Genomic DNA, 64,347 nt, shown 5'->3' with positions numbered 1-64,347 from the left:
TACCGACACGCATACTTTCAAAAATGTATTTACCTTTCCAGTGATGTTGCTAAACCTCCACATCCAACTCATCATCATCGCACGGTTCAACAAATCTTGCAATCTCGTTGAGTGCCATGTAAAATGAGGCTTTAAAATTCATGAACTCGTTTTCTCTCTCTTTTTTTTGGGCACGGGACCTGAATCATCTTCCTATTTAGAAACATCCATTTCAAGAGAAGTAAGACATTCTTTCACTGTGAGGAACTATATTAAGCTTAACCTTTTTATACAGAGAAAGGTTAAGGATCAAATTAAGTGCAAAAGCAACCTGAGGCGTCAGGGTTTCTCAGTCTATTAATCTGCTTGTGAACATTTTACATTCTCATGACACCATAGATTAAGTAATTACTTCAGTGCGAGTTGTTGTCTGGGTTGGCATACGGTACACATGTGGACACAGAGGACATTTCAGACATTAGCATCCTGGTTATGATCAGATCTTTTGGAGTATTCTGGTTATATGTTGCACATCACATCATTCATGGTTCTGAAAACCTGAATAAACCCGTATCCAGATTTTCCAACAGACACTGATCAGACACCTTATCTGGGTTTTGTGATGACCGTCAATTCAACTTACATAGTAGTTAGACAGTAAAACATTTTTTTCTTTTGATAATGATGATCAACACACTGAAATAAAAGTAAAAGTCTGGCTTTGGCAATGTAGAGCATACATTGTATTGCGGTTGCAGACTTTAATTAGCAGTGATTCGATGGAGAAGCTAAATCCAGCAGAGGGGTAAATGCAGCGGAGTTCAGACATCTACAAACCTGCCTGAAGACGTATACAGAGATATGAATAACCAGGTTTCTCACCTCACGTTCCATGTAAACATCATATCCTGATTAAGATCACAGCTCGGATAAGAGTAGAAAGCAGGACACTAACGTGCATGCAAATGTACTAAGTGATAACATTGAAAGTTCCATCACTATAGAATAAATCAAATCATAATCCAGAGGTGAATCTCTTCACAGTTTAATTCACTTGATGTGCACGAGTAGAAGTATTTGCAAGAAATCCCTTTGGTCAGGTAATAAATGAAGCTTGGATCTGCATACATGTCTATGAATATACAATATACAGCCTCATGCACATTTCTACACAATATAATATATTGAAATGTATAGATGTGTTGTAGATGTGTAGATTGGTTTGCATTGTTTTGCTTTGATTTCTCAGCATGTGTTATATTTCCTAAGCTTTTTAAAGTAAAAAACAACATTTTTGAGTCATATTGCGTTTGAAGAAATTACTGGAACATGTGATTTAGTAAAGTGAGATTGTGGGAATTCATTTGGTGCAGAGTATATAAAAAGTCCCTGACAGCCTTTAGGAGTCACCCTGAGAGGAGTCAGTGGTCTTTGTGTATTGACAGCCCTGCTTCTATGTTGTAATGATAGGAATGGACAAAGACTATTTAAGTATCAAATCAATAGCAAATTAAAAATTTTAGCAGTGCAAGCTACACTCAGAATCACCTGTAATTATCCTTGACATACTCTGGTTACGCTGCTCTTGTGTCACTTTGCTCCAAATACACACCCTGCTTACACCTACTCGCAGCAGTTGCTGATTATAATTCATATCTATTTAACATAGTGAAATTTATATTATTGTTTTTTTTTCCGGGGGGGGGGATCAGCATATTTCATTGGCCATCCGTGCTTCATGTATGTTCTTTATCGGTGCAGACAAATAGCACATGTATTCAAAACACTACCTGAACACCTGAAGTAGGTTAAGCAGAAACACATGCATCTAGCCTGGTGGTGTGGTTTGGAAAATGGGCTGGGACCTGATTTAGATAAAAACACGATGACCCACAGGCTCTCTTATAATGAATAGTGTGTCCTCCGAGCCTTTCCTTTTCCTCTAGCTTACTACATTTGTCATCTTCATATGAATAAACAGGCCTATTTAATCTCTCTCTGTCCTTTCATGGGATTTTGTGGCACATATATGTTAACAGCAGGCCATGTGTAGCCTACAAACAAGCTTGTTTTGTCCTGTTTCCATTGAATGGTTATCAACAGAATCTCCATTGCAAATGAACTGCAGAGAGATGCAGTACCGATCCGTCATTCTCTGAATTTATGTGGAAACTTGTGACAGTGTTTGGAATTAGATCAGACCTCTACACGTGATCAGTAACATAGTTTTTGTAACATGAACAGCTGTAGCTTAAGCATAAAAAGGCCTTAAAGCTACACCTAAGCTTACACCTGCTAAGATAAGCAGGAATATGGTAGATGTGTTGATCCTCTCAGTCTCCCTGTGCTCACTTCTGCAACGCATCTACTGTTGATCAACTGGAAATTAACTGTACCTGAATGACATGCCATGCTGGGAATCTACACATTGGCTCTGTCTTTTTAATAGACTTACACCTCATTTGGCCTCTAAAGCCTGTGAAACCTCCCATGGGATGGCCTGAGGAAAAGATACACACACGCACACACGCACAAATGCGTGCACACACAGAGTGCCAGAAGGAGGTATGTTTACGGCAGAAGGATAGACTTATAAAGATGTGGAGAGAGAAAAAAGAAGGAAAAGTGTAAAAAGGGGGGAGAGACAGAAAGAAAGATTGCTTGAAGGAGAAAGATGGGGAGAGAGAGAGAGAGAGAGAGAGAGAGAGAGAGAGAGAGAGAGAGAGAGAGAGAGAGAGAGAGAGAGAGAGAGAGAGAGACAGAAATGGAGACAGGAACAGACAAAGAGACAATGGTAGATAAAGGAGAAAACACAGAATGAGCTTGTGCTGTCTATGTCGGGCAGCAGCGACAAAGCCTGATTAGGCCATCGCTGCGCAGTAAGGGAGGGAGCGAGGGCTGAACAATGCTGCCCGCTTCCCCTTCATAACAACATACCTTCCTGTCTGACCCGCTAACCTCTGTCACCGGCAATACGTGTCACAGCCGCGACAACACCCTGTCAGACCCCACTGTCCCTCCCTCCAACCTCAAGTCTGTCACTCCAACCTTGTCAGCTGATGAACCCCAAATTATTCACTTTTTGAGCAGCAGTTGTGAAAAAGGGAGATCTTATGATTATGATCTTACATTTGACTTACTCTGGTATAATGTTGCTCAAAAGCTCCACAGTGTTGGTAGAGAGGTAGAGGGAATAAGTTATGATTCAACCCTCCACTTGTTATTTGAGTATTTCAATGTTTGGAACTAATGTGAACTCAAGAATGGATGAAAACTGGTGCTGGAGAGAAATATCTGTTTTTAAGTTTCTGACTTCGTGTCTCTTAAACACACATACAAAGAAATACAACGAAAACCGGAAACAAATTAGTATAACATTATTAGAGCTGAAACAAGTATTCATCTATAACTCGATCTTGAGAAAAGGAATTTGCAACTATTATATAAAACCGCCATTTAAAAACAAAAATTAAAGTAATTTTTTGGGCAAATACAGCAAACTGTGATTCCAGCTCCTCAAATGTGAGCATTTGCTGCTTTTACTTGAGTCATATTATTGTACATTTACTATATTTTGGTTGGACAGCACTAGTAAATTAGAGACGTCACCTTTGGTATTCGGTCATTTTCATCCACTAAATCAATTTCTCAATCAAGAATCAATCATTACATTAATTGATAATAAAAATAATTGTTAGTTTCAGCCCTGAACATTACGACCCAATGTATTCACGTTCACCTAGTCCCTTTTAACAAAATAATTTAATGGATAAAGTGGTTTTATGACTTCTTTTTTTACTATTTCGAGTGGAGGAAGTGCTACTGTTTTGTATCATAAGCAAGTCGAAGTGAAGTGGTCGAGGTGGATGGTGGGTGTGCAAAGCTTAGGAGCAGAGGATACTGGAGACCGGGGGATCCTAGATCCTGTGTGTGGTTAGGTTTAGGCAACAAAAACACATCGGTTAAATGTCCATAAAAATGATCAGGTCCTGTTGCGTTTTTGACTTTTCCAAAATGAAACCAAGACCACAATCTTTCCCTAACCTTAACCAAGTGCTGTGAGTATCTTAACACGCTTACAACACATAGGGAACAACTGAATGTTTTGCCATTTCTGATGCAACTGAACATTACACTTAGAAACCTCAACAGATAACAATCTAATAATAACAATAATCTCCGTTGCTTTGGTTTGTATTCATCCTTTGTGGTGTGACGTAATTCTAGCAGATGGTTACAGCGGAATAAAACAAATCTGCAAAATGGCATCCCTCTATCAGAAGTTAACAGTTAACGATTGAAGCGATTCTCCAGTTAAACCAGATCTAATTAGCTTTTTCCAATTTCCCCCCTCTCGTACCCCTAAACACTCCATCTGCTGTGTTGGAGCTTCTGATCGTGAACTCCACTTCTAGGAAGACGAGCCTCTGTAGAGCTCACTCTCACTCTCACTCTCTCTCTCTCTCTGTTTTTTATTTTTTTTAAGGGCTGGCTTGAAGTCATCTTTTGTCTGGTGGAGGGGGGTTATTGTCTACATATTAAGTGAGGTTCTGTAGGGGTTTCAGCAGCATCTTGACTCCCCTAAGCTGAGGAGCAGCTGAGGTTAAGTGGTCTCCTCGCTCATGGCACCCATCTTCTTCTTCACCGTGACAGCTGGGGACCAGACCGTTGCTATAGATACACTATCCACCCCCAGTCGACTGCTCATTTTAAGTTAACACACATAAATATAAAGGCCTATATATATATATATATATATATATATATATATATATATATATACACTGTGTACAGTATCAGTTAATAGTGATTAATATTTTTTTTTTAATCTAGTCCTTCAATCATTTGAACCGATTCTCCGTCCCTTTGTATTCTCCTCACTAAGCAACTTAACTAAAGAAGTGAACACTGAACAACATGAATACTGAATCTGAAAGCAGAAAGCTATTTTCCTTTCATGCACTCTAAGGTTTAATTGTTATCTATTAGAACTGATTAGGAAAAATGGAAAGTCAGTTTTTGGAACAGTAAAAATAAATTCCAGTCCCTGTACATGACTGCATTTCTGTTTGTTTTGCTCAAATTGCAGAACTTTTCACTGAAGGTGGAAGAATTCCAAGAGATAAACCAGTGATCAGGAAAATAATTTCAAATATTATTTTCCAATAACACACTCCACAGGGCAACTTCTTGTGTGCCAGGCAACAAAAGACACAGGTCTTGTTCACTGATTGAACGGACTGGAATTTGCTCTGCATGCAGGAACTTCCCTGAATAATAAATTCTAAGTTTGAAAATGTATGAACACTATAGGACCATTTATTTCCAAAGCATAATTTATTATACTATATTATCACTTGTCAATTATATTATATTTTATAATATATATATATATATATAATATAATTATATGTAAATACTTTAAAGTATAAAAGTTGAATTAAAAACATACGGTGAGTGATAAAATGACCCAGTAAGTCACAATTAATCCTTAAATTCAGACCACGATTGTCAAAAATGAAAGTTTAAAATACTCTTACAGTAACACGGCGATGCTTCAATAATAAATGCTTTTATTGCATCTTATTTTAGCTGCAAAACATGAGGCTGCAAACAAATATTTATGAATAGATATGTGTACATGGGTGAACTCTTTATTTAGGGTAACAACAAAGCACATGTTTGTTTCTTTCATTCAGCAATGTATGAGGCCACTTCGCCTCACTAAGCATTATAGGAATACTTTATCATATCTCATAAAAAGTCATGTTCTAAATTACAGTGTGTGTCTAATATTGTTTTCACCTTGTGAGTCTGTGCGTGTCATCAAGGCTAAATGTGCTCCTGGAGAAACCTACTGTAGCGGGAACTTCCATAGAAGCGGTTTTGAGGCCAGACGTTTGTATTTATATTTGTCTGTGGACAGATTTGTGTCATCGCAGAACATTCACAGCTGAGCAAGATGGAGTTTTAGAGGTTTGAAGTTGAGATCAAATTGAAGGCAGAGTTTGAAAATGGGTGTGGTCAGAGCAAAGGAGCATCATAATTTCGATGCAATTGGACTTCTTTTTGCAACCGGTGGAGTTGCTCCCTGCTAGATATAGATATAGAGAGAATGCATGTTCATACTTTAGACCCGGAGGTTGCTGCTTGGGCTCGTGTGATCTCATCGCCTCTAGTTTGATCTGTTTTTAATTGCGCTATATTTCTATGAAAGTAAGCGTTCCCCGAGCAGTAAATGTCATCTTCACATGAAAAGGCAATTTATGTATTTGTAAACTTTTCAAATGTTTGAATGGATATTCACAGTACATTACCTTTGTGAGTTATTATGATAAGTCAAAGAGAGAATCTGTAAATGTCCTCTTCAAAACCTTTGCTAAATAACCTTATATTTTTACACAAAGAATGTGATTTTAAACTTTCTTACATAAGAAATTGATTTCATTACATAATCTAGTTTAAAAATCAACACTTTGCGTGAAAGGATTTCCAAAGACACATTCAAGTGCAATGTGTTACTGCTGTTAAATAATTTGGCATAAAGCCATTGTAATTATTCTTTATGAGTGCCACATTCCTTGTCTGCTGGTATAAACGTATTTATGATAAATAATAAACACCCCATTACTGCCGGTCACTATAAAAGCTCCCATCTAGGTGGAGCTGCTCTGTAGGTGTGTCCTGGTTACTCACCAATAAGGCTGTGCTGTGTGACCACCATCCAGGGTCAGACTTTCAGATCAAAAAGGCAAAATGTTTGGATGGCACATTGAGGAGGCCCCACCCAGAACCCCAGACCAGCAGGCTGAGATTAGGAAACATTTGTTCCACAATATTGCTGCCTCCTGGTTTCCTAAGGCTGGTGCGTTTGCACAGAAGGTGCAGGCAGATATTTGGGCAGCGGCCAAAGCCTTTCTTTGCTCGCGGGCCACCTCGCTAGAGCTGCAGGTGCTGAGAAGGACTCCCCACTGCTTCCTAGTGTGGTCTGCGGCCCTACAGGCTGATGGAACAAATGCTGGTCCAGGGAAAATAAACTTATCTCATTTGGATGACAACACACAGCCTCGGGTTACGGTGTTGTGTTGCGCCAGTTTTGAGAAACAAGTCGGATGGGGTCAGTGGCTCATTTTGCGTTGTGAGGCAAAGAGAGCAGATTTGATGTACACGTGACAATAAAGGATTTAGTGTCAGGATTTGCTCTTCCTATTAATAATATCTGAACTTTTTTTGACACATCAATATATTGTTACTGATTGCTAATGCAGCAACACTAATACAATGGGAAATAGTAATGATTTTACCCTGCACTCTGGATGCCTTTGGTAGGTAACTGGGAATGTTGAAGGTATTCTCTGTGGAGGGGCTCTCCTCTGGCTGACCTGGCCCTGACCCCTGAGCTGAACCCCATCACACAGAGGTGTTAGCGTGCCACCCAGCGTGATGGATCACCCCTCAGATCCCTGTGATCTAACAATCGCGGCCAATCATCTCACTGTTACTATAATGATCGGCAATGATTTGGGCCCGGAGTATTCAGATGATGGATGGAGGCTCATGCCGGGTCCTGAGAGAGGGAGAGTCAGGCTGGATAGAGCCAGGACTCAATGTCTATTGACAGCGTTTGGTAGGTTGGGTAGTTGTTCACATCTTTATCATAATGAAGTAGAGATACTTAACCCTGGAGTAGGTGGGGGTCTCTTGGTACCTTAACACTGATGTTTAAGGTGACCCCCCTCAGGGAGACGCCCACAAACTGGCTAACCCTTTTTGCCAGATGATATGCAAATTTCTGTGACCTTAGATTGAGCTGGGTTACTCCCACCTCTGTTAAAAAAAAAAGAGGATGATGAGCTCAGCACGTAAGGGATTGAGATTTCATTTACATGTCTTTAACTTGAATTTCATGTCAATGTCGTTATCAGTTGTTTGAGTCATTACTCAGAATCTAATTCATCGTGCTCTGTAACGGAAATCCATGTAATGAATTTATAGTACAATCCTTTCTAATATATTCAAAAGATCAAAGTAATACAAATACTAATGTATACAGCATGAGCTCCATTTGTGTGGAGGAAAAAAAAACGTTTCTGCAGCAATAGAATCTTTGAAGTCATGTTCTGTACTGTATCTCTATATAATACATGCAGCTTCTATGTCTGGCCTTGGATTTGGGTAAAGGCTGTCACAAGCTCACATGAGTGCATGCATCACGGAGCAGGGGTACTCATCCAAACCCCACCCAAAAACCCACTCCCCGGTGCGGGGAATTACTGGGCCTCTCCCAGCTCCTGGTAACCCCTTCATTATCCACACACCAATGGGTCCGGATCAGATTCAGCCTTTCTGCAGGGGGGAAAGAAATGGAAATTGGGAGGCAGGGGCAACAATGCCTCAATGTTTAAGAAATGGCCTCGTGGATGTGTTCAGTTGTGCTTGGTCTGGAGCGGGCTTCCTTGTTTTCATTTGGAGAATCTGCCTAAATGGTTTCCTCTGAATCTTTGGCTATTTAATTATCACATATGTAATTAGCAGCATTGCTTCACAGAGAAAAATGTATTTGATGCTATATTTCTTTTTCCCCAAGTGTGGTCTGTGCTCAGCCTTCTCTCTCTCTCTTTCTCCATCTCCTTTTCTCTCTCTCTCTATGTCCTCTATTCATTTTTAAATTAACCTCCTAATGGACCTCATCTGTCCAGAGATAGCCTATTAACTAAAGCCTTACTCTCATCCAGGGTGACTGCCTCAGAGGGCTGCAGCCTCCACCCACATGAACATGACCCTTACTGCCCATCAAACAAACAGCCTCACACATCAGGAAACAAAAATCAAATGTGGAGAAGAGGTAACAAAAGGATTTCATTATATATAATTAATTACCTACCAAGGCCCTTTCCGAACCGAAGCATTAGAGGGCTTTAATTGCTTTATCACCTGGGCCTTGTGAGCGCAGCAACTCAGCAATCAGCCTGATTTGTTTTAAATGAGCTGCCATGGGATGGGGTGGAAGCTTGATGCTTTCTATCTGCCCTCCAGCACCAATAGGTGAAGTGTTGGACTGAAGGGGTGTAGAGTGAGGCTCCTGAAGGGTAAATTGAATGTCTGTAAATGAATGGAAATCAACGGTGTCAGTCCCTGAAGCTCCCGAACATTGTCTGCTGGCCAGACCAGTCTTCAAGAAGCAGTATGTTAAAGGGGGCCCCCTTTTTTTTGATCAGAAAGGTTTCAAAACCCTAACACACAAACTCCCTCAGGATGTGGTGGTAGCCTTGGGATTTGAACACCAGTGTTACTGAAGCAATTAGCATATTCCTGTATTAAAGGAGGGAAGCGTGACAGTGTTTGCCAGGATGTCAGTATGTATCATTAAAAGGCATATTTTAATTAGGTACATGTTAGTTCGTTACACTAAATGGATTAACATTGCTTGTCAAGGGTAGAGATATGTTTTACATTTAAGTCCTATGGGGAACAAGGTCTCAATTTAACAAGACATCTTAAGTTGAGATGGGTCTTGTTAGTGCGGATTCAGAAATGGCACTTAGACAGTTTAATATTTTGAATATGTGTGAAGATGCCGTATCGCAAGGGTGGCTATATTATTAACAAAAGACAGACTTCAATTCAAATTGGTTTTGTTTTACATTCTAATTTGTAAAACAAACTATCTCAAAGCACGCACGTCGCTTTCAAAGTTTACGAGCAGAGATTTCAAAGCGAGGAGCTCGACAGTAGGCTTTCTGACGATGCAGCGAGTATAGGTTCTGCATGACCGTTTGGATCAAAGAGTGGTTATCTCTCCTATTGAGCTGTTCTCACCCCTGTCTTCTCTCATTATGAGGTGGACAACAAGAATTTCCCTCCATTAATCAGAACCCATTTCTCGGGTCAGCCATCACAGAACTCCTAACAAGCCAAAATCCAAAAAGAAGTGTGGAAATAAGTAAAATAAAAACAAGACAAGCATCTCCTGCATGTCATAGATGCCCGAGAATTGATTTCTTCCCTGTTAGTGGGAAAACACGGGCGAGAAACTACTGCTTAGCCAGAGGTTCTACTAAATTAGATTCAGTTTGTGTGTGCAGTCAGCAATCAGTCAGCAAAGTCAAATTGACCTGGTTGTGAAGTAAGCACATATTCATATAAATTGGCTTTTTTCTGCAGTGAATGAAATAATCCCCTACCTGACCACGGTAGATCGCTCTACATACATTTAGACAAATTGTTTCCATCCATATATGAACAATGGCTTGTGTATCTCCTGAGTTTCTATAAAGAGCTTGTCAAAGGATTTTGAGACTGCCAGGATGGTTATTATCATAGGAACCCTGCAGCTGTGTTATTTTCATTTCTTACTCACCTGCTGTGTAACAACACCCCTGCAAGGATTATATCCAGAGGATTTGCAGCCGAGAGGTGTAAAAAAAACCCAAAGAAAGTGCCTGAATTCTTGACAAAGTGCCCACTAAAAGATGAGATTAATTTAGTACAAATGCAGACATGACGACAGATACATTCTGGTGAATGCTGACAAAATTGGAACGTTTCAAAATCAGATGAATAGCAAAATACATACATCCAGAACTTACAAACCTCTCCGTGCTGTGCCATTTTTCACGAGTCAAAGATGATCTTCAGTAGAATATCATCACCCCCTCTTCTGACTGTCACTTAGCCCTGTCTAGGTATAATGTCCTGCCCTACTTTGCCAGTTCTTGATTAAAATGTTGACTTTTTCTTGGTAATAACCTGATTAATGTAATTGAATGTAAAAGGGCGTAGCTCAGCAGCACTGCTGATCACTGGAGATGGATTAGGAGAGAAGGCTTTCAAATTGAATACAGTTCTCCCTCCTCAGCTTGTTAATTGTGCCGTTTACCACTACCTGAGTCAGTGACCACTGCTATTTAGTCTCTCTAATGATGATGCACAGTCCGACCCAACCACAGATAATTAAAAAAGCCTTCCCCGCACCAACCCCCCATCTCTCTGTCTTGAGTTTGGTGTTGCATTGACAAGCCGCACTAAGGCTAGATATTGAGCTGTCCGCTTTGCAGAGTCTTGGCTGCAGGACCGCGTAGCTTTCTAAATGCTGTTGTGTTGTGTGTTTTCTAGAGGGAAAGTTAGGTATAGATCTTCGGTGTTTGGCTGTGATTGACGGCAAAAAAAAAAGTCTGAGGTTTCATCATGTTTTTCCTGTCAAAACGGTTTCCCCCCTTTGTCTCATTCAAGCTCAAATAACGGCTATTGTGCTGTAATGAATTCTAACATCAAAAAGAGATTAATTGTCCTTTTGATAATCTTTAGAAATCATTGCTTTCCAGTTGGACGTCTTAAGACATTTTGAAATCCCCTTAATACAACGGCATGTTTGTAATCTGTACTTTGGTACATTTTGAAACTAGTTGCTGATTTTGTTCATTGAAAGTCACAGAAAGTGGTTAACAGGCCCACATTACACCGTGTCTCTGTGTAGCTTTGTTTTGCTGTGCAGTACAGAAGCTTGCATACTTTGTTAACCTGACAATAAGTTGCGTTGGAGGCATTACAAGCGGCACACTGGCATGGGTTTTCTAGTTGGCGGGGACAGATGACATTTTTATTTGTGGCACTGTGCAAAGACGTATTTAACCTCATTGTCACGACCATGCAGGGAAAGCAAGGTCTTATCATCTCTGCACGCTGTTGGCTTTTTTGTCTGTTTTTACTTCCTCTCTCGGAAAGAACACAATGGTGAAGAAAATAGACAATGCTAAATTCTAGATGGTCCTACAGTATGTCATCCCTAGCACTACCATTAGTGACTTCACTTTGTATGTTTAGGGCTAAAATTAAAGATTTCTTTCGTTATTGAGTAATTTACAGATTATTTTTGCATTGCATCCATTCATCGTTTCGTCTATGAATCTCATAAAATAGTAAAAAAGATTTTATAGTCAAGGGGAAGTCTTCTTCAGTCCGACCAAAAGTTCAAAATCTAAAAAGCTTCAATTTACAATGATATCAAATCCAGAGAAACAGCAACACCTCACATTTGAGAAGCTGCCAATATAAAAAATGTGGCATTTCTAGCTTGAAAAAATACTTAATTGGATTATTAAAATAGCTGCCGAATAATATTCAGTCAGTCACTAATTGTTTCAGCTCTACTTCATTTTATCCTCAGTTGGAGAAAACACAAATTATAGTTATAATTTCATATGAGCAGTAGATGCATAACAATGATACCAATTACATTGTTTTTGCACATAACAATGAGATTACTGCCACATTTATTTAGCTTTTGCATAGCGCTTGAGGTTAGGATAAAAAATGTAGGTTTTAGTGTTCGCCGTGTTTAACTTAAACGTAAAATAATGTCTTGATCTGCACAAAGATAAATATATTAAAAACTTTTTAAAAATGTCCCTATTACATCAGGTTATACAATATGGATGCCTTATATGTATTTTGTCAACAGTTTGAAAAGCTAATAATTGGATAGAATAAATCTATAGGAAATTATTCAATGTATTCCAGTTGAGAGTATGTATCCCTATACATGTTTGAAATGTGTGACTTTTTCCATATCAAATTTAAAAGTACCCTGTTGCAGCAGCTCTGGGAGCTCTTTAGCTCTTTAGGAGGTCTGAGAGGAAGGAAAGCAGCCTGTGAATCTACACTGCTTGCAGTCTGGAGCAAGTCCTGAAATAATTAGGGTAGAGAAATCTTTGGCTTGTGCAAACTTCTTTCCACTATTGCAGAACAAAATAATAAAGGGAATGTGTGTGAGACAAAGGCAAGAGACCCCCACAGTGCCTGGGTCTCTGCTTCCTGTCAGGAGTATTCCTGCGGGGTTTCACATGACAAAACGCAGAAAGTTGTTTTGTCCCCGTGCCTGTCACGATACACCCTCATAACCGCAGCTGTGTATTTGTGTGCATTATGTGTGTATGTGTATTTGGTTGTGCACTTGCACACGCGTGTGTGTGTGTGTGTGTGTGGCTGTGCTTTTCTTTTTTTGTGCTGGCATGTTGTCTCGCTGTCTTCCCTGTCAGATCCTAGCCTGGCACCTGCTCTCATGTTCCTAATTAGTCTCATTTAATTAATTATATTATACAGCACATCTCCTCTCTGTTCATATGCGGTGTATTTCTGTAGGTCTCACTCCCGTCCTTCTACTCTTATAATTCCTTAAGCTTTATATCTAAAAAAACATACTTACATGTCGTCTATTTCAGTAGTATGGGAGTTTGACGAGAGGCAGAGGAGCTCGTGTTAAAGCTAAAGTAGCAGAATCAAGCGCTCTTTCAATACGAAACACGATATCCTTTAAGTTAAAGAAAAAAACACTTTGCCTCTACCTTTAGTTGACCGTGTTATCATACTCTCAAAACCTGCACTTGGTAACTTTTTCCACCTTCCAAATTTGATGCTAAATGAGCGTTTTTGCCTGCGAGACACGCTGACAGCCAGCTGACTCACAGACAGAATCTCTTCAGTAAGCTGCAGGAAAACAAGTCAAGTTTCAAGCATGGTGAGTAAACAGAAATCAGGAAAGCACTTTACCTGTGACAGTTGGCCTAAGCACCTCTTTCTTCTCTGTTAGCTTTTCTGTTCCATTTGTCAGGTTCACTTGGCTTGTATGCCAGTGTTGTCTATTAGGTGTATTTTCACTGTGCTTAGCACTACAAAGAAGGACTGAATTGAGAGAAATGAGAGCGAGAATTGAGTTTATTAGCCCCCAGAGTCCCTCGAGTAATTACTCATCATTTGGCCACAACAAATGTAAGTAAGGAATATTTAGAGTTTTACTGTCAAGATACAATACAACATCTGACACTAGAGACATCAAGCATCTATACTAAAATCACTTTTATGTTGCATGAGGTGTGATGAGTCCTTTTAAAACAAGCGACACTAAGAAGAGGGCATCCAAGGTACACAAGCCCATCAATGAACGACTATGGAAACAGCGTTGAATTTCACTTCCTGATGTCAGAGAAGAGGGGCAGTCAGTCACAGGCAGCCTCCCAGCTGCCCCTCATACCGTGTTTTCCACTAGAGGATCCCGAGCTTAAAGAAAAGATGCCGTTAATAATTCAGAGCCTTGTTGAACACCACCCAACACCGCCACAAAAGACAAGATCAAACTTTTGGCAAAGCCAGCGCCGCAACGGGCTGATAGTGTTTCCCTACGTAGCGTGCTGTACGTTGACCATATGGACATCATAATCACCCGTGGGATGAATCAGCAGATTCTTGATCTGGAGCCCAAAATCACACGACACCTTAATTAGCTGGTGTTGATATCGCCCTTCACAGTGCTAATTTGTCACCGCCAACAAAAACAGCTTCTGGCAAGCACGGTTCTGTTGAATTTTGTCGACACTGCTACTAAGGAAACAGAGATGGAGCATTTCAGATGTCAAATATTTGCTTGTAAATCCCCCCTGACAGGTAAGCTGTACGTGGCAAAGCATTTCTTTTTATCAACAAAGATTTCACATTCAACCATGTTACATATCAACAGCCAATTATGAGGGAAATAAGCATGAATTTGTCTTGGTTGTAATCTGAATAATACTATGCAGCCATCATTAATTTATTTGGAACTATGTTTATTCCTAATGACATGCATTTCCCAATAAGGTGTAAATAATTGCTGCCCTCCTTGGGAGGCGTAGCCACCATGAAGCAGTGAGTTGAAAAGGTCAGACGTGTTTTGCACGCCAGCTCTAAAGTGGTTTATTAGCATCCCAACGACATATTCAGGAGATCGTCTGAGACATAATTACCTGGATAAGGTACAGATGAATACTGTATTTGGGGGAGAAGGCAAGGTTGGTTGGATATTGGCTTTGTCTCCATTAACCTGGAGCGCGGTGTTAAAGGATCTGTTTGTGGAGAGAAAATGACAGGGAGTCTGGCTGATGGGGCTGGACTGAGACAGTTAAAGGCCCCTCGCTGCATAGGATAATTAATAAATAAAATACCAGGGGAGCCCCTGCCATGCCTTCGTCTATGACAGGGGCTGTCTCCAGTGCGCTAAAGCATTAAATGACCAATTTCTGTCAGACTAACTTCCACCACGCTCTCTCCCTCTCCTTTTCTTTCTCCCTCTCTCTTTTGCTTGCCCTCTCGTCTCCACTACGCTCACCCCTCTCTCCCCTCTCTCCCTCGTTCCCTCCCTTGCTTCCTCGTTTTCTGAAGTGGGGCTACTTTGCTCTCTTTGCACTGAGTTTTTCAGCGACTGATGGCTCTAGTTCATTTCTGCTGAATTAATTGGTCCCTGAATGAATTCTGTTGACAGGGCAATTCATCATGTGTTTGGCCTGACAGTGACTGGGTGTTGGGTAGGGGAGGGGGTGGAGGCGTCTGGGAGTGTGCGTGTGTGTGTGTGTGTGTGTGTGTGTGTTGGGGGGGGGGGGGGGGGGGGGGGGGGTGAAGCGGTATGGGGAGCCAGTCAGAGGTGGTGGGGGTTGGTGATTGTGGCCTTCCCACTTTTATTTCTCCCCTCTTTGCCTCGTCTCCTCTTCTTCCGCCGTCCTACTGGAGCTGCAGAAGGCTGTATGCTCTTGTTGCACTGTTTTACCAAACACACACACTCACCACCCCTTAGGCTCGGCTTCTGTCAGACAGAAGACCCTCTCAGCTTGAAGGGGGCACACAGGTCAGTGCTACCCCATTTTACACATTTTGGCCTTTTGTTGTGCCCCTACACACTTCCTCCCCAACCTGGAATCCCTCCCCACTACTTGATGTGCACACACAAACACCATCGCTCAGCTCCTCAGCCCTTTTGGAGAGTGACATAATCAGGTAGCGAGGCATATTTAGTGCTTAATTACACAATGTGTCGCACAATGGCCATTCAAAACGATAATTTAGCTCCTGAAGGGAAATCGCTCTGCACTGCTGACTGATTTAACTGGGATGGGAATGGTATAATAGCATATAGTTGGCAGATGAGGCCTGGGTTGAGAAACGCAGCAATTGCGTTTCTCCAGACAGCTCTCCGACTGCTCATTATTCTAATTGCGAACTACGCTACAGTACAGGATGCACACAGAGCCCGAGCATCCTTTGAGCTTGAACATGGAGGAAACCTCTTTAGGCTGTGTTGAGTCAATCAATGCTCACTCATTACAAACATCACAAAGTCATGTTCTTGTCGCCTGGATGGTCTCACCCGCCGACAGTGAAAATAACCTCATAATCATCGTTCTGTCAGGATCAGGATCATCAGAGACCGGGCTTGAACTCTCTGACTCTCATGCCACACTGAAATAATCTTAGTATGAGATGATGATTTATTTCCACCAGGACATTTTCACAAACCTTTATTTAAATGTTCAAAGCCGTTCATCCTTGGACCAGGATGATAAACGCGCAGTTGCTTCTTCAGGGACATTTCAATATCTATTTAAGAAAAAATCACTTTCAAGATTAAAACAACACAAGAAATAACTTTTTTCAACACATAAAGTAGCTTCACATTATACCTCTGGATCGCTGTAGTGCTGCCTCTTCTCAACCTCAAATCCTCAAATCCATTTGGGATTATCAGAGTTAACGAAGGCAGCATTGTGAACAATACTGCACCCGTGCAGCCACTAATTAAAGCCGCTTCTAATGAGGGCTCGTTGATTGACACAGCAGGGTTGGCCTCTCCCCTCGCCAGCATCAACTATGACAGCCACATGATGAGGCTGATGACAGGCTCCCATGCAGGCAGATGACAGGACGTCACTTTTAGACCACCACCACTCTTCGTCTCTGAACAATACCGCACTCGTGTCTCACCTCGAGATTCATTGAGTCTTGCTCTCACATCGTGTGGATGTTAACACAAAGAGAAATCATTACTTATTGAATTCTAGGTGTTTTCACTGTACTTTGTCACAGTTTGTTCTGTTCAAAGGAAACACCCTGTCAATCACTGATAGAAAAAGTAATACAACAATCTAGAAATAATCCATTACACGTAAAATAAGTAAGTAAAATTACATAGCTATTGTCAGCAAAATGTACTTTAAGTATCAAAAGAAAAAGTACTTGGCTCCTGTGGTTGCTAAAGTAACATATATTATTGGATTGTTAATATTAATGCATCAATGCATAACATTTTACTGTTGTAGTTGGTCCAAGTGCAGCTAGTTCTACCTGCTTTATATTCTGTTTGGTAGTTTAGTCCAGTAGCTTCCCAATCTAAAGAGTTACAAGATAAATCCGCAGAAGAAGAAGGTGCAAGAAGAGAAATCAAAGTTCTGCTACCCAAATTTGTATTCCTTTTGGACATATTCTTTTGTGAAATATTGCATAATTTGACCAATACAATCAATTAGTTTTTATGGAAACCATTTTTGTTTGGTGGAACTGCTAACATTCCTTGTAGACATTTGAAACATGTGACCCTAAATACATGTATGTATAGTATAAGCCTATATGTTCTGAAATATTGTTATAAAAGAGAACTAGCAACTACAGCTATCAGATAGATATAATGAAGTATAAAGTAGTAGATTAAAGTTGCACAAAATATAATATGTGTGTAATTCAATGCAATATGTTGATGTCTGAATACAACTTTGCAAGGGATTGCTTCAGACTGTGTCCATCTACCAGCTCTTTACAATGGGCTTATTTCACTGTATATATTATCAGTGACAGACATGAATCATGCCAAAGAGGCCTAGCTGTAGGGCATCAGCAAGCCAAGTTGACAATGAGGGTGAAGTGTTTGAGTAAATCTTGCACAAGGCCCATTGGCCCCCGTGGCAGGGCCTCTCCGTGCGGGGTTTGAGAAGCCCCAAGGATGACAGGTGCTTCTCGTAATGCCTAACTGATGAGAGCCAATCAGTGCGCCCCATTCTGCTGGTGTGTGTCTCTTCTCCTGTTGTTGTCATCTGGCCCGCTAAAGTAAAGAGGAGCTTGACTGACAGATGCATCCGGGTTCACAGTTTATTGGTTTCTGCGAGAGAGCCAGATATGCCAATTTAGACAGGGTTGTGACAAAAAAGTTCCCATCTAAATGGAATAATTTTACCACTGGGAATTCTCAGCTGGGAGAGGAAAGAGTGTTAGTGTGTATGTGTGTGTGTGTGTACGTGTGTGTGTGTTTTATCTTTTAACAAGGCCTGAATGACAAACACATAGGACAGTTAGGGGGCTGACAGAAACAGCAGCTTTTGATGCTTCACAGGGGATCCATGAAATAAACAATAGGCAGAGGAAGCAGGGAAATTGAATTATAACAAGTGTGTGTTTCAGAGTAGAGAGAGTGAAGAGAGGAGGTGAGGCAGCAGCAGTGTGGTATGGCAGGATGAAACCAATGCATCATTAAATATACTGGAGTCAGAAGCCGAGGCAACGCTCTCCTGCCTTCCAAACTGTCCTGCTTTTTTTGTTTCACCCTCTTTCCTCTCCTTTTATTTATTTCTAACTTTCTCTCTCTCCCTCTGTCCTGCACACAAACACGTATGTGTTAACATAAGTGTTCCTTTTACTTTACTTTTAACATTAATCATAATGTATGATTTCTACAGACATACACACAAGCCACGTGCTCTGCATCTATCATGTATTTCATATTGAGAGCTGTAACCCGTATGAGTGCCTTCTGTAGTCCTCATAAAACCAAACATCAATATACCAGCTCCCCCGGAACCTTGAACTCTGAATCATTTTCTTATGGGGTTAATAATGAGGGGACACAGAGTCAACGACTGACATATAAAAGAATTTATTTCTCATGTGCACAAAAAGAATTGGAATAGAACTGAAACAGAACAATGATTGAGGCCACAAGGCTTTCCGTATAGATTTTCATCAGAAATCCTTTTTATGTCCATGACACATCTCCTGTATCATCTTTACAACAGCAGAAGACCCTTTCCTTCAGAGGTACTCCGCTTCCTAAAGCAAAGACTTTGCCTGAATGACGGTGGCTTTCACTCTGCCCCAGTGTTTCTTTTTCAGATATGTCGAGCTACATGTAGACAGAAATAGGCAAATCCCAAGTGCAATTTGTAGAGGATAGCTTCTCCTGAAGAGCAGGACTGCAGTCTGTGTCTCTGTTATCTGGTGCCCTCAGCAACGACAGTTAACCCTGGTGCCAGAAGATGTATTTGCTTGTGTGGAACTAAAGTAAACTTTGTCTTGGATGCCTTACGATAAAGCGTTGTATTGGTAGAGAGAGTGGGGGAGAGGGAGGAGAGATGGGTGACTGGTAATAAGTGTGGATGTGTTTTTATACATGGAGGCACAGATGACTGTAATTTGGATTAACATAATGATTACAACATCTACTAACAGCAAACAGGACGATATCTTTGATTGTTGCCAAGGACTTCAGTTTGATCGCATCTTCATTTAAGGGAATTTGTGGAGCAAAAGCGAAATGAGAGAAAAACCATTTCACACTGGAGGTCTTTTGTATTTGTTAATTTATATGCTGTTCTCCATGGGGATTACTTAATCTGAGCCCAACAACAAAAGATGATACAGAAAGCCATTTAACTCATTGCATAGTGACATAAAACATCATCATGACATTATCATGAAAATAAAATAAAATGACAAAGACAACCTATGTGATGTTAGCATCTGAAACCTGCTACTACAGTATGTGTAGCCACAGGTCAAACAGTAGTTGTGCCTTTCCTCAGAGCACAACATTACATTAAGACACAAATGTAATGCATGTATTTTTTTCAGTCTGAATATCTACAAAGGGAGCCAGTACATTAGTATGATACTGCAATGGTGTGTGTGATATTATTTACAGAGAAGAATTGTCTTCACATTATTCACAAATCATTCTACAAAGCAGCATTTTGTTGGAACTGACGGAGTATTGAGTCACTGAATTTCACCTTTTTCATTACGGTCATATGCATCATGTTGTTCGCTTGTTGAAAAGTCACGGCATACATGTTCAGTGTTGACTACTTATTTCAAAGATAATACTGCTTTATTTATGCATACATATACTGTAAATAAAATATTAAATATCAAACTAAGTCTTTGGCAAATGTAGTTAAAAGTACATTCACAAAATATTTTCCAAAAAGCAAACTGAATCAGTATTTCCTTTCAGTCCCTTTCAGAGAGTAGAATGTAAATCAAGGAGGGTGGTGAATATGTGTTTGTAAAGGCAATTAATTTAGTTGAACAGGCATGAATTTACGTTGAAAAAACAGGCTTGTAAGGCAATTGTTGAAGCTAATTTACAGTTGGTTCGTTCAACTGCAAACAGCTTTCTAAACTGTAGGCATCTAGTGGTATGACTAAGTAGCTGAATGGATTATAACCCAGGAGAATTGAATTTGTTCATGTAGCCATAGGGCTATGGCTTACAAACCCCTCAGAAACTTGAAGATGTTCACACAAAAACATGTCTTTCTGTCTGTCTGCTTTGTGTTTTTGCACCTACACTATCCAACATAAATAGCATCAACTTATGTTTTAAAATGGTAGGTTAATTAAACTTAATTTTAAGTGAATGTACCAAATAAATTAAATAAGCGGAGGTTATAGTGCAAAAAAAGAGCAAAGGACGATCATGCATGGACATGGACATGACTGGATAATGAGGGAAGTGTGACAACTACTCTGAAGGAATCTTTGATAGCCTTTCTTTTTACATTAAAAAATAGTGACAGAAAAAAATAATTTAAAGTATTTAAAATTCTGGCGAGACCATTTTGTGGTCGCCATGTTTTTAATACTTTGCAAAATGATTTACATTTTTACATCTGATTGTTTTCCACAGGGAGTGTGATGTTGCCATTGGTCTATATAGGGTCAGTAAACGTTGTAGGACATGCTGTGTTTATCGCTGCATCATCAAGCTATGGGACCATTGCCATCTCCCCTGGACTTCTCTCTTTAGAGCAGAAAAATACTGCAGTTCATCACATAAAAGGAATGTGAGGATCCATGAATAAAATAACAACAACAACAACAGCAACAAAGAAACAAAAATAAAAACCCACAACATTTTTTTCCACATGGTATTCTTCACACTGTTTTTCTTCAATTTATATTTTATAATATATATATTTATATAATCTCTTAAAGTCATTCTGGAAATGTTCGGGCCAGTGAGAGAGTGAGGGCATGATGGGTGAGTTCTGAACGCCCCGCGGGCCCTTTTGACCCAAAGTGTGTGACGCTGAAGCTGGGCTAGATGCATCGGCGTCGACCTTCCTCCACATCGTGTAACATCACGGGGTTTCCTTTAGGATTCCACATCGCTTCCCTTTGACCTCAGTGTTTCTCAGACGGGGACAATATGGAGGCCGTAGCCCTGGCCCTGCAGTTTGAGCTGGTGTCCATAGTAACTAGTGGCGGTCGTAGGCCGTGGCAGCAGTGGGTGGTGCGGAGCCACGGGATGCGGCACTATAATAATAAGGGGAACCTGAAAGTTAACAGAAGAACGAGCCGTTGGAAACCACGAGGTCAAACATCATGTAAGACGTGTGTGTAAAACTCCAAGAAGAGAGAGCTCATGGAGCCTGGAGACATTTATATATTTATGATTTTAACGTTTATTAATGTTACAGTATGTTTGAAACTTTTTGATACATAAGAAAAAGGTGCTTACTTAGTAATGCAGGATTGCTGAACCGCCATGCTTCGTTGTAAGTGGTGTATTGTGGATGAGAGTAAGGGTTTCCAGAAAAGTCCCCTCCTAGAGAACAAATCAATAAAAACAAACATTAGCAAAGAGCTAACAAACTGAAATGACTGACAGCTTTCGTAAAATATTAAGTTGTAAAAAATGCCTTTACACTGCGGTTACAATACAATCATGTCACACAACAATATCTCCACTGCATTTCTATCCTAGCTGCTTGTATAGCTTGTCTCCACGCTCCCTTCAGGTGAAGTGGTTGTTTTATTAATCCTCTGTTAGTTTTTAGGATTTCCTCTATTCTCTCCTTAAGTGAGGACTTCAGTGCTTTTTTTACTACTTTTAACCGATGATGCTTCGCTTCAAAACTCCCTAATGGGTTCTCTGAGCCTCTCATTCGCTCTTTGTCCTCCCTGTACGGGTCTTGGGGGGAAAGGACGGGAGGCTGAGGGGACGTCAGAGAGCGATGCTGTGGGTCCACAGGTTTCCTTCTTTTATGAGACCATAAAGGCTGGGCTTTATATGAAGCTGCTGAAGAATGGCCTTTGCTTTAACAGTGTTTAGGGCCAGTCAATAAATCTTAGTCATTCACCACCAGATAAAAAAAAAAACCTACAACCTCTGGATTAAAAACACAGCTGTGCTTGTGTGCTTCTAGGAGTATATATATAAACACTCTTCAGTGAAATATAATCCAATAAAGCATACGTACTTTTCTTAATTTCAGATTTCAGCTTTTACCTCCATGTACATCTTTGAATGATACCCTTATGCACAGTGAGCTCACTTGTAAACACTGCACGCCTGCTTTGATTATTGGTCAGTGTGAAAGGTACATGTCTCCGAGCAATAAAGGGAATTGTGTTTTCAGTTGTTTGGAGGAGAGATCTACACACGCTGGCAGCTATAGCATCCCCACTGCTGGTCGTGTAACTCGAGCTCATCCCTGAGAGAGATAGTGATTTAAATATTTACAGGCCCTCCACGCCTCTGTGTTTTGACCCTTAACTGTTTGCTGTGAACCTGAACTGCAGGTTAAGTAGAGGGGAAAGAGATACGCTCCGCAGCCCTGGGTGTCCGGGGAGGCGAGGAGAGGAGCAAAAGCAGTGTTTATCGACGGGGCTGGTGAGAGTGCGCTGTGTGGACACGGCGAAGGTAATGAGTGCTGGGAGCTGGAGTGTAACTGAGAGGAACTGTCCTATCACACGGCCACTGATTGTGGTGATCGCCTATCGAGTTCATCTAATGTCCTCGTCCGCAGACGCTAACCACACGCTAACCGCAGTCTAACAAAGCTATAACAAGCTCGCTTCAATCCTTTGGGTCTAGAGCAATGCTTTATGGTTTCTTCAGTATCTCAGATAGTGAATATATTTGTGTATGTGTTACATGTATACTGTTAAAGACATCACAGAAAAGCATTACCACTTGTTTAGCTTAAAGTCACCTCAGCAAGATCATATGAAGGGGACTACCTACTGAAAATAAAACCTGTAAGATTAAAATTAATGGCATCATAAAAAGGGAGTAGTGCCACCTACCAGGAACCATTCCAGCGAGTGTGGAGGTGGGGTAGCTGCCTTGTCCTGTGGGGGGGACGTGAGGCGGATAGCCAGGTAGGGTGGTGCTGGCCATGTCTCGACCTGCAGGCACAAAGGAGGAACATTCTTACATGGAACACAGAAAAAGTGTTCTCCCTAAATCCTGCAATAATGATATTTCATAAACAAAAAACTCTACAATCACCAAAGTGAAGTGATGGATATAGTCACTGAAAAATAACAATCCACTGTCTGTCACAGAGCATCACACCATTTAATTTCTTAGAGCATGGAAGATCATTTTGCAATAATCTAAAGAAAGATTGTTGCTTTTTTGTCACTTCTTAACCAGTCTGGGGTTGCAAGGGGCTGGAACAGGCAATGGGTAAAATGTGCACCCCGGACAGGTCACCAGTCCATATCACATGGCAATTATTTCGTATATGTGTGCTTATTTCTATGAAATTATCTAATCAGACACTGCAACTGCTGCAACATTAATATACCAACGTCCTAAGCAGCTTTGGAAACTGACAGGAGCATCGAGCCAATGAGAACTCTCTCTGCTCCACATTCAGTCCTGTAATTAACAGTGACAGTGTCGGGCAAGGCTGGATAAAGGGGCACACAAGACAGGGACATATGGGTCCAAAGCAGCATCAGCCTTAAGTCTCAGCCTCTGCAAACCCTCTTCCCCCCCCTTTCTCCCCTTATGGCCTCCTCTGGCCCCTCAGACCTTGGGCCTGTCACGAGGCTGAAGGGACCTGGAGGCCCATTGTTAACCCGAGAGGGGGATAGAGAGCAGTCGCTGTTAATGAGGAGCAAACAGTCAGTTTTGCTCCTGTATACAAAGTAGTGAAGCCACAAAGCATGATGGGATTGATGGCTTTGCAAAGTGAGAGGCGGATGCTTCAATTTGGTATATATTTGAGGATTACTAAATGATCAAAAGTTAACACAGAGGTATATCAACTGAAAAGAGTGAGCTTGATTTGATTTTGTATCTGCTTTCAGGGCCTTATGGGTTAAGTTGTACCTGCTATAAAAGGCTGGCTGGCATACTGACTGTAGCAGGGGACGTGGGCATGGGCAGGGTAGCTGGGAGTAGAGGCATCTACAGAGAGGCTGGACTGGTGGGACAAGATGTCGGCTAGAGCAGAGACCCCAACAGAGGAGGGGGTGAAGGGGGCAAATGATGCCTCATGGGGCTCTCGCTTTACACACATGGAAGGTGGATATGATGGGTGAGACTCTGCCAGGTGGAAAAAAAGAACAAAAAACTAGATATAATGTAGACATGCAACTCCACACACGCTGTACAGACATTCACTTCAATCACTCAGATGTATGGAGGGATGGATGTAAAGCTTTCCTAATGTCCAAATTACCCAAAGGGAAACTTTTGTACAGAGGCAAAAAGCAAACAAATGTGTCACAGCAGAAGTTTTTCCGATTTGTCATGCATATAGCCGAACACTACCACAGGGCAATAAATCAAATTCTCAGCAGATTTGTAGTATGCATTAAATAGAGCCTTATCTTTTACCAACTCAAGACCAGACATTTCATATGAATTCTGAATAGATAAGCAGTCTTAAGCAGTCCATTGGTTCATTTACATAGCATATAAGAATAATCTCATATGCACCCAGCAGTAATTCATTCAACTGAGTGGAAACATACACCAGTGAAATGTTGCAACAACATCGCGCCTGATCAATCAAGCTCAAATGCGTAAAACATTTCCCAAAGGTTTTGGGGAAAACAAACAACATAATCTCACGGCTGCTTTCTCACAACAAAATCACTCTCACAAATAACCAAACAATCGGCTTGAAGACAGTTCAAAACTCTACACTTAGATCTAATTTGGATGATGAGTCTTGGCATCTTTCATTTCACCGGCTCTGCCTCTTGAACCTATGCAATCAATGTGAGCTCTGTCTCCGGCCTCTCCACGTCTGCCGCAGAGCCTGTTCTGTTCGCTGGGGCCTGTAGGGAGAGATGGCTCTTTCCCGACACCATGATAGCCTCATTAGCTGCTTCCCCCATCATTGTTATTTTACAACAGGACTGTGTGTTGCGATTCCTCATTAAGATAAGGGCTGTTCTATGGAAGGGGGATACAACCCTGTCAGCCCTATGAATCTAATGCCAGGGAACGTAACCGACTGCTTTCCCATAGAAATCTAAAGGAAGTTCTCCAAATCTCTTTGTCTTTGTGACAGTTGTAAATGTGGATTTAGACAGAGGTAGTGCAATTACACAGAATACTTTCATCTTATTGAGACAAATAGCATTGTTAAGGAGGGAAGTTTTTAACTTACGATCAGATCATTAAAAAGATGGTTGCCACGAAACTCTGGCATGAACAGAAATATTCTAATGAGTGGGCTTTGTATTTAATTGGATGGACCTAAAGTTTGTCACATGCACTTTAGAAGTATATCATTAATTTATAGGAAACAAGGGCCGCATATACGAATGATTGCAAATGGCTGGCGCTCCGTTCTGTTCTTCAGTTAGTTATATCTAACATGTACTTAAAGTCTTTAAAGTTAAAACAGCCTTCAAAAATCCAGTTACCCTGAGGTTGATTTGGGTGAATAACAACCCTAATCCACCCCCAGAAAACAAGCATTCATTAGTACAAGACAATACAGAAAATGATGTAGTCTAAAAGCACTTCAATGTAAACCTTGGGTCAGAAAAACCTATGGTAGAAAAGACGTGCTCAACAAGTGTTGGTCTTAAAAAGGTGGATTGTTTGCTTGTTGAGTGAACCTTGCTCACGCAGGTAAGTATATTATTGTTCTAAGGAGCACGCTTTTGGGACATTGATCTGAACTTCAGTACTGAGGGTGCCGAACATGAAGCCCAGATCATATCTGTTTACACTGTATCTGAGACCTCCTGCATACTGTAGGCTTCTGTCTTCTCTGCGCCTGAGCAAACGTTGTCAAACAGACAGTGGTTACGACGCAACAACAACCGATACAAACGCTGCGTTCAAGACCACTGAACTCTGAAACTAATCAGACATGGTGTTGCTTATTGTCCTGGAGACGAGGTAGAGCCCGGGTAAAGGGAGCCTGTCAAATCACAGACCCTGATGATGGAGATGGAAGATAAACTCAAGGTCCTGGGGGACTCTTCTCCCCAGCAAACGCATCTCTGAGAGAGTGGAGACGCTATAGAGTTCTCCAACATCTGTCTCTGCTCCACCACTGATACACTGATACCACGTCTACAGACCCCATCAACCATAGAAATGGACTGTTAAGAACCTACAATGGTCCTCGGACTGATGTGTCCAGATATAGCTACAACAGCCTTCTCTCAAGTGAGCATTACATTTTCAAACGTACACGAGGAACTTTGGTGCGCAAACCATTTACTGGCAGAACTCTTGTTTTCAAAGGCTGACATTCAAACTACAGAGAACTTTTTCCATTGTATGTTGAAGTATAGCCTTCACTCTCCTGCATTGTGGAGGTGGTCATTTATAACCACTCACACCAATGCCAAAATGAGTAAAGTGAGTGAGCAAAGAATATTTTCTGGGCCAAATTTAATTTCCCATTTACAGGTTTAAAGTAATTCATTATCAAATGTTTGCTCAAAGGTTAGTGTGCTATTGTGGGGGGGGGGGGGTGATATAAACATTCATTTCCGAGCTTGGGGCTGCAGGCGTTAACTGAGCCGAGACACGCCGTTTGTCACCAGGCCACACACCAGGCAACGCAGGTGAGGTGGCTGCTTGTTGTTTGCCACCCAGCAGAGAATGGCTGGTACTGCCAAGTCATAAAAAGGAGCTGAGAGTGTGGTGTGCATTTCAGCTGAAATTAATCTGAAATAGATTGTGTTGTTTTCCCATCTCATCTGTATAGGGAGCGAGAGAAATGGATAGGTAAGAAGGCAGATATACAGAGAAATGAAAAAGCATTGGATCTTCCCATCTGTGAGAGTTGGTAGGTCAGAGGGGTGCCCATTTACACCGAGCCTCCCCACAGGCTCTGGTGAGAGTGATTATGGAGCCCAGCCTTCACAGAGACTACTGTACTCTCATTGGGCGTAACCCTATTAAACCAATGATAAGTAGCACCAATATTATCCCATCATTCGTTTTACATGTAAAGCTTGTGTCGGGATTAGAATAACTAAAGTCAATATGGACCGGATCTGCAGGATGAATAGAAAACTGCAAACACATAAATGCTGGAACAGAGTCAGAGGCCAGGGGTTAATTATGACATGATGTTCTATCCATGGACGCACTGGACAGTTCACAGTGTTCTTCCAATGGACACACACAAGTACAAGTTTATTCACAGCTTGTACACACCAGATACAAAGTTCCCTATTTTTAGCATGTTGGATATACACAATACTTTCCAAAGGTGCAAAATACTTCATTTGTTATCTTTCTCTTAAGAGAGGATAAGAGAATAATTTCCTTTCAAAGAATTAATGACGACTTTATGAATTGTATTAACGTTACAATAATTTTAATTTACATGTTGAGCATGTAAAGATAGTTGTTGAGCAGGAGAGGAAATCATTTGTTTATGATTGCTGTTTCTTAGTGAATCCCAGTGGTGCATTTCAGTGCCCTAATTTGGCTGCCGCCCTCCTTCCTAGGTAACCATCTCTTTCACACATCAGGGTAAACAGAGGACACAAAAGATGGCCGACATTGCTTTCGCTCGCGCCCTTGGAACGCAAAACTGAGCACTTCATTAATCATTCATCTTTAATAGATTATGCAAATTCCAGGACATAAAAATCAACAAGATCAATAACTGTATGAATTTTAATTGGAAGCAGAAAACATTTAAAGAATGAATATAATCGCATAGCTCCATCCAGTATGAGAGCATAATTTATTGATAATTGGATCCCAGCCTAAGTGAGGAAGGTAATTTAGCATTTTTCAGCCTTGGCATACATTCCTATTTACAGGGTTTGCTAATGGCTAGAAAAAATAATATTATGCAGTAACAACCTACACCCAATCAAGTGCTTCATGCATTACTTTGCATAGTCGTTAAAATTTAGTAATAAACGCTTACTGGATATTACTTCTGACTTTAATTTGGTGCTCAAAATACTATAAGAATATGTTAAAGTTTGTTGTCTTATTCCACTCAAAGAAAAGTTTTCCTTGTTCGCCTCCTCATTATGCAATCTGTGGCCCTCACATGTATCACTTTAGGAGGCCCCGGCCCCCAGGTGGCTTGAAGGCCACCTGCTATGAGTGTGCTCCCCAGAGCGAGACCGCTTTCATAGGAGGAGCCCAGCATAAAAGACAAAAACACACCTTTCTTCTCCTGAGGCCCAACTTTCTGGGGCAAATCTACCTCCCACATATTCACGTATAAAAAAGGGGTCTTTCTTTTCCCACAGCTCTGTGTCTGGGCCCGGGGCTGGACTGTAGGGATCATTTGAGAAGGGCCACTGCAGTTTTCAATCATGCTGTCCTCCTCTTTACTTACTCTCTCTTTCTTACACACATAGACACACACAGTGGACTCATTGACTCTGATGTCCACTGCATAATTATGGCTTTTTTAATAACAGACTGACATATTGCTTTGCAGTCAGTGTGGCCATCAGTAAACCTAACCCTCTCCTGGGAAAGAGTCTCAGCAGCCACATTGAAACAACATTTCAATTAACCAGTCGGCCATCAACCTCGACAGCAGAGCAAAAGGAGCCATAGTGCAATACAGGGTGGGTCATTGTGGGGTACAGATAGTTAATACTACAAGATATTCAATACACTGCACCTGTCATTACCGGTTGGCTCTCAGTGGAAGTTACTATTGAAAACAGCTGGCAGTTCATAAATTGAAAAAAAATCCTGTAATTTTAGAGTTTATTTCACTCTATTATCTGTATATGTGTCTCTCTCTTTCTCTCTCTCCAAAGCATGAGGCAGCCAGCCAGCCACTTTGCTACTCCACTCCCTGTCAATCAACAGACTATCATAGCCTTTGATGACAACGTCGTGTCGCGGCGAGAACAGCAGCTGTCTCTTATGAGAAGTGCTCCCAGTCAATCTGTTAGCGGGCCAATCCGGGCTAACACAATAGCCAGTTAGGAGCAGCGTGCGAAAGGCCTGTAGGATTTAATGGGCTCAGATGATATATCGCCTCGCTCTGTCCCTCAGAAATAAATACACAGAGTGCCTCAAAAAGTGGCTCGAAAAAGCTTTTTCATTTGGTGATAAGAATTTAATATCGCTGGAAAATGTGCCGCGCCATAAGGAAGCGGCTGTTAAATTCTTGATTACTCTATGATGATGCAATATCAAGATGATTTTTTACAATGTTCAGTCAAAGTTGACCAACTTTGAGAAAAACATTATAAAAAGTCAGTGGAGTTTTACATTTTAATACTTTAATCCATGAGGAAAACGGCTTAGAAGTGAAGGCACAACTGACGGATTATCAGTATTATCAGTTAGTATTATTAAGTGACATAAAGTGTAAACTGGATGTAAAATGGCAGTATATAGTACAGTGCATTCTCATTAAGTTCAGGTGCAGTATAGTGTCAATTGACAGCTGCAATAGTGTGCACATGTGGCCGCTGGTGATTATGGGATTAAATTGATTTGTTTTATATTTGGGGGATGAGGAATGAGTAAAATTTGGAAAACAGTTAATCAGATTCACTTGGCTGGTGAGAGGAATTTGGAAAAATGGTATAGAATATGTCAAAATTGACTATAATCATGAGCATGACATGCTTTACTTTAACTAACAAAACTTTTGGGTAACAGGAGGAGGCCATGGAACAACATGGAAAGACGTAGCAGCAGAGGCTAAATGCACTATGTTTGTGCTCGAGGTTCTATGTTTGACCACCTTGCTGCAGATGTTTTCGACCTGCTGCAGATGTGTGCATTATTTTAGGGATCAATGTAGCGTGAGTCAGATTGTACCTGTCACAACAGAGTAGCTCTGGGAGACACTGGAGGCGAGGTCGGAGCTCGCGCTGGAGGAAAGGCTCGGCTTCACGTCATCCAGGCCAGCGTTCAGGGAAGGGTGTGCGTACTCATTCGCCTGTACGACAAACACACAACAAATGCAAAAATATGTCAGTGGATGAAAGCACATGTGAGCATAGGTGGCAATCAGAAATTCACACTTATATAAAATCATTTTATATTACACCAGATTGTGTCATGATCTGGTTAATATCGCTCATGCACTGCATGCAAACCCACTTTGTGTGCGAGATTTAGAGCAGCTTTCCCAGTTACAGTATATATGAACTATTTCTGAAGGAAACCCCTAGTGTATCTGAGGAAGCTTTCTGTGATCCTCTCACTGCGTTTCCTTCTGAATATTTCCTGTGAATTCTGTGAGCACCCCCCCCCCCCCCACCCCCACCCTCCTTCACCAACCCGTCCCAACCCTGCTCCCCATGCTTTACCAAGACCTATGATGTATGCATGCATTAGGGCTTGTCTGAGGAGAAGGCAGAAAGGGAGAGAGGGATGAGAGAGGGATTGGGAGAAGAGTGAAAGGACGGGGTGTCAGCTGGCTCTTTGTGCTCCACTGCAGTCATCCCTGTGACCAGTCAAGGGAGGAGACATTCAGGGCTTTGTTACAGGAGAGACATGTGGTGTGGTTTTTTAAAGGGGAGAACAACCTCAAAATCAACCTTTGTGTTTTGCCTGTAGGATGAACACATAAAACTGGGTTAATAAAATGATAAAATAGTGTGTATTGTTTTACACCTTTCCTACTTTTATTAGTATATGTTTATACTTTATATTGGAGGTTTTCATTGCATATCTTTTCAACTGTCATAAAACATACTGTGCAGCTGCAGCCTACTTTCATATTTCACAATAATTCATAAAAAAAAAAAATGCAACACTCTGCTGTACAGCAATAGAAAAGTTAATGTAATGATCAACCTCCAACTAGTCTCTAAGTATTTATCACTTTAATTTGAGGTAAAGACTCTGCGAGCAGCTATGATGATTCCTGTTTGTTAATGAGATGACACTTCCTGACCGGACTCTTCTTCTTTGAAAGGATAAGTGTGTGTGCACACATTTGTGTCTGTGAGTGTTTGTGTCAGAGTGCGTGTGTGCATCTGTTTGTCTCAATGGGACGGGGTCCCACAGGGGCGAGCTGGTGACCCCAGTCTTGTCTGCCTCTATCGCAGATAAACTCTAATTGTCTGCTTACAACTGTTCCCTGGCACTAGGCTGGATGTTCCTCTCTATTCCGCTGGGCCTCAGCAGCACAAGAGCCATTTTGTCATGCAGATGGGCTGTGGGCAGGGCTGGGCGGAGGGCGAGTGGCAAGCACAGAGGGTCCTGAATGACCTGACCACATGGCTGCCAGAAGTGTGGGAGGGATGAGGCCTATTCAGCCTGGCCTCTTCAAAATGGCTTTTTAATGCCCTGACGCAGACACCAGACAAGCCCTTAATAGCCTAATATCCCACCTTTTCACCAGTTTAAGAAAAGGAGGGGGTGTTGGAAGCAGGGAGAAAAAAGGAGGTGCACAGAAAGAGTGGAAAGCGGCCTGATTAATATTACATTAAATTAAAACTGATTTTTCTGGACCATTCTATGCCGTTTTTCTCCCCCCTCCTCCACCTTCCTCTCGCTTTTTTAATACCTTCTCCTCCACTCTTTGTGATTGCAAGTCATTTCCAATTCGTTTTGGTATTGATCTTGCCGTAGAAATCACTTTGGTAATTAGCTGCATTAGGTGCTGTATAGCAGGCTGAGAGGCTGTCCCTCTGATTTATCGCCGCTGTAATTCCCCGTGATCGCGCAGAGATGAAAATGAACTCAATTAGGGCACTGCTAAGGCTGCATGGGCACCCACATAGAGTTCCAATGGAAAAATTAATAGTCTCTTGTTGTTTAACAGTCTTATGAATGTAAATAAAGGTTATCCGCTGTATGAGGCTGTAGCTTGTAAGTTGCTTTGAGCAAGAAGTTGCACAGAGCTTTTTGTGACCTCTGTCAGTATGTGTACCAGTTTATTCTCTTTATAATGTTACAAAAATGTAAATGATTTTATTACAACTCAAAGACAGACAGAAAGAAAGAGACCATGATGCCAGGGGCTGTAAATTTCAATGTAAATTTCAATGTGTAGAAAGAAATCTGTTTGGCCAACCTGTTCAGGTTTGATGTGTTCTGAAGTGGGGAAGACATCAGGGTAAGAAGGACGTTCAAACACACGGTCCAGGGCCTCCAGCTGCTGCTGGGTGAAGGCGTCCGCTCGCAGGTGCTTCCTTAGACTCTCCACACTGCCCTGAGAGTCGCTGCCCGGGCCTGAGCCATCAGAGCCATCTAGAGAAGGAGGGAGAGGAAGAAGGGAAGGGGGTGGAAGGGCGACAACATTCTGCATCAGGGCAAAGCTCCAGTCTCTTTTTATACTTGATTTTGTAGCAGGCTAGTAATGTGTGATAAATATAAGGAGATTTGTATTTTTTTATTTTTACTCAACGGGTGTGAGAGTGATGGCATGAGGAGCAGTAGTATATTTAGTGAGACCCACTGACATGTCTGCCTTTTATCTCCCTCATGTTTTTCACTGTCTCTCTCTCTCTTCCTCTCACACACTCACTCAAGCAGCTCTCTGCCTCCCCCCACTTCTCCTCGTGGCCACCATCAGCACGGTCATCATGTGATAGGTCTATGGTAATTGATGGATTACCTTTAGTGCAAATATATACTTGTAAGGGAGAGCGTGTATTTCAGGAGGAGAAAGTAGGGCTGCCGATTACATACAGAGCCTCTCATTTTGCCAGCGGGAAATGGAGGGCCATTATTTAACTGTACTATTTCCTCCTGAACATATTACCCTTCCCTCTCTCCGTCTCTCTTTCTCTCCTCTCCATCCCCCACATATTGCCTGTCTTCTGGAAAACAGAATGGAGTGGGGACGGTACTCAGGGCCGAATGAGGACGGGGCGTCGAGGGCAAGCGTATGCATTTCCTCACTCGGTCACACTCTATATAAACAAATGAGCCTATGCTTCCCTCGTTCTCCTGATCTCTGACCCTATCAACTCGGCTAGGGAGACCGCCGCCGCAGCTACCGCTGCTGCTCTCCCTCTGCAGCTCTCCCTCTGCTCACTCATCAAGTCCTGAAGACTGAAAGAAAAAAAAATCTGCAGCCAAAACCTCCAGCCAGCATCCCAGGAACCTCCACTCCACTGCCTGCCTCCCGCCACCCTCCCTTCCTCCCTATACCCCGCCGCCAACAGCGGATGAGGGCTTTAGCTCCCATACAAATCTGTCATTCTAAATTTGCAGCAGATTATGTTCTCTCCTGGGCGAGCCAGCGGTGATATATGATATGCAAGGCCGCTATTGATTGCCTGATCCGCCAGCAGAGGAGGGAGGCGAAATGAACTTGGAATGAACATCATGCCTCAACTCATTGTGCGTATAATACTCTACTTAATCCCACATTTTTCTGTGCTATGGAATTCAATTGATCAATCATGTTCCACTGATGGTACCATTTCAGGGGCGTTATTGCCATTCTGCTCGGCTGCTTGACCTTTTTTCAATGGCTGAGGCCACAGGATGAACCCGACTCGCACCAAGAAATAGATCCATGGAGAGAATGGAATAGAGGACTACAATTGGGTATGAGTGCGTGTACGTTTAGTTGGGAGGATGTGTGTATATGTGTGTTTCTGTGCTAAAATATATTGACTTTAGCTTTGTGTAACATTTATGAAGGAATGTGTTTTTCTTACCATCAGTGAACTGAATATTTTAGTGCAGATTTCTTTCTTTTTTTCAAACCATTCCCTTGGGTGAAGGGTTGGGGTTTCATCATTAGTGTTGCTGTATAAAACTCAATTGTTGTCTGTGGTACAGGAGAAAATGGAGTCATTAATTACCTCGTATCAGCTGGTTTGAGAAAAGAGGCAAGCTCGATCAATAGCAAGCATTTGTCATTCACTATGGAGGAGCATGCTTATACTCAGCACCCCTTCACACGCTTAATCAGGCCTTCTGAACTGGTTTCAAAAGGACATACATTCCTGTTTTAGGACACTTTTTTGTGCACTTTCTGTGATCTAAATCTAAAACAAAAGACTAGTAAAATTAAAAACCCAAGCTTATTGATTGACAGGCATTTTAAACACAAGGACTAACAATAAACAACAACTAAATCTATATTAACAACACTTTGGGGTGTTGTTAATATGGTGAGTGATGGTTTAGAAATGGGAGTGAAACAGGCCTTCTCTTTAATCATGTTCGGTTAAGACATAATTTTTTCATCTCTAACTCTTTGGTAATGTATGTGTTTATATTTCAAATGTATGTGGTCAAATAATTACTGATTTGGCCTTTAAATTGAAATAATACTAAATCATTTATTTTCAGAAATCACCATTAGAGGTTCATGTTTGACATATATCATCAGATAGCAGCAATAAATCAGATTCATCCTTTGACAGTCAGCGTGTCAAGTGGAGTGTGAAGCCCGACTGTCAGATTGTGCGTGTGTGTGTGTGTGTGTGTGTGTGTGTGTGTGTGTGTGTGTGTGTCTGTCTGTCTCATTGACTGGCTTCATTTTCTCAGTGTTTCTTCAACCCCTTTGAGTGTCTCAGCAGGTATTCTCTTATCACTCCCACAGCACCAGCTGACTGCATCTCTACGTTTTCACACTAAAGTGTTAGGAGACAAACCAAGATAAAAACTGTGACATCGGCTTTGATCAGCTTTAACAGATAGATGCTATTTGATCTTGTTGTTTTTAGTTTCATATTTCATAATAATGTATTTAAACATTTTAAGTTGTACCAACTCAAAGCCCCAAATGCAAACTCGACCAATGAACATGAAACTGCAACTTCTCACAACACTGTGATAGGAAAATCATTTTCTGGCTAATATTCACACTCACTATATGCACTATTCAGCCTTTTTTTTTTTTTTTACAAACACACGTACAGCATTAACTAATGGCAGTATGCTACTGTGAGACGAACCACAACGGTATCAAAAGCTGTTCTGTTTTGCTTTGTCTCTAAGGGGGATGTTAACGTCCTGTGGTGGCACGGTGGTACTTTATGTCCTTCTTTCATCTCCCTTGTCCCTCTGATAAGATAACTCAGCAGAGAATAGAGGTGGGGGCTTGTTTGAAAGGCAAATTAATTCCTACACACCGCCTGTCTCTCCGTAAATCAATGACACTGAGTTTCCCACATCAGACGCTGCAAGTCCTCTTCTGATAGGTGAAATGATGCTATTGCAAATTGTGGATCATTTGTTGATGTTTTTAAAAATGCAGTTATGCTTGAAAAAAAAAAAAGAAGAGAGCACAAACAAACTGGTATACCCAGAGGGTGAACACTCCTTCCCTGTAAGCTAGCTATATTTATGAAACCTCTGAAGCGGAAAGGAGAGAGGTGGGTGGGGTGGGGGAGAGAGAGGGAGAGAAGCAGCAACGCTGCCATGGCTGTTAAGATCCTGTTATGTTGTGGCGTGTTTAAGAGCTTTATTAATTCGATTTAGCACCACCAACCAGTGTACTGACTGTCAGCAGGCATAGTGATGCTTATTTGATATTTGCACTCACTGCCAGCACTGAGGCTGTGTTGATAGTATTTTGAAGCACTCTAGTTATTTTATTTACTCTCATTTAAATTCTCAGATCCAGGCCGCAGCAGAACGTTTATAATAAATAGATAAATAAATGAACAAGACTATTTGGATACAGTATGTGAGTTTACAACCTTAATAGGAGGGTGGCAGTAGAGAGAGCTAGTCTTTAATTGTAATGTTGGTGATTTGATTCCTGGCTACTTCTGTCGGCATTTGAGCAACACCCTGAACTGATCCTGATGTGTGTTTGTGAGGAGTAAAAATGTCAATATGTACAAAATTGAATGAATGTAAAGTTATATTTGCTCACTGTGTGAAACTCATTGCAAAAATCTCTATTTTATCAAATTAAAATCAGCCAGTGCAGTGAGACTATTGCAATAAATTCTTGAAATAAGTCTTTAAACATTAAAGTATAAAGCAGATTACTGCGCCACAAACAAGAACAATGTAACATTATAAAAAAAAAAGAAAAATTCAAACACTTGTTTTGCATTTGACATAAAAAAAAGAAAGTAATTCAGGACAAAAATGATCTAATAAGAAATATGTTTTTACATTCTCCCTCTTTAGCATGACTCATTCCCATTTCTTGTTTTTCTTTGTCCTCCTCTGCTTTCATCTCTACCCTCCTCTGGACCAGTCTGTCGCTTAGCGTTGCCACCCTGTGTGGCGAGTATTTGTGGAAATGCAATTAACGTATCCCCTCTTTTCTCTTGCCTTTTTCTCCCTCCTCAAGCTGAGTAATGCATCGCTCCATTAATTCTCGGCATCGCTGCCCGTAATTGACTTTTCTCTGACATGATTCCTCTCCATTGAGTGAATTCCCTCTCCTTCTATTTTTTGTGACGGACCTCATTGTATATTGTTTACAACTATACGTGGGGTCTCACGAAGCCATGTTTCTGAATGCAAATGGTTAACCCGCAAGACTCAGGAAGAAGAGGAGGTCGATAAGAGGAGAAATGAAATGTTTAAGAGAAAGAACGACAGAGATAGAGCAGAGAAGGAGGAGGGGGTAGAAATGCGATGTGGACCCTTTTGTGTCATCCTCTACTGTCGAGGCCCTAACAGCTTCTTGTCTCTATGTTACGCTCCGTGGCCCCTCTCAAACCTGGGCTTTTCTCTCTCACACACCCCATCAGGGCCATCATGGTGCTCATGATTCCATTTATTTCTGTCTCGCTCTGGATGCATTTATTTTCTAAAGTGATCCTCTATTGACTCATTGTCATGGACTGGCTTGACTAGCCAACCAGTGTAGGCCCGGGTTCAAATCCATACACAAACTGATTCAAACTCTACAAATGGGTCATATGTGTTAAAAGATACACACCGGACGATCTCCAAAAGGGCCAAATATCAAATTTGAACAAATCAAACCAGCGACTGTATTCATTTTTCCTCAAGCGCTTGAACAAGGTGGATACACTTGTTCTTTTATGTCATGAATGAACAACCTGCTAGGCCATAGCTTTTTCTCACCGCTCACACACTCATCAGCTCCTTCTACACTCATCCCACACCCACGCTACAATCACAAGTTATGACCTTTGCTTTCTCCTTCTAATTTATCACCGTAGCTCCCTACTGCCTGTCCTCCCCAGAGCTCCACTGGGCTCCACCCAGGACGTGATAAGCTAGCGATGAAAGAAACGTACAGCTAGGTCACATCAACCTGCTTGCATACAACAAGAGCAACCTGTCACTGTGTGCAAAGACTAGGACAACAGTGAATTTACATAAAGCAGCACCTCTAATTAAAACAGCATTTTGTTTAAAAAGAGAACAAATTAGAGAAGGTATGTCTCATCTTCGAGAAACGACTGGAAGGCCCAAACTTTTTAAATGAGTGCATGGACTTCGAGCTCTGTAATACACATTTGACAATCCCACTGCAGTTGTCACCCAATCCTCTCTGTCTTTTCTTGGCTTCCACTTCCACCATAGGTTTAAATGACTGAGTGAGAGCATGCTGTACAACAGGCTAATTTCCCCACTTCACTATTAATGCATTTGGCGGGAACAACATTCCATTTCCTGTAATGAGATACAGAAATAAATCTGGCTATGGATAGATTCGGGGTGGTGGTGGTGGTGGTGGTGGGAGGAGGATTGGGGGGGGGAGTTGCGGAGGGATAAAGGAGGGGGCACATTGAGACGCATTCTCCCAGCACTGGCATAATTGGTATCGCTGCTTGCAGACATGCAAACCAATCTCTCCACAGATAGGGCTGAGACGCTCTCTTTCCCCCCCTTAAGGCTATTTCTTTTGTCTTTTCGATAGCTTGCACATCCAAGATAGAGGGAGGGAGGAGGGGGGGGAGATGTTAATTTGTGAATTAATAGCTTTTCTCTGCAGAATTGCAAATTCTTTTAAATGTCACTATGTTGACTGTGTGAAGAGCATCTGAAGCCAGAGAGTTACAAATAGACACACTTAGTTAGCACACATTTCCATGCATAGGTGTGTATACATGCATTCACAAATCCTAAAACTAATTCTTGCACAACTCTCTTTGAGGCTGCCAGGGCCTCCTTCTTCCCTCCTCCCCTCATAAAACCACATTTTTTTCACTCATTCCGTTGCTCCACTATCTCTCTTTTCCCTCCTCCCATCTTCACTCGAAGCCGTCCAGTGTAACATGCTACTTTTAATTTGCAATAACACATGACAAGGACAGATTAATGGCTCTTATGGCACCTATGTCCCTGGAGCTCGTCTTACGGGGACCCGGTGTACATAACGCGTGTCACACTACATTATCTCTACAGCCCTCTAGTAATGGGGACCTTTTTCTTCCTCAAAGGGCAACTGCTGACTTCAGCCACATCGGGATCACACGCCACCACCATCACACCAGCGGTAGAAAGACTGTAAAATGCTTAATGTTTCATGTTGATCATGGTCAAACTATCACATCGTAGGCACAAACATTTTACACTTTCAAGCTTGAAATCTTTGATTGGTTTATAGACATGCAACAGAGTCATTTGTAGAACATTCTAAACAACATGAAAAAGTCTTTGCTGCACAAGATCTCCCCTTTTTTAATGTATTTATTTACTTATCTATTTACACATTTATCTATTAACTAAGTTGTCTGATTCGGTAACATGGTACAATATTAAGAGGTAACTTTCTGCTGTGAAACAATCTTGGCTAGCTCAGGTAGATCGTCCGCCTGCAGCTTTGTTTTGAAGAAATAACAACAAAACTGATTCTTTTAAATTAAGGCGAAATGCTAATTTTTTAATATAAAAATTATTTTTTTTAAAATAGACTGCATCTTATTGTTAAAAAATCAACAGCTATCTTTGCTTGATAACAATTCTAAATACGCTACACTGTGCATTGCTGTATATTGAACTCCATGCTTTACATGGAAAACATGATTTTCCACAATCACTTCAGCTTAATTCATTTTAATTTTCCTCTGGAGATTATTTATTTGTAAAACCTTCCCCTCCTCGTCGCCATAAACTCATAACCCTGGAAGAGCAAAAACAATAATTGAGAGGAAAGTATTGTGATCTGATTGACCAAAGCAAAAAAGAAAGTAATCTAACTTCAACTTACAATGTCCTATTTTCCTTCCATCCATGTGGTTGCCACTCCAGAGAACTAAAGAGACAGAAACATAAAAGAAGGAAGTGGCCTGTTATGATGAGTGCTCTTTGAAATCATTTTCAACCATTTCATCCCATCAGCCACCTGAAAACAGTACCACGGAATTACACACACACACAGGCACACACAGGCACACACGTAGCCCCCTCCCTGCCTCCACCGGTCTGTTCCTACACCTGTTCAGGCCTCCACCGGGGACATGTTAATTCAAAGGCATTAAAAAAGCCAATTGTTTGTAAAACCGATAATCTATTAGCCCTCAGGCAGTGTGTGTCCACTCTCTTGCCTTGCCTTGCCTAGGAATGAGACATTCTGGCTTGGACCGGATAGGCTTCCACTTACGTAATCTTTGAGCATATCTAGGTCTATTTTCTTGCCCTGGTAGTCTTACAAAAATACTTTATGATTGAATGTTTAATGCTCTTTAGAATAAAATATAATTTAGTCAAACATATATATGTGTCTAGTATTTGACTGATGGTATCAAGGCCAGGATTCACTACAGAGCTCGTCTTTCTGCCTTTTGTTACGTTATAGAGGAGCAGCAGCCCTGATGCCTTGCCAAAGGGGATTAGAGTTGTATGACAGCTATATGGGATATCTACAGTACGTCTGAGCATGGTATAAAATTGAGATGCAGCTCTGTAGGCGTATGGTAAAACGCCGGGCAACAAAAAGCTGATTGAATCGCAACACTCTCAACACTCGCCCTGCCTGATATACAACATAACAAGTCACTGGAGACAGCACACAGAAACACACTTGGCTGCAGCGCTGTCATAAATGCCATCTTCTTCACACACAGGGAAAAAACAGTAGGAGAGGAGTGATGGAGAAGAATTAAAAGGATGGAAAACAAAGGGATCTTGTGTCTCCCTTACCCTCGTCTCGCTTCCTCTTCTCGCTGTTGGAGCGGGGGATACCCAGAATGCCGTTGATGGAGTAGGATCCTACGGGATCGTTGGAGGCGCTGCTCACAGGGGGCGAGGCTGTGCTGGGCACTGATGGAGAAAGTTGAGTTAGTGTGTGTGTGTGTGTGTGTGTACTGTACAGTATGTGTGTGTCTGTCTCAAGTGTGTGTTTGTTCTTGTGCATGTGTGCGTGAAAATGCATGCATGTGTTCATATTTAGGTGTTTTCCTCCTGTTTCAGCAGCTCTTTTTTGACTGTGCTGTGACCTGTGTGAAGCCTCATTCACGCTTACCTATGGTGTGGCCGGGCGTGGAGAGCGGCGTAACAGATCCGTCAGGGGACGGGTGGAATTGCTGCTGGACTTTGGTGCGGATAATCCTGGTAAAGTGAACAACAGACACGAATCAATCAATACTGCTTCCAGAGCTAGGAGATTTCACACCAGCCCGGCCGCCCCGGGACACTTAAACACGGCACATCATGTCCACTTACACCCGTGCATGTACAAGTGCTCCATAGTTTGGGTCGCTTGTATCCTCATATTCAGGCCCCTGTCACAAATAGCCAATCTCAGGGCTTTAGGGGCAATCTCTCTGCTCCTGTGTGAGGCTGAATAAGGGCTGCCCCCTGAGATTGTGGATTCAATCTTGCTGGATTCTGAGGTTAGAAATATGATAAAGTCCCCATACCAGTAAGATGTGATGTGGCGGGAAAGTCTTCATTGCACTTTGGTCTGAATGATCTTGCAAACAAAGCATGAAATCACATCAATTCACCTCAATGATCAGCTTCACTGGCTCTACCTGGCCAACTCTAATAATCTCTCCTGCTCCCCACTCCCTCTTTTCTCCTCGCTCTCTCTGCACTCTCTCCATCTCTCAAACCTGATCTTTCACTCCTCTCTCTCCCCCACCTCATCCCCTTTTCTCATTTCTACTCCACTGTCCAATGTGCTCTCCGTTTTACTGTACTTCACAATGCCTGTCTTTCAAAGCGCCTCATCTCTTTCTTTCCTTCGTTCTGTCTTTACTCTTCTCCAATTCATCTCTTTATTTCTCCTTATATTTTTCTGTCACCTCTCGGGTGTCTGTTGTAATTTTTTGGTATTTTTGTTGCTCAGTGTAGCACACAGGAATTCTCCAGGCTCACTGAGGATCAGAGCGTATTGATTGGGACTCCCGGATAGAAAAGTTGACGACAAATGGTGCTGAGGAACAGCAAATGCAAATGGTGATCTATAAATTATATGTGACAGGAAAGCAATAGTGTCTTATTGGCCCAACCTGAGACCACTGTCACATCCGATGTATTTTAATCTGTGGTGCTCTTTGAAATAAAGAAGTAAAAATTTTAAGAAAGCGTCACAATAATCTGAAAACTTATAAAAATATGAGGCCTTAGAAATAATGTTACATTTCTAAAATTGATGATTGTCGTAAAGGCACAGTGGGATTTATACAAGCTCAGTGTTAGCTCTCATGGGACATGATCGCATTACATTAAACCATGACTATGGTAATCTTTTGATTGACAGACATACGTGAGATCATTGAATAACATGCAGCGCTGTGTACAGACAGAAATCCCACATGGAAGCCCTCTCACTCGAGAGGTGTGACAAAAACAGACTTTTACAGACTGCAGATGAGGCGAACGACGTTCACATGTGCATGCAGCATCCAGTAATGAGCTATCAATTCTGAATCAGGCAGCAACGGGGTTAACTTCCTCAGGGGGCAAAAAAAAAATGTACATCAGACTCTTTTCATTCCCCTCACTATCTCATGTGTCCTCCATACTCTCTCCTTCAGGCAGGGCAACAAAGGCTAGCAGCCTCCTCCAGAAAACACACATCAATATTTTATTTGAATTTCTAACATCTCACCACAACAGTTATCTGACCTCATGACTCGAGGGAGCCTCATAAATTCAAGGACTTTGTTTCAAGTGTATGTTGTTGATATTGAATAAGCAATTTGAATGGGGGGGGGGGGGGGAATTAACGACTTTGGTGTTTGGATGTTGTAAAAAAAATAAAATAAAAAAAAATCCCCAAAGAAAGATTAAAATGTAGATCAATATGATTGAAAGCCGCTTAGGTCCTTATGGGTATGCCTCTGTCCACTGGGCATGTTGCAGTGGGTGGAAACTCCTCTCTGCAGTGACAAAACCAAGTGCAACCCAGTCTCTGTGTAATGTTTAATAATTCATGCAGGAAAAATGTGTTTAAAGCCAGGACATCCTCTTTAGTCAACAGAGCAGAGGTCAGTTTCTTAACCACAGAGACCACCAGGGGTCCACTGTGTCTTTCTCTCCCACTGCCTGCCTCTTGTACTTCTCTGTCTCACTCTCTTCCTCCTCCACATCTTTCCCAATCCTCCCTTTAAGACTAACAGTGAGAAAAACAACAACCGTAGACATTCAAAATAGCCTGCAAATTACAGTTAACTACTACTTGATTTAAGGTTAGATTTGTTTTATAAACATTTCAAAACACTTCTGTGCATTTTTTTTATTTATTTTTTTTATATGCTGTAAAATAAATGTGAACAAACCTTTCTTCAATGCTAATATACATTTTGGGGAAATTCAAGAGTGAAAGTTACGGATTGTTATGTTGTGATTTGTGAGGACATGCTTTAAGAATAAAAAAAAAATGCAGTTTCGTGCATTGCCACAAGCTCTGATGTTAATGATTAATGTGCAGGCCAACTTAGTTTCAAAGCACAACATTTCAACTAATAGTGCTGTTCCACACAGCTCAAACCAAACAGATGGTCAGAAAGGTTTTTTAATAGTAACACATAAAACATTGCCTCCACACACCGTTAAATGCATTTTCCTCTGGTTTTAGGAACAACAGGTGAACGGCGCCAAAAGACCTGTTGAAGCCATAATTTCCATGACAGCCTAATTTTATAATATTTCTTTCTCTTTTTTTGTAAAGATTCATCCATCTCCTGCATGTAGTTGGATGTGTTATGAGACTCTCTTCAGCTCATTAAAATGTAATGCCGATGACCAGCTCTCTGGAACAGTGCCTCCTAACCAAAGTTCATCACTCGCAGGCACTATGGGGCTTTTTTCACTTTGCACACATGCACTGAGGCTTTTCACCGACGTCCTCTGTCTAAAGATACTTTGTCCACTGCTGTCCCGCTTCATGTGGAAAGGTGAAGGTGTAGGGTGTCTGCTGCTTTAGCTGCTTCAGTGGAACAGAAACTCTTTTATAGTCCATTTACCCAAGAGATCAACACTGTTTTAGGGGGGATTTATATATGGTCTATAATCTCTAGACTTGTACTGTAATTAAAACTACATTATTATAGACTGCATATATAGTAAATATATTTTATAATATAATAAAGGTTAAATGCAAATAAAGAAGAAATTATTATTATTAATAATAACATTTTCATTATAATTAATAATAGGTATTAATAATAAATCCTTTATAATAATAATAATAATAATAATAATAATAATAATAATAATAATAATAATAATAATAATAATAATAATGTGAGATTAAAACCGGAATGATTTAGAATTGTCCAACCACACTATAAAAGCCTAAATGTGTGATCTGTTGTCGCTCCACATTCACCTCGGTGTTAGAAAACAGAGCAATTGGTTGGCAATAAAGAGGCTGCTGCCGCCTCTGTCGCAGTGTGGTCCGCGTATTGAACGACTTTGTTGGGTATTTCCCTCCGCCTTTGGATCTGGTTACGTGGTATTGATCGGTTTTTATCGAGACAGATGTGATTCTTCGTGGCCCCAGCCTCAGCTCCCGTGCTGGCTGTGTTGTGGAGGGCCGCACAGGAGATTGAATTGCACTTGTGAGACCACCCCGGATGGGCTCGGCTGGGACTGACTAGAGTTGGATGTGAAGATTAAATAGCTATCTCCTTATTTAAGAACGGATTCATCCAATGTACGCATGGCTTTTTACTCTTGTTTCTCATCTGATTTTCCTTTAGTATTTTTCTCATTCTAACATTTCCTCTTACATGCACACACACACACACACATATATATATATATATATATATATATATATATATATATATATATATATATATATATATATTAACGCTGTGTTTCAGAGAAAATTTAAGCATTTGGAAAAATTCGGCATGTTATTTATGATACGATAAAATTAAAAACGGTTATTTCCACCTACCTGTTGATGGATGAAACACTGGGGACAGTGTCGTTGTCGCAGACGCCCTCAGCCAGTAGTCGGTCCCTTATCTCCCAAGCGAACATGGTTGGATTTTGGCGCTTATAGTCAGCAATTTTATCCACCACTTTCGGAGTTGCAACCTTTGGTTTGGAGCCACCAATGACTCCGGGTTTAATACTGCCGGTTTCATAGTACCTGCATGGGGACAGAGTGAGTGTTCCTCAATGGATCCCTCCTTAATTCAACAGTCCAGTCTGATTGATGGGAAAGGTGGCTAAAATATCGTTTGTGTGGAAACAAATCTCCGCCGACCTTCTGCAGTTACATAGTGCGGAAGAAAAATACCTACAAATATGATGGCGGCTTAAATCTATTAATTATTGTGGATGTGTGCTGTTATATGGGCCTAATTGAGTGTCAGCTGGAAGGTGAACAGAGCGGATTTTCAACGAAAAGCAGTGTAATCAAAATCACACAATATAAGCAGTGAGACGGACAGAACAAAGGACAGTTTAGCTGTAAAAGCACAGTTTAGACCTCATTTTCAGTCTCCATGAGCTTACAGTAGCATGCACGACATGCCACCATGACCTATTGGTAAATGTTGGTGACAAACATTCAGTGTGTGTGAAATGAAATACCTCTGAAATGCCTTCTGATAGCTGAAAAAAATATATTTCAAAATATTATCTCACAGCATTTGTGCTCTGAAGTAAAATTGATGTAGTACTAATTTATCAGGTTTAAAGTAGCTTTTACACTGATGGAAAATACAGGAACGTAAAGTGTGTATCTGTGGTATTTTTCTAAAATATTATGATACTCCAAGGCGTGTTAGACTGTGGTTTTTTTCTTAATCTGCTAGTAATAATACAAGTCAGTTTTCAAGTGACCTCATGCTACTATATAAACTTTCTTTATCACCTATAGTCTCCTATAATATTAATGCAGCCTCATATTCCTCTGAGATAGTTTTTATCCTTAATGCTTAGCTGTAAACTCTCCTCTTAAAATGTATTTCATGATTATGATGCTTTTCTCTTGCAAGGCTGCAGGTGATGGATAGAAAATCTCGGACGCAGAACTGCTGTGTTCAAGCAAAAAAAAAAAAGAGAAAGAAAAAAAATGACCTGCCTATATAACCGATGGCTGAGGCTGAAATAGAGCTGGGTGCGCATATACGAGCTATAGAAGATTGATGTTTGACACACATAGGGCACTGTTGGTAGTGGATCCCCCCTTTTACCTGCCGAGGATTTTGCTGACACAGCCGTGACTGACCCGTAGCTGTCTGGAGATGTCGCAGGGCCGGACACCCTGGTGAGCCAGCTCCACGATCCGCTGCCTCACCACGTCCGGGAGGGGTCTGCCGTTCACAAACACCCCGCCGAGCTGGTTCACACCGCCGTGCCCTGCGTGGGACACAACAGCAGCACAGGGGAGCATAACATTACATACCTGCAGAAGAAACGCTTTCTCTTCATGTGCATTCATTTTTGGTTTCTTTTTTATTTTCTGGCATCTTTTATTTTTTAGTCTAAAATGTTAAATCACTTTAACATACACACTTAGGCTACAGAATAATGTACATGTATACACACACACACACACACACACACACACACACACACACACACACACACACACACACACACACACACACACACGCACACACCCACGCACACGCATAGAAACACTCACACACACATGCACAATTTCAGTCTTTGTTGCTGCATGAATTTTGAAGTATCTTTAAATAGTAGTGGGATTTTAAACTAATAAGAACAATCATAATATTAACCGTAATAATATTAGGATAATTATAGAAATATATAGTATATAATAATAGTAGACATTGAAGCAGCCTGAGAGTAAAATTCAAGTAGAATAGTGTTGCTTTCAAATATAGAAAATCTAAAAACTAAATTAAGCAAAAAACATCACAATATAAATAAATAATAAATATACCACCTCACTGGCTCTGTTGATACCACAACAATAAAAAATAAAACTCTCCTACTATGCATTGGCAATAGGCAATATTTTCAAGAGCACCTCCTCCACTGCAGCCTAACACATGTCGTAGATATTATGTTTCAACCTATTTAATTTTCCTAGCACAATTATTGTAAATAATTAAAATGAGCTTTGATAACTCATATTACAAACGCGGATGGTGCGAATGAGAAGGAATAAATAATTTACACGCAGCCCGGGTCTTCTTTACCCATATCGTATGGAGAAGAAAACATGAAGAAAATGTTAGAGCAACTGCGTCCGTTTTATTCTTAAACACTTTACTCTAAAGGAAGAGATAAATAGAGTGACACGTTACATCCATTTACACACAACGTGCCCATTTCTCTCTAAAGTAACTGTCATTTCACAGGCAATAAAAGCTTTGTATTTAAATTGGGGAGTTTCTATTATGCCACTTAAAAGTAAATGTAGCTCAAACCAGCTCACATTTTATCATTTTGATTAAATATCTGACTCAATAAAGCTTTACACAAAAATGTTAACAAAACTGTGACCCATGTGCTCTTACAAAATAATCAAAATATGTTACTTTAAAAAAAACAATTTTAGCAGCCATCTATCATGGTGTTCTCGGCGTATTATTTAAATGTTTTATTACTACAAAAATTAACGTAACAAAATCATTTTTGAATGGACTGCTGGAAAAACTTTGCAAATGTTTTAAAGGTTTTAGAAAAAATGACTAAAGAAACTAACATGTTTAAAATTTGAGTGCTGTGTTGATCTTGAGTACAGTAAGAAAACTATATATATATATATATATATATATATATATATATATATATATATATATATATATATATAATAAAGTACTTTTAAACATTTTTAAATATATGTTTTCTAATTTAGACTGCAGTCATTCATTGCGAACAAACAACCTCAACACAGAAATGTCATGTAAACTAGTTCAGTATACTCACGGTGCATCGCCGAGAAGGGGTCTGCTTTGCAGTGAATATCCATTGGATAGCAAAGGAAAGAAAGGTAATCGACTGAAGTCGCCGTTTCGCCTCGGTGATGCAGCTTAAAGCAGTAAAAAACAAATATTTATAAATTTGGTTTACAACAGTCCGTTGGTGAAGAGTCCGCAGCAGTGGACAACTTCTTGGGGGCGATGCTAAGTTTTCCTCCTGTTCAAGTCTAAACTCAAAAGTCTTGCAGTCGGGCTGTCAGGTGCAGAGCATGACCCACGCGTGTGCAGAGCGCACCAGTCGCAGCAACATTGACTCAAACCGGGTCACTGTTTGTGTATAAATGACATCATGAGGAAAAACAAAAAGAGTAGCTGAGTCTCCACGGGTCCGCTCGCGAATCTGCGGCCGAAAAATCCCTCTCCTCTGACGGCGTGGAGCACAGGCGGGCTGTGTGGTTTAATCAGATAGGGGCGGAGATGACAACAACATGGACACGGCGAAGTACAGAGCAGTGCGTCCCCCTCTCCTCCAGAATGGGCTGTGCCTGAGCGAAGCTTTGGGCTGAGAATGAAACCCCTCTCCTTGTGTGTCTGTTTCTAAAAGCTGCAGTCCCACAGATCACCCCCCCCCCCCCCCCCTCCTCCTCCTACCTCCATCCCACAGATCCCCTCGCATAGAGATGGATGACTTGTCAGACAAAGGCAATAGATTCCAACACTTTGTGATTCGCCCACGTAAAAACCTGCAGCTCAAATGAGGAGGTCCCTGCATCCGACAGCCAGGAAGGGGAGGGAGACGAAATGGGAAATGATGAGACTTTGGGGTGAAGAATCAAGGAAATTAAAGGCAGGGGGTAGAAGAGAGGTAAAGCACTGTCAGGCTGTTGTGTGTTGTTTAAAGCGACGCTTCTAAAATGTTTTCATATTGAAGGACTCCCAATAGAAACACTTGATGAGACTGGGGCCACATGGGAAGATCTTTCTTGTTTGCACACTTTTTTTAAATGATATTGAGGAGCCTAAAACATGATATTTGAAACAATTATACTTATACATTTTCTAAATTTTCTTATAATTTAAATAATATTAAATTGAACTATTTCTCATTTTGCAAAGACCCATGGCGGCCCAGTGACCCACTGTGTGAGCCTCTGGTTCAAAGTGTAAACTCTCAAATATCGCAGTTATTCTTTGCAAATACGACATAGAGTTTTTTTGCAATAAAATCTGTTTAATTTCGGAAAATGTTTTGTGTTTTTACAGCATCTTCTCATCGCATTATTGTTCTAGGATTCTGTTCTTAAATCAATCAGAGAAACACTCTTTAACAAACAAGTCTTTGCATGTTGTGAGTTCAGCATAATGATGCATAAACAATTTTCAGCTACTAAAAAAGCTGCTGTGCTTCCTATCCTGACGGTATTTATCCGTGTATGGTCAGACAGGATGTGTGCAAGGTGAGCTCGCAGCCTGCAGAGGGAGAGTCAGTCAGTAGGCCATCATCATCATCATCATCATCATCACCATCATCATCCACTCACCGTCTGTGCAGCATCGCTCTGTAGATGGCGCTCATACAGTAGCTTACACAGCCCGCTGTGCTCATGCAGGCAGACAGAAAGGCAGGTAGGTTGATGCAGCCGGGGCTGGTCGGGTCAAAGGTTGGGGGGTAAACCTACTGTAGCTGTATTATGTGCTCTTAATCTCTTCCGGTAGAACTCAATCCGAAAGGAAACAAAGAGAAAAAAACACTCAATACAAGGGAGAGTCATATATCTTAAAAGTGTTCACTTTTTTAGTAGTATGTTGCACGAGGTTAACATTAACTTCTTCATATCTATAACTAACTGCTGTTTAGTTAAAGTAGCTGCAGTTTTTCCAGCATAAATAGCCCAAAAAAATATTTCTATGCACTGATGATATAAGCATCATTTCTGTATACAGCTTGTAGTGTTTCACTGTGGTTAAGTTATCCAACGTCATGTATAACACTGCAATCTCCTTTCATTCACTAGAAATTATGTATTTATTGAAAGAGGCATCCCTACCACAATACTACTACTAATAATAATAATAATAAAAAAATTATAATAATAATTTTAAAATATGTTATTTAAAGAGTTGTGGACTTCATGGCACAGGACTCCGTGTTGCGTCCAGAGCTGCCCTCTGGACAAGTTTGAGGACGATTCCTCTTTTTGTTTCTGCTTCTTTTTTTTGGGGAGGGAGCTTCTGGTACAATATGTAGCACCATGGGCTGTAATTTCACACGTCAGTGCACTTTTGCCCTAAAGCTGCTGCTATTTCCCCCACAACACCCCGTTTTGCCCCCCGTACCTCTCTGCACTGCTACGATGACGTCCCCATGTCACAGTACTACAGCACAACAAACGGCGTGATAATTAAGAAACTGTTAGTCCTGACTTCACCCCCTTTAAAAACCCCAGCCACCAAGGACCTTATGCGATTATTGTTTTCGATTTTTTTCTTTTGCCTGCATTATACAATAAAGAGCCTCGGCACAGTTGTCACACACTATAAAAACAGTTGATTCTAATATATTTCAGACACTTGAAATAATTACAAAAACGTTCCAGCTTCCTAAACATAGTGTTGTTTTTAATTGATATCAGCAGAGGTCACATTTTAGGCCTGTGTTCTGATTCATGTTTCCTTTACAAAATTACACTATCCCCATTGTAAATATAAATATGGTAATAAAAAGTGACAAATAATAATAATAATAATAACAATAATAATAATACATAATTGGTTTTGGTATTTTATTTATTTATTTTAACAATATTGAGGTAGAAAGACAGAGCAGACAGGGCGGGATGGGAGGATGATGAATTTCCTCGGAGGACAAAACAAATCCTTCTCTTCCGTTTTTTGGGACATATGGCCTGTAACGCACGTCCACGTCAACAATCGATATTGCTGTTTTTATCTTCCTGTTGTGTCTTTAGCTGCGTGTTTGAGAAGATGCAGGGGTTCTCACACATTTTTCAATTCCAGCGTCTCTTGATCGCCCTCCCACACAATGATTAAAAAATAATTAGATATGTATTGGATCTGAGTGCAAATGTCTGTTTGTAAACGTGGAAGTTGCAGTTAGAGAGTGAAATATAAGAGAATAATAGAATTGAACTATTTTGACTTGATTTGAAATCATTTAGGTCCCCTGACCTCACCCCACTTTGGGAGCCACTGCAACACTGTAACCCACTGCAAGTTCAAAGTTTGACTTTGACTGTTTAAGGCTTGTTAACTTAACTTTCGTCCTGTGCAAGCTTTTCTTTAAAAACGTTGGTTTATTGAGTAAAAGTATTGAGTATATATTGAGTAAGTTTAACCAGTATGAGCATTTAAAAAAATATAAGCAATTTTAATTTGTACTACTTAGATGTATTACGCCATTAAAAAACGCAATTATCTCATTGAGGAAACCCAGGTGTCAGTGAAGTAAACACTGAGTTAACTCACCTGCTATAGGTGTGATGCATCGCAACTCCTGTATTTAAGAGCTCATTTTACATTTATACATTTCCCTTGGATCTATTTTTTCTCTATTAGTCAAAACATCCGCATCATATCGGGAGTGTCTTTACCCCACAATGATTTGGTGTCTCCTGACACCCAAAGCCATATGGGTAGGCTATGCCAAACTGCAGGATATCAGCTGCGTCCTTAGATTGCTTATTCATGTGCTTTATAACGGGAGCAGATGGATATCAATTTGACTCTATTCTCAACACCATCACAGATTGATTTTGTACTTGCTTTTAATTTTGCCATAATTAATTAGATCATTACAACTGTTTTCCATTGATCTTCCCATCTAAACCCAAAATTGAGAGGTGAATTAGATTGTGATCTATGTTTTTCAATTACAGCCCCAAGCTTAGGTGATGTTAATAGACTAGCAATTATTTGCAACGACAACAACAACAACAACAACAACGACAATAATAATACTTATAATTATGACAATAATAACATTATTAATATTAATATTAAAATATACATTATTGTCCTTAATTGCACAACAACAAACACGAAGTGTAAATACATGCAATGATTGCACAATACGAATAAAAAGCACAATATGCTTTGTTTGAATTTCAAAAAGAAAAAAATATAGATAACAAAAAAAATCCAGATATATGAAGAGGGAGCCTCCTCGCAGTTTTGTCCCATACAGTGCAACCAACATACCTGCAAACAAACACTGACATTAGTATGAGGCAGAGGGAGAAAGCCTTACCTGGTCGACCAGCGCTGTGAGCCATGGCTCTCGCCTTGTCTAATGGTGCGTCTCCCCGATGCAGCCCAGTAGATCTGTCCGGCCTCCTGCGCTCCCTCCCCGGCTGGGCGTCGTGCTTCTCCCCGCTGGTTGTCAGAATCTTTGACCGATCATCCAAAACTAAACGGTTTAGGCGACAACAAAAAGCGGAAGCAACCCTGCTCCAATGAACTAGGAATTGATAAAGGTAGAAGAAAAAATAGAAATAAAAAAACAGCTTTGCAGGTGCTGAATTAAAAGGAAATGTAAAACTTGCTTGAATTGTGTCTAAAAACTGGATTTTAGTATTCAAACGGCTTCAGCAGTGTCAGCACGATGGATATACATAAAACATGTATATGCTCCGCACTCACTAGTATGGATTTAATTTCGTTTTAAGTACTTACTATTTTATTTGAAAACTCTTGTTAATTTACAGGAAATGTATTTAGTTGGTTTGTGGTTGAGTAGCTTTGGCAGTTTATCAAACGCTTAAACTCAATCTGAAATTATCAAAATGTTGTGAAAATATTTATAACAATTTTATAATAATACATGCAATAATACATGCATGGGAATTATCAGCGGATAGACGTCGTGAAGTTTAGATACCCCAAACTGTCCCATCCTCATAAACACTGCCTTTAGCGACACCGACTTTAAATACTAATGTTTTATTAAAACGAGATTAATTTACTTGCATTGGAAATTAAGGTATGAAACGTTCATGTACAGGCTCTGAATACTGGTAAACATTTACACAATTACAATGAATCTCTCTCTCTCTCTCTCTCTCTCTCTCTCTCTCTCTGTCTCTCTCTGTCTCTCTCTCTCTCTCTCTCTCTCTCTCTCTCTCTCTCTCTCTCTCTCTCTCTCTCTCTCTCTCTGTCTCTCTCTCTTTCACACACACGCACACACACAAGGTGGTGGTGGTCAGGAAGGAAACAGAAAAAAGAACACAATAGAATAGTGAACAATTCAGATTTAAATGAATCCTTCTTAATGTATGTTCAGTTCATTCAAGTGTATTTTGTCAATCACATCTGTTATTTTGAGGTTCTACACATTTCTTCTTATCAAACACTTTGACCGTTGGCTCGAAAAGCATTTTCTTAAAGTGCTGCTCTGAAGATATTTAGTCCAGTCAGATATGCCTCGGATACATAAACTTCACAGAGGAAACTTTCTCTGTGTGTTTAACAGTGTGAGGGAATACAAAAAAAAAGTATAAGGGAGAGTATAAAACTTAGTAACTGGAACATTAACAGATGAATAACCAGTAAAAATGCAATATTACAATATCCACAAGAACGACAGAGCGTGGTAAAGCTATAAAATTCAACATTAAAAGATTATAGCTTCTCTATCGGCTATTTAACAAACATTTTGTATTATAAGACTCTTTACAGTGCTTGAGTTCAGAAATGGTAATAAGGCTGCCACTGGACCAAGGACCAGTAATGGATATTATGGAACACTTTATATCTAAGATACTCAGCTTAAAAAGACCTGTTCTTTACTTACTCCTTAAAAATGTCATTTAAACAGTAGCTTACTTTGCAACTCTCAGGTCTGTCTGCTTTTTAAAGCACCAGATCTGCATGACAGGCACACACAATTATCCATTTTAGTAATTTAAATTGCATGAACTTATATAGAAAATATATAATTTCAACTAAACTAACTAAAATATATTAAAGTAGGTCCTATTTAAATGAATGGAAGTGCATAAACATGGACTTAAACAGTGAGCTTGACATATGTGACTTGACAGTTTATAGAATTAGAGTTATCCAAATTCTACATAATAATCCACAGCCCACAAGAAATAGCCAACATGTTTAATTTATGCTAATTCACAAACTTGGATTTACAGTGTGGCAGTCACACACACGCACACACACATTCACACGCACACGCACACACACACACACACACACACACATAAAATGACACGCTATTGTGTTGTTTTTACACTTTTACTGTTTATTGCTGTGAGTATTAAAAATACATTTCCAGCAGTAAGAGCTGAGTCTGCCTTGGTAATCTCTACATTAATGATGTTAATAAGTGTTTTTTCCCCCCTATCTGTTCAGGCGACACACTGGGGGTCTGCAGGAACATCCGAATGGGAGGAACCCAAATCGAGCAGCTTAAATGGCCATAAAGCTGTGTGGGCTGTCAGTAATGGAACCTAAGCTCTTCTCAGAGCCACACAGCACATTTATAGGTTATGACTGAGTCTGCAGGAGAGGCAGATTGAAAATTGAGGGAGAGGAGTGATTTTGGTTGGACGGCGTTGTGGGGGGAGAGAGATCTTATGGCATAGTCCATTAGACTGGTCAATGGTATCTACTCTGTCCAATATTGCCAGGGGCTGAAAGGGAGGGAGTGTGTGTGCGGTGGGGAGCGGGGGTGGGTGGGTGGGCTGGAGGGTCAGGTTAACGTTGAAGTATCTTCAAACCCTCTCTTCCTGTCTCCCCTCCAAGGACAGCTAAAGTTCTCACCTGCACTTCCACCCTTCACCCTCCAAAACCCCCAGAACACACCCCCCCCCCCCTCCTCTCCCCTTTTTAAGAAATAGTGTCCCACTTGCTCATGGGCTGAACATTAAATAAACCTCCCTCCTTCACCCTTCATGCCCCCCATCTCTCCCTGGCACCACCCCCCCCCCCCTCTCCTCACTCGGAGGCCACTGTAACTTGGCTGTGCCCATCATTTATCACGCCGTGCACCGGGGCTGAAGTCAGATGAGCTTTTTTCAGACAAATTCCACAAATCTCTTCATATTATATATACCATCGCAGTATTATCATATCTCTAAACAGTATATTAATTCATATATATATAGTTTGTATCACATTTATTTTCCTCTCATGGTAAATGGACGGCCAAACTAAGACAAGAACGAGACAATATGTTTCCTGCCTGGTGTCTGGATGGTTTGTTGGAAATCTGGGCTGAGCGACAGCCAGTATCATCATCATCAACTCTTGCCAGCTTTTCATATTTAAAGCCAGCGAGGGTTTAATTACCAAATGATGACAGTGTCATATGGTACCATGATGGCACAGAATGAGGGTGTGTAATGTGAGTACGTGTGTATGTGTGTGTCTGTCTCGCTGTCTCTGTTGTACACAGTTGTTTGTGGCAAATGTGAGAGTGTGAACACCTCTGTGTGTCAACATCATGATAGTAGGTATAGCTGAAGGGCCCGACAGACAGCGGGCAGGAGGTGTTGTGGGAGAAAAAACACACACAGTAAAACATCTGTAATTTGTAATTCTCAAGTATTCAATGGCTGCTCATGGATTAAAGATTAAAATCTATTGTCTTGACAGATGGGAGAGAGAGAGAGAGGGAGAGAGAGGGTAAGGAGAGGAGGACACTCATGCACATCCCATTTCCATTTGTATATGAGCAGCACAGTTTGGCTAATCACGGAGGAAAAATAAGCTGTCTGCTTGCCACACTCTGGGCAATGCCACCATGAGCCTTCATTCCAGCTGTGGAGACATTAGAGACAGAGGGCTCGTTCCGTTGTGATGGGACTGTGTCAGCCCGCCGAGAGTGTTTGTTTATTAATATTCCAGTAGGAATAAAGCACAGAGACGCACTGTGATCAGCAGATAGGAATGGTGGTACAATGCAATGACTCCCGTCTTCCCAAAACATTAAACCAGCTGTGAGGAAATGAGCTACCAAGGTGCTGTGGATTACATCAAAAGAAAGCACTTTAGTCAGATCTCAAGGCCCAGCAATGCAGCAAGTAAGGTGACCGTCAAACTGTGGGTGGTAACAATATGACAGCATCTTTTTTTGTGTGAATAAAATGTGTTATTTGAAATGTTAATTTTGCACAGAAAGAGCACAAGCCGCTGCATGGATGAATTTAGTCTGTGTGGTCTGCACTGTGAGGGCTGTGTGTGTGTATGTGTGTATGTGTGTGTGTGTGTGTGTGTGTGTGTGTGTGTGTGTGTGTGTGTGTGTGTGTGCTTGTGTGCGTGTGTGTGTATGTGTGTGTGTGTGTGTGTGTGTGTGTGTATGTGTGTGTGTGTGTAGGGGGTAATGGCCTGGTCAGTGGAGTGAAGCAGACCACCTGAGAGTTGTTTTTGGGCATTAGTGTGTGTTCTTTCTCTCTCTCTTTCTGTGTGTGTGTGTGTGTGTGTGTGTGTGTGTGTGTGTGTGTGTGTGTGTGTGTGTGTGTGTGTGTGTGTGTGTGTGTGATATATGACACTGGCCATCTGAAGGAGGTGCCTTGCTCTCTCTCTCCAAGCTGCATGAAAGGGAGCTGAGAAGCCTGATGAATTAAAGCCTCTCTTCAATAAAACATCAGAGTCTTTCAGTAACACACGCTTGAGATGCCCCAGTAATTGACTTTTGGACTTTAGGATTTACATGAACCCTCCAAAAGCAGCTTACCTGTGCAGTGATGCCCCTTGAGTCTGCATCCATTCCCTGCTGATGTGGATTTCCATAAACTCATGCAATATTTTTTTGATAAATGCAAAACTATCCACTGTAGATAATTTGAGGGATTTATTGAAGTGTTTGAATTTATTCATCTTGAATAAGAAATCTTTCCAAATAAATCTTAATCCATCGATATTTGGCACAGTTGTATTCTAATGTAGTCAGCCTACAGATTCCACTCAATGTCTGTTTGTTCATTTATAGAATTACCATAGTAATAACATAGTATTAACATTAATCTGGTTTTATTTATCTACTTGAGGAGATTCTATACTTGCAGTACAGTCAATTCAGCTGTTTGTATATTAATGCTTGACATCATTATAAGGTTGAACACTTCATCATGGACCATAAAATAAGACACGCACTCATAGTGAACAAGTACAGTATATTGGATGTCAAACACACACATTTGTGACTGTGTCAGACCAAACATTATTCATTGCAGTCGGTCAAAGTAGCCCAAGAGGCTTTGGTACCTTTTTGTTCTCTCACAGCCAGAACCCAGAAGCTATTAAAGACGGCAGGACTGGTGCGATGTACGATTTATTGGTTCATTCCTCACAAGTGCCAAGTAACATTTTGCTCCTTATATCTTTCACCTTATATGAAATGTGAATTCTGGGCAGGAATGGGAGACTAGAATTACAATATCACACATCAGATCGCAGTTAGAAATGTAGAAATCTGTGTCTTGGAGAGATGGCGCTGGGCAAAGTTGTGCATTTACTCCTCATCTCATGCAGCAGATAATAAACTCTTTAACAAGATGGGGAAAGTAAGAATGAAGGGAGATCTATGGGAGGAGCAGAGAAGCTTGGCAGATTTAATTAATTACTGCATATTAAAATGTTTGTTTACAGAAGTGAGCAGCTACAAGAGGTCCGATGTTAATTAATTTAAGGCGTACTTCCCCCCCAGCCTCAGCGATGTGTCACAAGCTGCAGAACTACTCTCTTTGGCAGGGACTCTGCGTCTCATTGGATATCCATCAATTGCTGTGAGGTGTGTAAGAAACAAAGATGCACAAATTAGACCCAATGTTAACATTATTGCATATTAAGATTTCTAATTAGCAAGCATAAGGAAAAGGTGCAGTGTGGTGCAAAGATGGCTATTGAGGAAACACAGCAGCTGAGGCATTGGATGTTTGTCTGTGGAGCGTCTACATTATTATTAGTTTCACTATTGGAATTACTGGTCCGTGTTAAGCAGCCCAGACGTTTGTGTCCAGAGCATGTGTTGACAGATTCAGCGGCTGGACAAAGTCAGACTGCTTAACACGTGCGCCGCTTCTGTCCGGTCTCCAGAGGGTTCCTCTTCGGACAATGATGTATCTGACTTCCCTTCGAGGTCACCTGGACTGAGTCCAGAACATCACCTGCAATCAATAGTGTGGGTAAAGCAGGCCCAAGTGAACGCATGTGAGGGCAAAGACTCCACTCAGAAGCCCACTGTGGGGAAAAAAAAGGCCTGCATGGCCCATTGCCTTGCTAAAACCAAACCACAGCCAGGTTTGGACGCCTGACACACTGGTGTCTTTAGGAGAGAGCTGGACGGATGCTGAAAATAGAGACAGAGACAGAAAGAAAATAATGTGGTTTTGAGGATATAATAAAATTATATATATAAGAAGTGATAAACAAAAAAAAAATACACTTTAAACTATTAAACACTACCTTTCAAAATGTCTGCAGCTGATAACAATGAGTGTATTTGTTGCAGTGGGCTACACGAGGACACATCAAGCACACCATGAGAGAGACCCAGAGAGGGGGTGTTCAGTGAGGTGAAGAATGGCTGTATTTGTGGAGATGCATGTAATTATTTCACTTCTTAGAGTCATTATTGGCCCTGTTTGCTGTACTGTCAGCGGCTAAGAACCTTACATCTACATGCAGAGCACCAGTGTAATGTTCCACTGTGGCAATCTAACATGTGTTTCCCTCAAATTGCTCTCTTACCTCTGATCATGATTATCAGACCAGAGCTCTAAATAAGGGCAAGCACCTCCTCCATCTTATACAAACAGGCACAAGGAAAAACATGATTAGAAAAACTGTAATACATCATTTCAATTTTAATGATGAAGACCCTGAAAAATGGTGGAACTGTATTTTCAATGACGTACATTATTATTTTCAATCCTTATTTGCATTTCAACTTGGCATATTTCTTTTATGTATTTTATTTTATGTTTTTACATTCATGCCCTTATTTTGATATTGAACAGCAGTGAGGTGACAGGAAATTAGGGGAGAGGTAAGAGGGGTGCAACAAAGATCCCTGGCCGGACTGGGACCTGGGATGTTGGGATTACATGGTCAGCATTTTAACATCTAGTGCTCTAACCTTCAATGTCAATATCGAAAATACTTCAACCAAGTACACTGTAGTTGAGAGGGCAAGTGTCCTTTTATTTGGAAGCACATGAAATCCTAAATCAGTGGCTACCAACGCTTTATTGGCAGAAAAACATAATCCAGATTAAACTATTTGAAATTCTTCTATACCACCATATCACCTCTTTCTTCCTCACTTCAACACACACACACACACACACACACACACACACACACACACACACACACACACACACACACACACACACACACACACACACACACACACACACACACCTTTTCCTGCTCAGAATGTGACAAAGAAAAAAACTAACCCATTTATCCAATATAGACTCGTGTTGTTGCTTCTGCTCAAACAGCCATGGTGTATTTTTTATTCTTAACTCTCCGCTGCGACAGAGCTGCGACTGCTTCCTCAATCAAGACCTTCGAGTGCCACAGTGCAGACTTGACTGCTGAAGACACTGACGCCTGGGACACACAGGCTGAGGAAAGTGGCAGATGCTCTGCTGTGCATGGTGTGTATGCGTGTGTAGTGTGTGTGTGTGTGTGTGTGTGTGTGTGTGTGTTTGTGCGAACTCCTACTGTAAGTGGGATTTGAAGAATTGGCACAGTCATCTGAGCGGCGCTCCGCATCTCTCACAAACAAATGAAGGCCCAGAGCCTCAAAGTGAGATTGATATCTCTTTCTGAACTTCACAGGGAATATTCTGAATATGGAGAGGGGTTCCTCAATCCCAGGGGATCCAAAGGGCGCCTCTTCTCTTTTCCCCACCTCCACGGCAACAATAACAGGAAAAAATGGTCCGGGTGCATCTTTTGTGTTCATCAATATTCACTCATTCATCGTGTGTCCTGGCAGCTGAAATGTCGACAAGCACGGCACAATGGATGAGCCAGAAATCCACTTTGTCGCTGCGTGCAGGATGTCTGAAATTGAGTTTGGAATTAAAATAGAACAATCCCCAATTTTTCTGGACCGGAGGCAGAGCCATACATTTCACTTAGTGACTGAAAACTTTTCAATTTGTGCGGCGGGTCTTCAACAGAACCCAGCCATTAAGTAGGTCAAGGATGGATGTACCCAGGCTGCATTGCTCTCTGAGTCAAACAATGAAAGTTGGGAGCACGTTTGCGAAACATAATTTTTATCACACAGAAGGAAATACTTGCAACTAGGGGTTTATACACATAAGCAAATAATGCATTGGATAGATGTATGTGTTAGGGTTTTATAAAGCAAGAATAAACACTGTGCAGGAATGACAGCAAAGCCGGTTAGCTTTGACTGGAAAGACGACTAAAACCGGAAAATCCAAATGCCACTACACATATTTCCCGTACAATGTGTAGTCAAAGAAAACAGATCCTTCGGGTGGGATTCATCACAGCCAAATATACCGATTATCACCACACGGTGACTTTGACAAAGCTGGCCCTGATTTGACTCACTGACCTGATCCTGCATGGGTCACAAACTAAGCAAAAGTTTACGACACTGAGACAGCGGCCCTTTGAACATGTCTCTGATAAAAAGCTGTCTGTGGGAAATGTGGTGATATCTGCCAGGATCAATACAACATGGTGATATGTTTTTAATCATCCGCAATTGATGCTGATTTGTCCGTCATTTTCATGGTGGATGCACATAGCTGCTCAGAGCACATGTCCACCCATGGGGGTCAGTGATTCCAGTTTTTTTTATTAAGCTCACTTTTTATTTTATTGTCATATTTGCAATATTTGTTTTTAATAAAACAAAGTGTGACACATACTTTTACATAGCTATATGACTTTTGCCAAGAATATACATCCTTCAAACATGCATATTTTATATAATGTCTCTTCATTTGGAGCTCTCTAACTATTGTATTCATATTTGTAGACGTATATGCTTGTTCCCACCTTTATAACACGGAGAACATGTACAACTGAAGCTAATCCCCTTTTGCCCCCTTTTATCCCACCCTCCCAAAGCCACTTCATAATGATCTCCCCGTGAAAGGTAAATCAATTATATAACGACGACAAAAGAACCGTTTTGTCATAAAATGGTAATTAGTTTGGGTCCTGACCTCCCTCTTGGCACCTCGACTCCCCCAGCTGAGGACCGGGGCAGGTCCGCAGTCCACACTTAACGACAGGCAGGCGTAACACACTGGCTGAGCATTGTGGGGCCTTTGTCTTCATTCAGGGGGAGATGAAGTTCTCGCCGCCACGTTTATCAATCATGGAGGGGCTCCAGCTGTTCCACGGGCTTCGGCCTGGCTTCAACAGCCGGCCTTACAAATTGTCTGTGAATAGCAGGGAAAAAAGACCCCCACCACACACACAAACAACATTAGCATCAACATACATGCACAGCCATATACTCATGCTTAGACGAGCATCACATGTACACAATCACACCATTCACTTTGATTTAACACACATGCACACCACCACACAGACACACAAAAGCTTTCAGCGCACATGCAGATGCACCAAAATAACATAATGCCTCCTATTGTTCACGTCTGGTGACAAATGCTTCTCTACAGCCTTTTTCACAGACACGACCAATCCTGCCGTCTGCTTGCTGCAATTACAAGATGGATTAACAGCTCTTTCACTGTCATCATCACCTTGCATGCCTTGGAGGAATCTGAGGATTCTGCATTCCTGGATGAGAATCACGTCCAATTACAGCTTAATGAATGAAGGAGAGACATACTATACTGAACAAAGTGGTACTGAAGACACTCTGAATTACCTTACAGTGTAGCTTCAAGGGCATTTTTTGTGTATAGATCCTAAGTATTGAGGGCTCAGCATGTCAAAGATCAACTAGCCTATAAGTCAAATCCTGCAAGTGAAGAATTATTATTGTATGTTTGCATGACTGATTTGTAGGCTTTCACTGAAATGAAAAGTTACACATGTCAAAAATATAGATAGATGAACATGTGAATTAGTTGTTGTCCAAGGTCAAATAGTGATTGCATTGTTACTCTCACATGCCACGGTGTCAAAGCGATCTGCACTCTCACTTTTTCATCATATTCTGCACATCAACAAAATAGCAAGAGAATGAAGTGGAGGAGACGAAGAGAGAAAGAGAAGAGAAAACAACAGAGAGAGAAGAAGAAAGAAGGAGAAAGAGAGAGGGATACAAATTGATCGTTTGGTGGCAAGATCAGTCATAGTCATCCTGGGCGGATGGATGAATGTCTTTGATGGCCACTGCAGGTTCAGGCAGGGAGAGCGTCTGAAAACAAGAGAAATTGGTTTGGGCCCTCGGGAGGGGAATCAATGTGTGCGGGGCATGTAAGTGCTGTAGAGCTGCTCTGTGCAGGCCGTTGGGGGTTGTCCAAAGTTCGAATAGGACAACTGAATTCTCTTTTGAAATGTTTTGTTTGTTTCCAGTAGGTTTCGTGTAACTCTCCAAAATGGGACTGTCCTAAAGATGTAATATAAACAGGATGTAAATATTGAGCAACACTACAGCCCGCCATGATCGAGCCAGGACTGGGTTGAGGTCCTTCCTTTTTTCAGAACATTCATAGCTATTAATACAATAGAACGAATGCCTTATTTTAAACACTATATATACAAAGACATGTGGATTGTGTGGACTCAATCAGGGGAATAGATACAAAAACACTGAATACAATCTTAATACAGTCAAAACCCAAACCCTTGCTTGTTTCATAACCAAATAGATAGCATAAATGTAATAGAACTAAATAAAAAATTCTAATTATTGAAAACGAAACTGAATATATTTCGACTTTCAACTCTAATTCCAAACTACAGCACATCTACTATTTTGCTGCCTAACAAGTGTCTTCAGATTTGTTGTTGTTGCAACATGACTGTGAGGCCGTTGCATTTTAAAAAGACAGCAGCTTTATCTTTATCCACAAATGTTCCATCTCTGGTGTCACATGAGAAACGTTTCCTCACATTACTTTTCAGATGGTTTAGTGATTATCTGTTCAAGCATGGCTTGCTGGTTTCCACCATTTTGCTTCAATAATGACAAAAACACTTTCCAAGGCAGGACCTGCTTCTGCTTATACACTGACTTTTGAATTATTGACACATTGGTGGTGGTAATTTTATCATTACAGCATTAAACAAAACACATTTCTTTTGTGACAATATTAGAAAAATATAGCACCTTTTGTATGTTAAGTTCTGAAATTGGAACAATAGTTGTGTTTTGTACAGAGCAGACATCACAGCAATGAGAACCCAACCTTTTCTGCAACAATGTTTATAATATATATTTTTATACATGACAAATATGCATTTCTAATGTATATTCAAGTGTATCAAAGGGCTATTTAAGTATCACACAGACATTGGAGTTCACATTAACTTTGACTCCTCTGACACCTGCCGTCCAGCAGGCCTGAGGAGGTCAGCAGCTGGTCCCGGCACCATATTTATATTTTTCTTTCATGGAAAAATCGTGCAGATGTCCCTTCATTTCCTTTGGGTTGTGTGGCTGCAGCTTTTAATCTTTGACCAGAGGTGGTGTTGCACTAAGAGCTGAAGAGCCAAAATATAATCTATCCATATCTATCTGTGGGAGGCATCGCTGTACTCACAGAGTTCTTCACACTAATGGCAGCCACTATCTCATTCACGGTGGCAGTAATAGAGTTTTATTAACTGATTAGTCTATATTTTCAGGGTGGAAACAAGAATCAAAATATCATGCTAGTTAATGGGGCCATTGTGACTTGAATAGTTATATGTGTTGGATTATGATTTTTCTGCCAGACAGTCTCTTTGAACGATGATGCAACCGACTGTCAAGTCGACTGTGCTTCTGGTAATGAGTCATATGACAACTCCTGGGGTTTCTCCTAACTATCCAGGCAAATGTCAGCAGTCTACCCCCCATTCCCTTTGATGACCTATTAAATATTATGAGGACCCCCTCCTGTGTGCACTGTAGTCTCACTCATATCAAGATGGTGTTTAATGCCCATGAGACAAACAACAGACAGATTAAAGCTATTATACCCTGCTGCACTCCCACATTCACCCTCTACAAAGTGGAGTTGTGATGAGTTGTTTAATAGTTTTGCGGCTTAAAACCAGTTTATGCAGTAAAGCACGGTGTTGGGTTATAAACGACGTCTGATAATTTATAGTACAGTGATCTTTCAAAACAAAAGGAGACTTACTGACCTCTGCAGCAGCTCCATCTCACAGCAAGTCGCTCTGAGACGTAGAGGACTTACCTCCCTCTGATTCAGTAGATGTTATTAATAAAGCTACTGAAACCTAATCAACCTCAAATACTGCTTGTCAGATAGACAATATATTAAGACAAATGATGATTTTATTCTCAGCCAAATGACAGGCTTCAAATTTCTCGAACATGGTCATTTTCTGGCTTGTGAGTCAAGTATAAGGAACTAATTATATGACGATCTGAGCAAAAATAACTTCTCATTTTCAAGAATAATGGGAAAGAAACGTTATAGATTAATGGCACTATTTATCTTTTTTAAATTTTTGTCTTTCTCTTGTGATGGCAGCGCTCCCCAAGGAAAATATTCATAAAATGAAATTGAAGTCATAACTTAATAGGTTATTAAAATTTTTGAATGCATATCACTTCTCCTTTTGTGGCGCTGTAAATTTAAATTGAAGTTTGTGGCGTTAGGAGACACCGGCAGGAGTTTTTTATGGTGGCACAAGAGAGGGAGGACATGCATCTCTGTCAGTGGGGTATTTGCTATTCTAATTTTATGGCAGGCCAGATTATCAGGCAGGAATGTCAGTGTG

General features: G+C 40.9%; 1 protein-coding gene across 2 annotated transcripts; it reads right to left on the bottom strand.

Annotated features, from left to right (window-relative positions):
* Positions 1-18,701: 18,701 nt before the first annotated feature.
* Positions 18,702-49,064, bottom strand: pax2a (paired box 2a). 2 transcript variants are annotated; one of them, XM_029449537.1, is made up of 12 exons: positions 48,981-49,064; positions 47,447-47,549; positions 45,733-45,910; positions 44,484-44,681; positions 40,593-40,678; positions 40,271-40,390; positions 39,339-39,383; positions 32,298-32,473; positions 30,089-30,209; positions 23,140-23,241; positions 21,569-21,655; positions 18,702-21,363 (listed from the first exon to the last, which is right to left on the bottom strand). In XM_029449537.1, the coding sequence occupies exons 2-12, from the start codon at positions 47,487-47,489 to the stop codon at positions 21,242-21,244; spliced, it is 1,278 nt and encodes a 425-aa protein (XP_029305397.1). In that variant the 5' UTR covers positions 47,490-47,549; positions 48,981-49,064; the 3' UTR covers positions 18,702-21,241. The 2 variants fall into 2 exon arrangements, with proteins under 2 accessions (XP_029305397.1, XP_029305398.1); XM_029449538.1 differs by lacking the exon at positions 48,981-49,064 and having other exon boundaries at positions 18,702-21,382; positions 47,447-47,925.
* Between the last annotated feature and the right edge of the window lie 15,283 nt (positions 49,065-64,347).

The sequence above is a fragment of the Cottoperca gobio genome, chromosome 15, assembly GCF_900634415.1.
Source record: "Cottoperca gobio chromosome 15, fCotGob3.1, whole genome shotgun sequence".
Lineage (NCBI taxonomy): Eukaryota > Metazoa > Chordata > Actinopteri > Perciformes > Bovichtidae > Cottoperca > Cottoperca gobio.
Note: the sequence above shows the minus strand (reverse complement) of the source record. Positions and strands in the feature narration are given on the sequence as shown.

Excerpts from the sequence above, each read along its gene's own strand:
- pax2a (XM_029449537.1), bottom strand. The coding sequence starts at position 47,489 with ATGGATATTCACTGCAAAGCAGACCCCTTCTCGGCGATGCACC. Across the intron at positions 30,210-32,297 it reads AACACATCAAACCTGAACAG|GCGAATGAGTACGCACACCC; the intron begins GTTGGCCAAACA and ends TTTGTCGTACAG. Across the intron at positions 21,656-23,139 it reads ACTCGCTGGAATGGTTCCTG|GAGGGGACTTTTCTGGAAAC; the intron begins GTAGGTGGCACT and ends TTTGTTCTCTAG.